This window comes from Adiantum capillus-veneris, chromosome 23 (assembly GCF_014529385.1).
Source record: "Adiantum capillus-veneris isolate H3 chromosome 23, ASM1452938v2, whole genome shotgun sequence".
Taxonomy (NCBI): domain Eukaryota; kingdom Viridiplantae; phylum Streptophyta; class Polypodiopsida; order Polypodiales; family Pteridaceae; genus Adiantum; species Adiantum capillus-veneris.
Genome location: NC_140953.1, coordinates 114,083,455 through 114,155,543, shown reverse-complemented (window position 1 = coordinate 114,155,543; position 72,089 = coordinate 114,083,455). Strand labels below are relative to the sequence as shown.

The 72,089-nt window shown below is 42.5% G+C and overlaps 1 protein-coding gene across 1 annotated transcript; it reads left to right on the top strand.

The window, feature by feature from the left end:
* The first annotated feature begins 28,979 nt into the window (after positions 1–28,979).
* Positions 28,980–62,516, top strand: LOC147428393 (aldo-keto reductase family 4 member C10-like). Its single transcript, XM_086497774.1, has 3 exons — positions 28,980–29,948; positions 30,263–30,526; positions 62,090–62,516. The coding sequence occupies exons 1-3, from the start codon at positions 29,394–29,396 to the stop codon at positions 62,327–62,329; spliced, it is 1,059 nt and encodes a 352-aa protein (XP_086353900.1). The 5' UTR covers positions 28,980–29,393; the 3' UTR covers positions 62,330–62,516.
* The last annotated feature ends 9,573 nt before the right edge of the window (positions 62,517–72,089 follow it).

The following is a 72,089-nucleotide window of genomic DNA, read 5'->3' as shown; positions in this document are numbered from 1 at the left end:
GAACCTTGGCTCTTGGTTGGATTTGCATCACAAAGCCAAGAGTTGTTGGTGTAGGCCTCCCTTCTCACAAGCTTGGAGTAGGTGATAAGCTTTCCATTAAAGCTTGAGAAGGAGAGAGAGTCTTCTTTACTTCACACATGAGATTTTGTGAGTGTGTGTGTTATAATGCCTTGCAAAAATCAGCCCCCTCTCTCCTTTGGGCTATCCTCTTGCTATTTGCTCTTGCTATCCTCCCATTGGACCTCCCTAGGACTAGCCAATGACAATTAAGCAGCATAAGTGATAGCCTTCTTACATGTGTCCCCCTTTCCCCTTTTGTGAGAGCCTTAGGTAATTTAATAATTCAACTAAACTCTCATTGGACCCCTTTGCCTCTTGGCCAATAGGAATCAGGCAAGCCTTTGGGCTGTTGAATGCTCATCGGACCCCTTGGGAGATTGTCCAATAGTCTTCTAGAGGACTTAATTCTCATTGGTTCTTTTATTAAGTGTTTTTAAATTAATTAAACTAGATTTACTCTAGCCTAATTCTCATTGGTCCACCTCCAAGGCCATCCAATAGGAATTGGGTACACCTTGTGGGCATCTAGGCTAGGGAGCTGACATGTGTCCCTCATCCCCTTTGTGTAAAGGGAGCTTGTGTGTGTGTGTGTGTGGCTTTCTCTCTCATCCCCTACATGCAAGGCTCGCCCCCTCCTAAGTAGGGATTGCAAAGACTTTTTTGTACACACACAAAGCATCCAATTCCCCTATGGTTGACCTTTGGACACAACCTTTGAATTTTGGAACCTTAGCATTTTGGAAGTCTTAATGGGCTGAACCTTAGGGTCTTTTTAGTCCATTGTTGCACATGGCTCTTTTGCAGATGGCCCCCCCTTTGGATCCCTATTTTCCCTCCTTTGGATCCTTACTATGGCCGGTCTGCTAGCTTAACCAATATTCTAGCTTTTTCTCCCCTGGCACTTCCCCATATTAAATGATCAGTTTAACATGAGAAAATCATTTAGGAGAATTAGATATTGATTATTATGACATAACATGATCCTAAGTATGCATACTTCTTAAATTTTGTGCACAATAAAAGAAAGAGAATGAGTCTTATAAGACAATAACTTTGTTCATTTAAAATGTATTTTCATTTCCTTACTTTAGTGTAGCATTGTAAGCATTGACAAGGTTCATATTATCCTTGATCTAGGTTCCTTGCATCCATCTAGTATCTTTAAAAGGATAATTCTTAAACTTAACAAGATATCATTGGATAACATTACTGTTTCTTAGTACCTTGTCTTTGTGTCAAAGAATTGATTTGGGTTACAACACCTTTTCTTGATCAGCTTCGATCTCTGGCGGGTTCTTCGTTATTGATTCTTTTTGTGGTTCTCCTTTGTAAGGCTTGAGTAGGCTCACATGGTTAGCATTGTGAATGAGCCAATGGTTAGGCAACTTCAACTAATAAGCCATCTCATTGATTGGCTTAAAATTTTAAAAGAAAGGACCATAGTATCTTTTTGCTAGTTTGGCATAATACTCTTGGTGGCGCGTAGTAGGATTCTTGCCCATAGTATGCCTTAGATGAGCCTTGAGAAACTTTAGCGAGACCCAATCATTTTCCTTAAAGGCTAAGGCTCTTCTGTGCTTATTAGCATCAACCCTTTTTGCCTTTTCTATGAGATGGAGATAACCTTTTTAATCTTTGGAAAAGATTCTTGTAAGTCTCAGCTATATTCATCAGCAGCAAAGATCTTTCCATATACTTTAAGTAGTAAAGGACTATTGTATCTTCCCTTTTTAATCTCAAAAGGTGCTTTCCTCATAGAAGTATGTACAATGTCATTGTACGCATACTCTATAAGAGGTAGGTACTTCTCTCATTGAGAATGTTGATCTAATTCCATGACATAGGCTTTTAGTAGATTCAAGAATCATTAGATTAGTTATTTCACTTCGGTCATCCGTTTGTGGATGATAGGCCGAAAGAGAAATTTAATCTACTTCCTAGATTCTCAAAGAGACCCTTTTAGAAATTATTGGTCATTCTAGGATCTTTGTCCAACACTATGGATGTTGGCAAGCCATGATACTTGAAAATTTGAGATCTAAAGATGTTTGTCGTTTGATGTGCCTTAATAGTCTTTTTGACAGGCATAGAGTGTGTTTTCTTGTTAAGCCTATCGACTGAAACAATCCAAGTTGCTTTCCTCCATCAAATTTCAAATTTTTGGATACCACGCATTTTGAAACATACTCTTGTATGTTTACTTTTCATGGTAGACCAACAGAAATACATTTCTACTCCTCGAAGAGTAGATTATGGAATCCCTCTTTGCCCCGCATAATGAGAAGCATGGGATTCATACATGACTTTCTTATTGTATGGGTGAGTAACACATAGCCTATTGCCGTTTGGAAGATAACCATCCTCCAAGGTGAATGGTTATTTTTTTTCTTCCCTAATGCAAAGGCTGTAATTACCTACTTAAAGTCTTGGTCAGTAGCATACTCATCTATCATAAAAGATAGATCATTGTGAGTTGCTATAAGCACCACATTTACCTTTGGCTGTTGTGAAAGTGCATCGACCACTTGATTGTGCTTGCCAGCAACGTGACCAATATGAAATTTAAATTACGAAAAAAAAATTGCCCACCTCATTTGTTAGTCGGAGAGCTTGGTTCACGTCATGAATTTCTTGGCTTTGTGATCCATTTGTAGGATGAATGGAGCCCCCAATAGATAGTGCTTCCATGTGTCTAGGGCATGTAGAACAACTAAAAGTTATTTTTCATATATGCCCAAGACCCGTTCGTCGGCATTGAGCCTTTGGCTCTCATATGCTATGGCATGCCCTTCTTGAAGGAAAACTGCACCAAGACAATCACCACAAGCATCACATTGGACCTCAAATGGCTTTGAGAGATCCAAACGCATAAGGACTGGTTAGGAGGTATCTTTGAGCTTGTCAAAAGCATTTTGTTCTTTAGCAGTCTATGAGTACTTAACGTTCTTCCTTGTTAAGTCATGCAATGGTCCTGCTATTTGAGAGAATTTTGCTATGAAGCATCTATAGTATGCACACATACCAATAAACCTTCTCAGCTCATGTAGATTCATTGGATTAGGTCATGCTTTTATTACCTCCAACTTTGATGGATTCATACATATACCATCTTGAGAGATAATGTGACCTAAATATTGAATCTCTTGTAGGAAAAATTCATTTTTTTAATTAATGAAAATCTTATTCTCTCTCACAACTTAAAAGATTACCTGGAGATGTCACTTGTACTCCTCAGAGAATTTGAGTGGCCTGAAGATTATTTTTCATCATGAGTTTGAATGCGACTGGAGCATATGCCAGGCCAAAACTTGTAACCTATCAAATAGATCTTCTACCCGCGGCACGAGAAATATTTTTTTTTTATAGTGATCCTATTTAGTGCTCCATAGTCGACACACATGTGATATGTGCCATCTTTCTTTTGCACTAAAAGGTGAACAGAATGGAGAAGAGCTAGGCCTTACCATCCCTTTTTCCACCAATTTGTGCACTTGCCTCATGATCTCCTCCTGTTGAGCTTGTGAAACTCAATTAGTAGGGTTATTAGGCAGTGAGATTCCTAGTAGAAGCTCTATTGCATGGTCATCATCCCTTTGTTTTGAGGTAGCTCACTAGGGATGCCATCAATGAAAACATTTTGGAATCCATTTAGGAAATTAGACAACAATAATTCCTCTTGATTCCCTTTTGTTACCATATACATGTGGTAGTGATGTGTGTGAATACATTAAGACCGTGGGGGCATTTTTTCCCTCTTTAGGAGGTTTTTTCCCCCGAGCATTGTATATACGCCCATCACTCTAGGGCTATCTATCTTTCCATTGCACACTAAGTAACACACTCTCTATTGTGTGCCTTGAGCTTCCTTTGTCTTCTCCAAGCTGTGTGCGTTTCTTTGCAACCCTAATTCCAACAATTGGTATCAAAGTAGGTTACGTCCTCCCGGGCTTAGTCGCCAGCTGCTCCAGCACACACCTGTTCAATTTATTCTATTACAATGAGGTTTGGCAAGCGTTCGTCGACAAAAATTTTGGGGGATCTCGTAGAGCTCAGTCTGCTCAGATTTTTGATTCGGGCTCATTTCGGCCTCCGTTTCCACTATAGGAAGGTCTGCACATGCAATTTCGTCATTTTGTGCAGAATTTTTGTCAGTGCCAATTTCTGCATAACAGGTGCCTTACATTCTTCTACGGTTTGTGCTATATAGCACGGGTTGTTCCCGCTCTATTTCTCCTATTTTTGGGCAATTTTCACATCAAGTGCAGCGTTTACCATGGCTGACAACAACACAAATGTCTTCAAGATATTTTCTGCTAAAGACAGGTTTGATGGGGACAATTACCCTATGTGGGCTTATATGATGCAACACATTCTTGTGTCAAAGGGCGTCCGGAATATTGTGCAGGGCATTGATGTACATCCTGGTTCTGAGGATGTAGGCGATATTGAGGATGTTGCAGGTCTTGCTGCAAGGATTGCTCCTATTAGAGTTGTTTTGCCTATGACAGAACAAGCTCCTCGGGATGTAAAGGATGCGTAGGTTCGTGCATTGATTGCGTTGTCTGTGAAGTGCACCATTGTTTCTCACATCCGTTCAACAAAAGCTACAAAACAAGCTTTGGGATATTTTGGCTAGTCTTTATGCAAGCCGCAATGAGGCTAAAATTGCTTTGCTGCATAAAGATCTAGAGTCGAAGTTTATGCATGAGATACCTTACCATATTCTTACCAAACTTTTGCTAGTACTTGGAGACTTAAGACCCAAGGAACGAGCAGTTGTCAAGTTTGATGCATTATGCACATTGCTGTTGCAAGAGTCACTTTCCAGAAAAACAGGACTAGATAGCGTACAGTTGAACAGGTTTATTGCTTCTCAAAGAAAGGGTGGTAACAGCAATGCAGCCACTTCTTATGGTTCTACTGTGAGTGGCAAAACTTCTGTTCCTAATGCTTCTACTGGCAGGACTTCGTCTGGAAATTCTTGTGATAAGGGCGAAAAGAAGATGCGTTGCCATTATTGTAAAGTTAGCGATCACTTGATCAAGCAGTGTCCTAAGTTGAAGACCAAAGAGGCTAAGAAGAAAGAGGGTGGTTCCACTGCAAATGCTGGTTCCACTACAAATGCAGCCATTGTTGAGTCTTCTGTGAAAGGAGACTGTGATGCTGATGTCGATGCAGAATGGGCTTTTAGCGCAGAGTGCACTTACAGTCCTGTTGTCCATGATGCATGCTTGTCAGCTGTTGTGCTGGCAGATTCACATGTGTGGTATTTTGACAGTGGTGCTACAAAGCACATTACCGCACATCGTGCATTGTTCACCTCTCTCGAGTCTGTCCCTCATGGGAATTCTGTCACTTGTGCCAACAATGCCTCTTATCCAATTCAGGGAGTTGGAAAGATTGTGCTTACTACTGCTAATAGTAGTTCTTTTACACTTGTTGATGCACTTTATGTACCTGGGATCAAGAAGAATCTTTTGTTTTTATCTGCACTTGCTAGACTTGGACTTGTAGTCAAGTTTGTGGATGACAAATGTACAGTTCATGATCTCAGTTTTGGTGATGAAATCGTTGCATCTGGGCTTTTGTGCCGTGGGTTGTATAACCTCACTTTGTATAACAAGTGTGGACAAAATTTTGCAAATGCAGTTGCAGATTCAATGGCTATTTCAGATGCAAAACTTTGGCATGCACTTTTTGGTCATCTGAATTTTGCCAGTTTGCTTCGTTTGCAAAAATCTGATATGGTTGCTTCTTTGCCACCTCTTAAAGCACCTGTCAAACATGTTTGTGAAGGCTGTATTTTGGGTAATATGTAGCGTTCTAAGTTTCCAACGGATGATTCAGTTCGGGACACATGCAGGTTGCAACTTGTGCATAGTGATGTTTGTGGGCCCATGCAAACTCCGCCCTTGGGCAATTACCTGTACTTCATGACTTTCATTGAGGATTACTCTAGGCATGCATGGGTATTGCCGCTTAAAGCGAAGTCCGAAGTTTTTATGTGCTTCAAACAATTTCTGGCTATGGCTGAAAATGTCTCAAAATATACTACGGGCACCCTCTGTTCCTATCGAGGGGGGAGTATATGTCTCATGAATTCAATGCATTTCTGGCTAGTCGTGGGATAAAACACCAATGTACAGTGCCTTATACACCTCAGCAAAATGGTGTTGCTGAGAGGAAAAATAGGTCACTTATGAAAATGGCATGATGTATGGTCAAAAGTCAAGCATTGCCGGATTCTTTTTGGCTTGAGGCCATCATGTGTGCCACATATGTACTAAACAGGTGTCCTATGAAAGCTTTGTAGTCTATTACTCCATATGAAGCATGGCATGATAGAAAGCCTTCTATTGAGCACATGCGTGTTTTTGGTTGTTTGGCATATGCTTTGGTGCCACAAACACAACGTAGAAAATTGGAGGATAAGGCTGTCAAATGTATTTTTGTTGGTTATAGTGTTGAAAGCAAAGGTTACAGGTTGTATCATCCACAAACAAAACGTATTTTGGTTTCACGGGATGTAGTGTTTGTGGAAGATTCTGTTCAGCCCTTGTTGTCATGTACTACAGACAGTAATGTAAGCTCACAGGACATTTATGACACTTTGTTGCCTCTTTTTACGGGTGGAAATACGAATGTAAGTTCTAATGAGGCAAATGTACAACCTATGGGGGTTTCTAAAAATGTTACAGATCAGCCTATTTACTGATGCAGATGTACATGATGTACTTGATAAGGAAAGGGTTGAAAATGAGCAACCTAGAGGTATGCCAAAATGGTTGGTGCACACTTTGAGTGACAGTAAATTGGATGCACCTTTGTCTGGTCATACTCGTTCAGGCTCTCGCCATGCATCTTATGCATCACATTGTTATGCTTTGGCTGTGTCTAGCATACATGATGTTGAGGAGCCTTCGTCTTTTGATGAAGCACAGAATTCATAAAATTGGATGGTTGCCATGCAATCAGAATATGATGCACTTATAGAAAATCACACATGGACTTTATGTGATTTGCCTCCTAGCAAAAAGGCGATTGGTACGAAGTGGGTTTACAAGTTGAAACGCAAGCCGGATGGTGAGATCAATCGCCATAAGGCTGGACTTGTTGCAAAGGGTTATGCACAGCAAAAAGGCATAGATTATGAAGAGACTTTTGCTCCCACTTGTCATATGACTACTGTGCATTTTCTATGTGCATTGGCAGCTCATTTTGGTTAGAATGTACATCAATCAGACATTGTTACTGCTTTCTTGAATGGTGACATATTTGAGGAAGTTTATGTAACGCATCCTCGCGGTTTTGTCATAAAAGGACAAGAGGAAAAAGTGTGCAGATGTAAGAAGGTTTTGTATGGGCTGAAGCAATCTCCTCGTGCTTGGTATGAGAAAGCTGACACTCATTTGGTCAAACGAGGCTCTCCTAACAGTCCAACAGAAAGCACATTGTATGTAAAGCGTGAGGGTGATGTACTTCTCATTGTGGTTCTTTATGTCGATGATTTGCTGATCACTGGACCAAATGAGAGACATATTGTTGAATTCAAGGCTGATTTGAATGCTACTTTCAAGATGAAAGATTTGGGGCTGTTGCATCATTACTTGGGTATACAATTTAAGCAGTGTGATGGTGGTATTGCCTCTTGTCAAAAAAGTTACATAGAGACATTGCTATGTAAGTTTGGACTTGAGGATTGCAAACTTACATGCTTTTTCGGACTCAGATTGGGCTAGTTGTTTTGACACGCAAGTGTCGACAAGTGGTTTTTGTTTCATGCTTGGCAGTTCATGTATATCATGGTTGAGCAAGAAGCAACCTACTGTGGCCACTTCGAGTTGTGAGGCTGAGTACAGGGCAGTCTTCATAGCTACGTTTGAGTGTGTATCGCTCAGACGCCTTATGGGTTGATTTGGGTGTTGGACAGGACACTGCCAACACTATCTACACTGACAGTCAAAGCGCATTGGTAGTTGTGAGGAACCCAGTTTTTCATGCTCGCACAAAGCACATTGAGGTGCATTACCACAATGTCAGGGAGAGGCTCTCAGCAGGAGAGATCAACTTGGCTTATGTGCCAACACAGGACAACCTTGCAGATCTTTTCACAAAGGCATTGTCTCGTGAGAAGCTTGAAGCTTTCCGCAAAGCTTTGGGCTTATTCCCCTTTGTAAACTGATCATGTCCTCAGGGCATGGCACTTCCCTTTACTCATGTGCTAGCTCTCATTCACAGTATCACTCCATGGGGGGATTTGTTACCATATACATGTGGTAGTGATGTGCGTGAACACACTAGGACCGCCGGGGCATTTTTTCCCTCTTTAGGAGGTTTTTCCCCCCGAGCATTGTATATATGCCCATCACTCTAGGGCTATCTATCTTTCCATTGCACACTAAGTAACACACTCTCTATTGTGTGCCTTGAGCTTCCTTCGTCTTCTCCAAGCTGTGTGCGTTTCTCTGCAACCCTAATTCCAACACCTTATTGCTACTTGTGAAAACATTAGAATCATTTACAGATTCTCTAACAAAAATCATATATGCAAAAATAGAGCTTTTCATTGACTTATCAAAAGCAAGCGTATTTACCAGGGATATGGTGTTCCCCGAATCATTAGCATCTATGTACATGCTCTTTTCCCTATAGGTGAAATAGATTCTCCTTTGAGGGAACTTCATGGTGGCAGGCATGCAGTTGATCCATGGTGCCCCTAGGATAACATCCTCATGTTGGAGAGGAGAGATTAAAAAAATCTTCTTTGTCGACGTAGCTTTGGACATGAAGCCTCAACTTCTCAATCAAGGGAGTAATGGAGGTTTTTTATCCCTTGAAAGCTCCAGCGGCAAGTACAGTATCTTTCATCTCAAAAGCTTGAATGCCCAACTAGTGGCCAACTCCGTTGATATGAAGCTGTGAGTAGAGCCAAGGTCAAAGAGAATAAGGGCATCATGCTCCCTTACTTTTCCCCAAGCATAGGAGAGGTATGAACCTTTGCAATGAGTATCCTCTTTTGGAGTTCCAACCATGGAAGTTGTAGGAGTGTCATTGCGTACATTTCTTTTGGGACAAGAACGTTAACCATGTCCTTGCTCCCCACACATAAAGCATTTATGGTCTTTATGAAAGGCCTCTAATTCTTCAAGAGAGAGCTTATTTTTACCTTTGTAAGATCCTTTCTCCTTGGCCTTGTTGTTGTTGGTGTTGGTGTTGCCTTGAGAAGTGTTTTGAGCATTGCTTTTCCCTTTAGCTTCATTTCGATCCTTGTTTTCCATGGGCTTGAAATTTCTTCTCGCCCCTTGTTGGAAATTGCTCCATGAAGCAACCATAGTGTGGTGGATGACTTTGGTGATAGTGCTAGGCCGTTGTGACTTGAAATACTCAGCCATTTCTTCAAGTAATTCAGCACAAAATTGTTGCTTTTGTTCGACGAAGTCTATTCTTTGAAAGACTATAGATTTGAGATGCATATCCCAAAACTTGTCTACATATTTGTGGCTAGACTTGTTGAAGAGTAGCTTCAAACTTCGCCATTCGATGAGCACTTTGTCCTTGGCATCGCTTGCAAGGAATTGCTTCATTATTGAAACTCGTAGATTTTTCCATGTCTTTGGGGCCTTGCCATTGCCACAAAGGCTAGGCCACCATTGACGAGAAGATTTTTGGAAGTGCATAGCTACATAGTGTAGCTTGGAGGACTCTTGAAGCCCTCGTCTCCAAAGGCCGCATCAAATTGTTGGATGAAGGCCAATACTTTGTCTGTGGCACCAAAGGTGCCATCATAGGTGAGAAAAGAGATACTTTTTCCTCCCTCTTTGAATTTCTTGATCTTTGTGATCTTCGCCATGCATGGTATGATTTGCGATGTCCTCCCCTCTTGTATTCTCTAGGAGAATAGCCATAGCTTTCATTGGAAGAGGAGGAAGGTGAAGAAGAAGGAGAAGAGGGTGACCTCTTTCTTGCCTTTTTCTTCCTTTGTTTCCTCTCTTCCCTTTCGGAGTGACGAGGAGAAGCACTATGGGTTGACCGTTTCCTCTTGGGAGGAGTTGGCAATAGTCTAAACCGCCGTCTTCATGGAGCCACATTTTAGAGGAACTTAGGGATTCACTTCATTCTCGCTCTTTGGATTCCTCCTCTTTTATGGGAGAGAGTCTTCTTTGGGAAGTCTCATTAAGAGGCCTCTTAAACTCTCTCTCCTTTAGGAGAGGAAGGGAAATCCCATAAGCACGAAGTTGTTGGGTAACTTTGTCTTGCAAAGTAGGGTTGCCCATAGCTTGATGCAACCTAGTAACAAGATAATTGATAAACATGGGGGCATCATCATTGGCACCTTCATGTGCAAAATCAAAGTTATCAATGATCATTCTACTCTCTTGGTTATTGTCAACCATGCTAATTATACTTATGCGCTTACTTAGTGTATCGTTTGGCAATTCAAAACCTTAGTTGCTACTCCTCTTAGCCTTTGAAAATCAGCACTTAAGTATCTGCACGACAGGTTTGAATTGGTTAATTATAGAGAGTAGTGGAGTGGGTCTAACATAGCAAAATTTCCAAGGGATAGCTCCTTTCGGACTTCTCATGGATCAATAATGGTAAAACCATAGGCAAATCTAAAAAGACCTTATTATTAAGACCAAATCTCGAGGTGTCCACCATATCCTACATAGTGGGTTCAAAAGAACTGATAATAGATCCCAGTCCCACTTACCCTAATATAATTAAGAAAATCAACCATTAATAGGCTACTTAAGTTCCTCTCTTCTTAAGCAAGAAAAGAGAAACCAATAGCTCTGATACCAATGTAATGGAAATGGCCTATGAACTTTGAGAATAGCGGAATTGAAAGAATTAGAGTGAGCATTTTTGTGAAATTACTTTGAGAACATAGAGGGTGAACTTAATTGATGGTAGCAACATGAACATAGTACTTAATTAACTTGGCATGAACAATACTTTTTCAAGAGAGAGAGTATTAGACAACATAACAATAATTGAGGACCAGATTTACTTGGAGCCGGTCTCCCCTCCAAAAGGCGTTTGTATTATAGATTCTCCCGTCAAGAGAGACTTGGTAATATCTTTGTGTTCCTTGTGACTTTAGTGATGCTATAAAGATGGAAAGCTTCATACATCATGAGCATAGCATAAATTTTACAAAAAGCATTAGCTATCCCAAGCCTCAGTCCCAAGGCCTCAAACACCTTCGAAGGTGGAGAGAGCTAGCGGGGAATGAGGGTAGGGAAGAGGAAGAAGAATCATTCATAGGAGAAAGAAATAGTTCCTCACTTATCATCATTCTTTTGCTTAGCATAGCATAATAGCATAGTAATGAAGATGAAGAATATGGCAAGCTTAAGCATTGAAGCATGGCTCTTGGTTAGATTTGCATTCCATAGCCAAGATTGTTGGTGTAGGCTCTCAACTTCTCAACAAGCTTGGAGAAGGAGATGGAGCTCTTGCACTTTTGCACTCCACACAATGAGAGAATGTGTGTGTGTGTGTGTGTGTGTGGGAGAGTATACCCCCTCTCAAGCTTGGTTCACCCCCTCCTCTCTCTCTCTCTCTCTCTCTCTCTCTCTCTCTCTCTCTCTCTTATTATTTAATTATATCATTTGGACATGTGTCCTCTTTTTCCTCTTTGAGAGAAAGAACTTGATTATTATTTTTATGCGTCTAAATTCTCATTGGACCTCTTTAAAGCCTATCCAATAGGATTCAAGCACATCATGAGGGTCACATGTGGAGGATTTTGACATGTGTCTTTTATGCTTCTTAAGTCATTTTGTTTGAATTAAAAACTTCAAGCACTTAGGCTAGGTTCAGACTAAAGCGACAGAAGAAACAAGACTTTGCAAATCTGTGACCGCCTAGTGTGATCAGTATGGAGAAAGAAAAGTGAAAAAGTGAAGTGGATCGAGAGAAGCCATCAACGCTTCCGGGGGAGGGAGGTCGGAAGAAAAATGGAGGGCCCGACGGAAGAGTGCCTCACCTCCAACCAATCAAATTTCACCATGGAGCATCGACGCCCCTTTGCATTTCTCTTTCGTCGCCTAGTCTGAACCCACTCTTAGTCAATTAAGCATGGAAACCCTTTATGTCTCTTTAGAGTTTATCTTTGAATTGAACACTTCAAAACCTTAGTCATTTAAGCATAAAAATCACCTCAAACTTTAGGCAAGGTTCCCACAATTACTCTAAGCACTTTAGTTAACAAGCCAACAAACATGTCATGCTTGGGTAGGATCCCCACCTCAAAGTCAACCCTAGCTTTCCTAAGGTCAAAGGACTTTTTAACACTAACTTTTGGAGGTCTTTAATGAAGCTAACCCTAAGGTCTTTTAAGCTCCATTATATGCACGTACTCTTTGATAGACTACCTCCTTTTGGACCCTATTGAGATGTAACCATCTCTCCTCTTGGTCCCTTGTTGAGATAAATCTAGAAGCACTTATTGCACATTGCTCTTTGGTAGACTGTCTCCTTTTGGACCCCTATTGAGATGCAACCATTTCTCCTTTTGGTCCCTTGTTGAGATAGGTTTGGAAGCATATATCTATATCCTAATTCTTGTTCCCCTTTTATCAGTTTAATATGAGAAAATCATTTGGTAAAGTTAGATATTATATTTTATGACTCTCTCTCTCTCTCTCTCTCTCACACACACACACACACACACACACACACAAAATTGCTCCTCAAACGTTAGCTACTTGCAGGCGCCACAAAGCCTCTCTCTCTCTCTCTCTCTCTCTCTCTCTCTCTCTCTCTCTCTCACACACACACACACACACATTCACACCTTCAATAATTGTCAGTTGCAACTCTTGTGAAAGCAACCAGATACAACTCTTCTAAATCTATGAAATTCTTGTTGAATCTATGATATGCCAACTGCACTGTGATGTGTTATCTCTCTCTCTCTCTCTCTCTCTCTCTCTCTCTCTCTCTCTCTCTCTCACACACACACACACACACACACACACACATAATCGCTCCTCACTGAATCGGAGTCCTCAGAAGCACGCACCAAAAAGTGGTGCTTTCTCACTCACTAATTCAAAAAGTCGTTGATGTTGTAGTGGGACCCAAGTCTGAAGTTGATTAATTCGTCTCTCTCTCTCTCTCTCTCTCTCTCTCTCTCTCTCTCTCTCTCTCTCTCTCACACACACACACACACACACACATAATCGATCCTCACTGAATCGGAGTCCTCAGAAGCACGCACCAAAAAGCGGTGCTTTCTCACTCACTAATTCAAAAAGTCGTTGATGTTGTAGTGGGACCCAAGTCTGAAGTTGATTAATTCGTCTCTCTCTCTCTCTCTCTCTCTCTCTCTCTCTCTCTCTCACACACACACACACACACACACACACACACACACACACATACACACATGCACTCGCCTAGCCCCACTAACTCCACGCCAACGCACCTGTACGATGGCATTTAAATTTTTTTCCCCTTTCTAGGCACTGCAAGCCAGCAGGATTGAGGCCCTTTTTTTGTTATTTTGTTATCCAAGTCAGCAGGATTGACGCACTTTTTTTGTTATTTTGTTATCAAAGGTTGTAGATGGAATTGGAAAGAAGGATGCTCAATGTGGTAGTGTGCATTCAGGTGGTTTTTCTTTCCAAGGTGAAGTGAAGTGAAAGCAAGCTTTAGTGATTTAGGGCATAAGGTGCAAAAATTAGCCTTTTTTTCCAACTCCAAAAAGGTAAAAACTTAAAAGATGCAGAGCTCCCAATATAGGACACGTGGATGCCTTCTCCTTGCTCAAAAATTTTAAGCTCCATTATCTATAGCATAGATTGTATTATCTATTATACATATATAATCACAAATGGTTTGTATATTACAAAAGGCCTATAGTTTGCAACCTTAGCTAGGTGCATTTGTGTGGGGGGGCTACAAAGGCCAATAGTCCCGTGTCTCAAATGTCACACCTAGCTAGTTGAGAAAAGACAATACAATAGAAGCACATGATGTTGCCATACTTCACAATGGTTTGATAATAGTGGAAGGAATGATGGATTCTTGTGGAAATTACTCGCCCTATTAGTAGAGACAGCAATCTTGCACTTTTTTATACTAAAATCTATCAAAATCGTTTTGTTTTTGTTAGTGTGGATCTACCCTTGCGTTCTAATACTAAAAATCTTCTCCATAGCTATTTTCCATGGGCCCTACATTTGTAACTATTCCTAAAATATGGTAGCGTTCCAACACTCGTCTGAGAAAGTGGTTTCTAGCTTAACACAATTCAAAATGGTCTAAAATTGAGAATAAAATGGACACAAATAAAAGTGTTTGTAAAACTTATGCTTGTGCAAAATTGCTAATTTTTCTTTATAATTGTTTATTTTAGTCCTTAAGCTATTATAGTCCATAGCAAAGATATCTATTTTACAGCTATCACTAGCTCATTAGATTTGCATATTAGAGGACTTACAACTCATAGACACTTGTCTTAAAGCTGCATACATCATAATAGCACTATATATCTTTTTATTGACATGTCACAAATTTTTCAATTTTGGGCATTGCTAGCTTAGTGTCCACTAATTAGTGATTGCATATATATATTGACTACAACAAAATATTGAAAATCAGTTAAAAAATACACCTCTATCAGCTTTTTTGGTTTGTGTACTGAAAATTAAGAGAGCTCTTTGCTTTTTTGTTATTGTAGCTTGCTCTTCTGCTCGGGTTAAAGATTGCTCGAAATTAGGAATCCTTCAAATAATGTGAAAGGTGCACGATGTACATCAGCATTTTGAAGCAAAACAAAATGAGGAGGAAGTAAAATAGAATAATAAAATTGAAAATTAAAACAAAAATATTTATTTTTTTCATAAAAATAAATAAAGTTAATAAACATAAAAATCAAATAAAATAAATCTTTATAAAATCCTTAAATCAAAGAACCCTTTAACAAGATGTGAAATGAAAGGTAAGTTTCCATCATGCATTGAAAACAATGAAAGTCTTCCTAACCCAACCCAACGCAACACTAAGGCCAATAATGTAAATGTAGCATTGGGAAAGATAATGTGAAAGGCTTTCTCTTCAATACCCTTCTTCAAAGCTTTCAAGATTTTTAAGGCTTCTTTGAGGGACACTTGTCAAACACCAAAAATTGGACTACCTTCATCCATATGGATACTAAGGCCTTTAGAGGTCAAAAAAGTGAATGAAACTTTATAAAATAACATTTGAAAGATTATGAATTTTTTTCATTCACAAAACTTTTAAGTCTATAGACCTTTCTCCTTGTTCTCCAAGGAATGTTTTAACATACCAAGACGTTTGTGTGCCTTTCTTCTTGTTGGCCTGCTAAAGAAAGGCCCTAGTATTGGGTCAGCTTAAGCGTCCTCCAAGCGATGTCATCCATGTGGACGCGTATTTTTTGTTTAAGTCTTTCGTTGCAGGTGAACTCGCGAGCTCAATTTTGTTCGTGCAGTACTGCGTTCAGCAGACAGGACTGGTGCAAAGCTTCACCCACCATTCCACCTTACCTACAGCAGAGCACCCAACCATGCGTTGTTTCTCTCGCCTCCCAGGTCGTACATGACGTTGTCTAGCAAGGTGATCCAGTTGGCCAAGTCTAGTAATTCTGCCACCGATGCAATTCGAACCCATGGATAGCTGAAACAGACTGGACGTAGCTTAAACACTCGAAAGGCGATTTTCATCCAGGTTTAGTATCTGTAGGTTCTTTAAGTTCATGATCTTAGTTGGAAGAGAACCGCTCAACTGATTGTAGGCGAGGCCAAGTGTGACAAGCTCTGTGCAATTGCCAAAGGATTCGGGAATGATTCCATGAAGGTGGTTTTGCCAAAGTCTCAAACACTGAAGATGAGCCAATTGGCCTAGCTTTCTAGGGATGGAACCTGAGAGCTCATTTGATTCAAGTTCAATTTCTGCAATGCTTTTGCAATTGCCCACACTAGCTGGAATAGCTCCCACTAGCCTGTTTTCTCCAAGGAATAACTTTGAAGCTTTCTCAAGAACCTGACCTTATCTAGGATGTGGCCTGCGAGCTGGAAAGCTGGTGTTGATGCAGCAATAGAGTTGTAAGGCTGGTTAAATTTCCCAGCTCTTTCGGGATTGCACCTGTTAGCTGGTCTACATACAAGCCTAGCTATATGAGGTTCTTGCACATGCCCAAAATAGCTAGAATAGCTCCTACAAGCATGTTTTCGTCTAGCAATAGGTTGTGAAGCTTTCTCAAAAAGCCGATCACAATGGGGACGTGGCCTGAGAGCTGGTTTGTGCCGAGGTCCAGATCAACAAGGCTCGTGCAGTTACCCAAGTTGTGAGAGATGATGCATGTGACGTTGTTCTCCCACAAAAGAAGTTTTTGTAGTCTAGAGGCCCAGCTTGAGATGAGTTGAGAAGAGAGGGACATGAGCCAGCTAAGTGCATCACTTTTAGTAAGGTGAGTGTGCTGGCTGTGAGAGTAGCGGAAAACAAATGTTGTGAGGAAAGAGGGAAATCTTTGGACGCTCTCAAAGCAATTGACGTCCTTGACAGATCTCTGTATCAATTACAGAAGCATTTGATAAATTGATCGTCAAGGGGATTTCTAGAAATGTATCTTCTTTTCATTACTGGGTGTCTGAGTGGAGTGTGGGAAAAGTGTTGCTCACAAGCTGTTTAGGCTAATTGAGATGGTCAGCATTAGCTGGGTGTGACAATTGCATGTGCCAGATTGACAACAGTTGGTGCATAGGTATCTTGTGAGCAGGCGGATCAACATCAAAAGCTGCATGGCACGTCTACATCTTGTGGAAGTAGAGAAGATTTGCAGCAACGTAATGGACCCCTCGGTGCCCCATCGGGTGTTGTGCATTGACGCATTGTTATGGTCAGTCAACTCTGCTCGAAAACAGACACAACTTCTATTATTTAATCTAGCTTTCAATCACATAATGTAGATGTAGCTCCCTTTCTGCTCTGCAGGTGGATTAGTGCCTTCCAGATTGCTGTCTTTTGGCAGTTTGTCCTGCTTAATGTACTTGATATATGTGCTCCACAACATGCGCTAGCCATTTTCCCCTTCATCTTACCCATCGTCTATGCTCCAACAAGCAAACTTCAACTTGCGTGCAAGTATGTTGTGCTGAGAACATCATCCCCTTGATTATTGAATTGAGGTTGTATCTCATTGTCACTTGTTTTTTCACGTGGGTTACTGGTGTGTATACTTTTCCTAAAATTGAATCTAAACAGAGTAAGTGTCCCATTGTTATCGAGTGATGTGATAGGTACCTCATGTGTTGGAGTCATTGTGATTCCCTTGCAGGAAATTATGTTGTTGCAAGGACATCTATCGATTTAATGCGAGACAACTTGAGTACCGAAGGTTATGCTCCCATTGTTTCTATGTGGTTAAAGGAGCTATAGGACATTTTTTTACTCATTTCTCACATGCATAGAATATCATTGGTTTTTATTTCTTTACGTTGTATGCATGTGAACTTGAATATGCAGAGGTGGCTTCGATGCGATCTGATGTTGCGTATTGGCATTGTGTTTATGCAGGTTGTTACATCAATTTCATTGTCAACTTATGGTTTTTTAGCTTTGTTTGCAGGCCAAATTATGAGATTATACAAGTGTTCGGCTAAAGTTGTGTGATCGGCAAGCGACATTCAGAGCTTGTGAAATTGTGGACTTGCATGCATTTCTCTTCGTTTATCATTATAATTTTGAGTTTGTGTTTATCTTCATTGATATTCTTTTGGTGTTTGGAAAATAGAAATGAATTTCTTTTATTGACAATTGACATAAATGAATTTCTCTTATTGACAATCAATATGACATCTTGTAAACAAGATATATGGCTATTGTCAAGCTCTAAGCGATTTGCTGTTTGCATTTGTCATGTAAGTATAATACATTCTTATGGTGATTTCAAAGATTGTATCCAATAGAACTAAGTTTTATAATTTTGTTTCAAGACTAGATGACGTCTAGTTTTTGTAGTCATGTGCGAGTTTCTTTGAGGCTCAACCATTTCCTTTTTTGCCCAAACATGTGACTTCTACATAGACAAACATTAACTAAATGGTTTTGTCTTCACATCTTAATTTGGATACACATGTTGCTATGTGTGGCCATGTTTCTATGGACTAATGAACGTCTTCTAAAGCATCAAATTGCTTTTTTAAGAACGAATATCTTGGATGGAGTAGACTATATGTATGTGGGGATTGTTGTCTTCTCCAATAATTGTATAGAACATCTACCTCAGCTTACATTGGGTGTTTTTCTTTAGTGTAGTGTTTGTTGGTCATTGTGCAATCGATATTAGCACGTAAGATTTGAAGCTTGTTGGGACGTACGGTTTTGTTGGTATGTAGCTTAGGAATGAGGTGAGAAGCACTATCTGCACTCGTTCTTTTCCATGAGGGGTATAAGTCAGTATATAGGGACATACATAATTGTGTAGTGATTGAATTGAAGTTGAGTTTGCTGCGCGACAATGTACTCACTCTTTTTTTAGTTTGATTGTGTTAGGTGGAGTGTGAAAGTGACTCATGTGCATTAGTTTTCCTTTCAGCTATTTGCAGTAATATGAATATTTCTGAGGCCTATTCTGTTATAGGCTTCCCTTGCATCCACATAAGCACAAGAAGTTTACATGAAAAACCTAATAGATCTCACTGGTTCAATTGCAATCTACCAAAAGCTTTTACATAGCATTGTTCCCTTTATTGGATGATTCTCTTTGTGAAGATAAGTGTAGGGTGGAGTCTAATTAACTTCCTAGTTATTGAAGGCTTCAATACTCAATTTTAGGGTTGCAATTATGCATGTATTGCAATAACAGTGAAGTGCTTTACACCTTGCAATGATATTCATTGCTTATAATGAATACACTATGCCTTGATGTCAATGCAAGGACTCTTAAGATAGACATGAAGTTACTCTCTCCTTTTTAGGAGAAAGGCTATTGTCCTTGTCATAATTTCAATGAGTTTTGCATTTTTTTGCTAGGATTGCACCGAAAACTGAGTCTTTGCCATCTTCACCAAGAGCATGAATGGGGAATGTGTGATTTTTATACCCTTTGAATTTGCAAGCCTTATAATTAAAGTGGTGTGGATTTGGACAGTATATCCCATTTCATTTTATCTAGCAAAATGCCTAAAATTTGTAGCAACATGTTGCATATTTATATGAGGTAATATTCTATATATTTAGGCTCGTGGCGCACATGGTTGTTGGCCATGGGTGAATTGGGATGACCTAGGTAGGTGGCCTTGTGGAAAAATTGTTGCACATTCGCAAGTGCGAAGGTTACGTCACACGCAAGCGGTGCCTAAGCTAGTATTTGCAAAGCAAAAAGCCGATAGCATCTCGCAAGATGGGTAATTAGTGAGCGGTGGTTACCTATGGACGAGGAGTGGGCAACATGGGAGGGTTGTCTATTTGCAAGGCAAGCTCATGACATGGCTTCCACATTATATTTTGCTTGTAATGTCCTCCACTCATGTGACAGTTTGAGAAGAAAAGTGTTGTTTTCTAATGGTTCTGTCATTCGAAAGTACTTTCGATTGCTTCTGTGTGACATGGCCATAATGTCTTGGAATGTAAAATATGATCTTGTATGCTATAATTGTTTGCAACGTTGATCAAAAGACCCACTAGCTCATTTTCCAACTCTTGAGCTTTCTTTATTTTGGCCTTGATCTCCATAGACTCTTGGTATTTGGATCATCGTGTTTTGATGGTTCAAGTGCTTGCACCTTGGCAACAACTCCCTGCACATGGCATTTTCTCTTAATGTGTTCTATAACCATCTTGTTTATGTAGACGCATGCCCTTGCTATAGTATCTACGAAGTCACTTGCAGTTATCTACTACAGGCTTGTGGCATATGCGTGCTCAATATCTCTGTTGATTGAGGGGTAGGACATCTGGGCTTTTGATTTTGTACTAGCCTAGATCCTTGATTATCTCTTGATTGGCGTGTAGCACTTCTAGGCTTTTGACTTGGTACTAGTCTAGCTCCTTGATTATCTCTTAACAAGGCCGTCAAGTGAAGACGGAGGCACTGCCTGTAATTTTGTTTTGAGAGAAAGCTCAAGTGTAAAATTGATTGTCAGTATTAATTGTCAAAGTCCATTCTTGGTAGCACCTGTTCCTTTTGTAGAATATTGTGACAACTTGATTGTTACGAGCATCCATGGCTGTGCTGCCTTCATGACTGTTAGTTGTAGTTGAGCCCTGATAATATGAACTATTAGTTTTTGAATGAAACTATTAATTTTTATTGATATTTCTAACATATGTGAACATTGTACATGTCAACACACACACAAACACACAAAATGTCTTATATAGATCATTTTTTATGTGTAAATGTGTGTGTATGAATTATACTAATATGTGTGTTGAGAGTTAGAGAGAGAGAGGAGGGAGAGGGGAAGCGTATCACATAACAAAGCTTGAAATTGTATGTGTGTGCGTTGGGAGAAAGAGGGGGGGGGTATCACACAACAAACAGGGAGGGACAAAGGGAGGGGTATCAAATACATGATTTTCATGTATATGTATCTGCATGTATTTACAAATCATGTGCATGCATGTGTTTCCATGTGTGGTGACATATTTTTCAAGTATATATGTATGTGTATGTGTTTATGAATCGTATGCATGCATGTCTTTCCATGTGTGTATATGCATATTTCTCAACTGTACATGTACTCATGTACATTGAATGAATTCGACTACCACTGCTTTCTCCTACACACCCATCTGGCATAACTTTAAAGAAAACCCAATATTTTTCAAGATTCCCTCTTGAGATTCTCTCTTCCTCACCCCCCTTGCTTCGACTATGCCTTTGCCACCTTTGCCCTCAACCGTCTGCGGCTCATTAGAATAGCAACCTTGCCTAGCAACCTCATTTTACAGCATCGTCCTCATAGCAGGCACCCGCTAACTCGTAGCCTTCACGCCCTTTAAACTCCATCAGGCCTTGCCACACACGACTGAGCTCCCTGAGGTGAGACTTATTGGGGGGGGGGGGGGAGAGGGAAGAGGGAGAGAGAGAGACCCATAGCCTGCACCCTTGCCTCCCTACTCCCTTCGTGTCCCCCTCCATCGTTGCCTGCATCCTTCTCTCGGTGTGTGTCCCTACAGGAGCTTGAGCAAGATAACAGATGAGCACAAGTATATAGAAAGGGAGAGGTCGGCAAGCGGCCGCCCACTGCCTTCACACAACTTGAGAGAGAGAGAGAGACGGAGAGCAAGCCAAATGCCCAAAACCACTACCTCTTCGCTTCGCCGCCACCTACCACCCCCTATGACCTCCTGAGTATGACCACCCTCAATCACCTTTGGATTTTTCCGAAGCATCACCTACTCATTCTGTCTTTTCATCAAGATTCATTTTATTAATATATTAAATTGTTTTATTATTCTCTATACTCATTAAATCTATTTTTTCAAATGATGATATTTTTAATTATATATATATAATAAATAATATACTTTTATATTAACACAATAAAAATTTCATGTGATTGTAAACACTCGTTTAAATTTACTTTTCATAAATCTCATTCCTCCCTTAAGATAACATGCCTTCTTGCATCTTCCTCTTGTTCTTTAAAGCATGTTTTAACATGCTTTAAAATACAAAAGTGAAAGGTACTGGTGTATGGAATGAACGAAAGGCCTCACGTAAATGGAAAGTCAAAAGACTTTGTTCTCTCTCGATGAATTAATTGGCCAAAGTGCTTGAAATGTGTTCACCTTTCTTTTGATGTTTCTTCTCCTTATAGCTTCTTTCTTTTCACGTTTCTTCTCCTTTTACTTTCTTTGAAATGTGTTACAGGAGGAGGTAGGTATAGCTTAGGTGCCATTGTATGTCATTTTCACCCTTGGAGTTATTGCAATATTTGTTGTGTAAAGGTGGAGGTGAAGGTTGGCATTTTAAAACAATAAAAATGAAAGAAAAGTTAAGTCATGTGAGTCTTTGAAATAAAAGGATCCATTGAACGGGGAATCTTGGTCATCGGTAAATAAAAGATTTCACAAGGACAAGTTTTTGGACTTTGTGTATTGAGGAGGAGGCGTCGGGGTGGTGGGGGTGGCTGCTTTGATAGCCAATGTAATTATAATCCCTGGATGATGTCATGGCTCAACAAGAGCATGACAAAACCTTGTAATTTTTTGGGCAGTTCAATATAATTCACTCACAATTGTGAGTTTTGGTTTTGTGTTTTTTTAAGGATCCATTGACAAGCTAAAACAAAAGAAGATTTCACATGAAAAGGTCGGTTATCTAGTTATTCTTACAAAAAACAAGAAAATAGTAAATGAATGTCTCTCTTCTTCTATGAGTATTGTTCTAGATAGCCAAAAATCTTATTTATAATCTATGTCGGTTTTTTAAATTTTATTTTTTTTGCAATCTGATGGTTCACATCAATTGGTTCTATAAAGTAACAAGGTGAAGGTGAAGGCTGATATTTTAAAACAATAAAAATGAAAGAAAAGTCTACTCATGTGACTCTCTGAAATCAAAGGATCCATTGACAAGCTAAAACAAAAGAAGATTTTACATTTTCACATGAAAAGTTCTGTTATCTAGTCATCCTTATAGAAAAGAAGAGAATAGTAAATGAATGTCTCTCTTCTTCTAAGAGTATTGTTCTAGATAGCCAAAAAGCTTATTTATAATCTATGTCGGTTTTTTTAATTTTATTTTTTGGCTTTCTAAAAGAAGCGTTAGAGAGGAGTTGAGTTAGACATACTTTCAATGTTTTCAATGATGATTGAAACTTATCTTAAATGTTATTTTCATTTTAAAATATCAAATGAATCTTTCTATTTCACCTTTCATTTCACATCCTTACCTTACGTGGCTTGACTTCACTTGCATTCTTTTCTTTTGAAATGCTAAAGTGAAGCTTCACCTTGCATAATTCTAGTAAATTCTATACATAGACATACATACACACATATATTTATTTATTTTACACACACACACACACATGCATATATATATATATATATATATAAAATAAGCAAACAATGGTAAAAAAAAGAAAAACTAGTGAAATATGTGAGAACATAGTTTAAAAATCTTGCAAATTCAAAAATTCGACTATTATTTTCGATTTGCTTTTTTGCAAGAAGGAAACTCGGTCCCTTAATAAAGAGATATTCTCGAACAATGCTTCACCTTATATAATTCTAGTTAAACTCAACCTAATGATTTTATCACTTTCTTATTGTTTTAGAAAGCCACTCTGACCCTTTCACTTATTTTGTGATCTGATGGTTCACATCAATTGGTTGTAAGGGATTACATCCCACACACCCACACCAACATGTTGCAAGAGTTGAACCATAGCGGGTGTCTAAAGCCCCCAGTTCATGTGGCTTTTCTCTCCTTTATCTTTTTATCCACGCTTCCCCCCACCCCAGAAAAAAAAGAAAAAGAAAAAACTAAGTAGCATGGGGTGTTTATTGAGACCCCATCATGGGATCAAATGTGCCAGAGCCTCCATTTTCAATCTCCAAGTGGATAGATATCTTCAATGTTTCCCTTTGTATTTGAACTTTATTGGCCCCCATCTAAGGCTTGGGACATGACCACCATGCTTACATGTGCTTCTTGATCTTTGTTGGAGTTGTAACATTATATATGAACATAGATGCCACCCTCACATTCAAAGTCTACTTCAAATGTGTCCTTATTTACTTCCCATCATTGGATCTTCAATTAAGAAGGCGTTCTTCGAGGAGGAATGCTCTCTCGTGATGCAAACTTTGGGCGAAGAGAAGGCTCCTCGGATGGGATGGCATGACTACAGATTTCTTCAAAGAATTATGGGAGGAGATTAAGTCTCCGATCATGTGAAATGGCTAACCAAGCCCTAGTCAATGGAGCTCTCCACTTGAGCATCAAAAGAGGCCTCATTAAAATCGATCCCCAAACAAGTTTGCTGCTCCCACTTTAAGCATTGGGTGCACTATAACTATGATGTCAGTGGCATACAAAATAATTACCAAAATTGTTGCCATGAGGCTCTCTCCCCTACTTAACAAGGTCATCACCCTCCACCAACATAGATTTATAAAAGGAAGGTTGATCTACAACAACATTCTGGCAGCAATGGTCGACATAGTGTTTGCATCATTTACTAAGTAAAAATGTGTATTACGAAAATTGGATTTATATAAAGCATATTATAGGATCACATGGTCTTTTATCAAAGAGGTCATGGAATCACTAGGCTTTAGGCCGCGGATGTGTCGGTTGGTCAGCACATTGGGTGTTGATAGTCAATCCGAGCTTCTGTTTAATGAGCAGATTGTTGGGGCTTTCAAGGTAAAAAGATCGATCAAGCAAGGCTGCCCACTAGCTCCTCTTTTGTTTTTCATTGGATCCTCATCCCCTAGTGACAATGCTCGAAGGCAATGCTTCAAGTGGGGAGATTCAAGGGCTATTCTTCCTAATAACGATTGCTTGCTGGCAAAGTTGTTTGTGGATGATTCACTGCTCTTCCTTGAAGCTTGTCCTTGGGTGATCAGGAAGGCTCTAGGATTTGTGCAAACGTATGCCATTGCATCAGCGTCGAAGTGAAATAAAAAGAAATATACATTAATCTCCCTCTTAGAAGATGACTCAATCGATTCGGCAATGTGGATCGGGGAGATTATGTCCAAAGAGATAGTATTGAGGCACCTGGGAGCCCTTCTGCGGGTGGATATAACCCACAACCAAATATTATCATGGGTGTTGGATAAGATAAGGAGCAAGTTACATAGGTGGAGTATGTGCTTCTTCCCTTTTGAGCAGATTGGAAGTGATCAATTCGTTCATGCTCCCATATATAGCATTTAATGGTCTGTTGGTTAAGATAGCCAGGAAGTAGTTCTTAAAACCGATGAAAAGATTCCCTGGAAAAACAACAATAAAGACTCGCTGCCATGGCAATGAGCAAGTTGGGAGGCCATAGTGAGTACGGTAGAGCAAGGCAGTATTGGAATACTCAATCCTACTAATCACGCGGAGGCCTGATGTGCCAAGTTTGTGGTTGCAATTACGAAGCAAGACCAAGCTTGGGCTGTTATGACAAAGGCCATGATGGACAATGCCAAACTGTGCTCGCAAGGTGGCCAATGGAAAGGGCTTGAGCTGCACGACAAGCTGCTTGCCCTCGATGGTCTAACCTAAAACTTGGGGGCTTAACATGAGAGTTTACAAAGTGCAACAGAGCATCGGAGGCCTGGGAATGGGGAGAGATAGCTATGTACTTTCACAACTCGATGTCTCACTGGTCCCCTTGGCTATCTAAGGCAGGAAGTGTCTTATTGAACGCTGCTTGGAGGGAGGTGGCCAGAAAGATGAAGAACAAAGGATTCCAATGCCTGGGCCAATTTTGAGACTACAGTAGCATTGACAGAAAAGGGTCGAACCAACTCGCCTCCCATTTCTATCTCAATGGGACTAAAAGATTGCTGGCAAATAGAGTCTTAGAATGGCTAGACAGTTGTTGCCTACCGATCTGTGAGTTTGGATGATTGGTAATCATTGCGATTGTTAGGAAATGAGATGTAGCTAAATAGATAATTGAGTAGATTACTTAATGGAGAGAGACAAATTTACATACACGAGATTATAGAGTAGAGAGAGAGAGAGAGAGAGAGAGAGAGAGAGTACACACGATATACGTGGTTCACCCAATGTGGGCTACGTCCACGGGAAAGCAGCCACTCAATGGCTTTAGTACTTCAAAACAAGAAGTAGTTTACAAAGGGATTATACCCTTAATGGAGCTCCTGCCTTGCTTCACTCTCACCACCTCACACTCACCTTGTTGCATCAACTTTACACTATAAAATGTGTGTAGAAATGGCCTCCTTTTTTATAGGCCAAAAGGGCTGCCCTCTCTTATGAGAGGCAGCCATGTGTAGCCGCCCTTGTGTGAATAAGTCCAAATCAGACCCTCCAATCCGCCCATGTGTGGCCGCCCTTGTGTAGACAAATCCGCTTTTGAATTCGGCCACCGGCCATTGAATTCGACCACCGGCCATTGACTTCCGACCACTGGCCATTGACTACCGGCCCACCGACCAACTGACTGGTCGTTTTCCGACCACTTTCCGGCCGCCGTCCGGCCATAATATTCCGGCGAGGGGAAAAAAAGGTATCAGGGGCAGTTGCCCCTGATTTTTGGCCATGAAATTTTTGGTTTTCGGCGAGTGATTTTCCTTCACGCATGATGGCTTCTCCTCATAATGGGAGCCTTACAAATATGTGCTTTTACCACAGAAAATTACAAGGGTAAATTAGGCTCCATACTTAACAGCGATCGCCCCACAGACAGACACTTCTGATAACCACACACCAAAGGTGTGTACAACATCCTCATGGTCTTGCTGGATTGATTCTCCCCCTTGAACAAGCAGTGGGGCAAGCAATGGCTGGAGGCAAGATGGATGACAATTGTAAAGAATATCTGGTGCCCACAATGGCAGCTTGGGATGAAGGTCTTTGCATGGAAGGTACTCTGGGCGACTCGTGTGAAGGTCCTAGCTAAAGGTATTGGTCTTGATAGATGCCCACAATGGAGATCAACAAGTGAGAACCTCCCCCACCTTTTTAAGGAATGCCCCGTGATCTGTGGCCTGGTGATCTGTGGCCTGGCATGAAAAATATGCAAGTGGGCTCAAAAGGTATGGAAGATTGGGTTCTTAAAGAACGATCTCTTCATGGGTGGGAAGGTGTTGGAGAGCCAACCACTGCTAATCAGTACACAAATTGTCAAGTTTTGTTACTTTAAACACGTCTGGAAGGCCAGGAACTATCAACTATTCAAGAACGTCCTTGAAACAGCTAGGTTCAAGGAGATCATTCAATAAAGCAAGGAAGTGATTATAGCCATTGGGAAATGGAGGAACTTTGAAGAGTGGAATAAGGTTGTGATTGTAGCAATATTGGAACCACATGGGTAAGTGTCTACTCCTTGTTCAACGAAGTGTTCTACCTTTGCCGTGGGGTGGCCCCCCTATTAGCCGATGTAATTATGGTTGTTGGAATATGTCGTGGCTCCCCATGAGCATGACTAGTAATTGTAATTCTTTTGGGTTGTTAGTATAATCCACTCACAATTGTGAAATCTGCCAAAAAAAAGACCTTGTGCCTTTTAGTCTTGGTCCCCTCCCCTCTCCACCGCGCCCCCACGATCAAAATAGGAAGGATTTTCTGAATGTGAACAAAAGTTACAGTATCCATGAGTGGCTATGATTTTATTGAAATGATTACAATTCACAATTATCTCACTCAAACAAATTTTCTCTCTCCTAATAATAGAAATGGAATGCTGCATCTCTTTGATTGAAGGGCCTTTATTATCCATACAATGTGCTCCATGTTTGAGGGCTATGCTAAATATGACCTCATGAATTAGATGTGGCATAGTGGGTCCAACAAGTCCTCAAGGTTTAAGTAAGGAGGCCCTATTGTTTGCCATTCTAGTAGTAGGAGTGTACATGCTTAATAGCAATCATTACCTTTTGTCAGCGAAGAGATATAGGTTGGTTGGTCTAAAGCAAGCAGTGGGAGGGCTTAATCCCTTTTGATATATAAGGAAAGATTTGGATGTGAGGTGGAATGATGCATCTGCACTCTTGGTGATGGTCACCAAATGTATGTGACAACAAGAAGGCAAGTGTCAAGTGTGATCCACCCGAGTAAGTAACGGTGTTGTTGTCCCTCTTGAGTTAGTAGGTACTGAGTTCAACACCTCCTTGATGGATCTTTAAGGCCTCCTATGATTGCTCGTATGATAGAAAAGATTCTCTTCTTTGGGGGTGCATGTGTGTATAAGTGTGTGAATAAGAACGAAATCAAAATAAACTTTTAATCAGACAAATGTCAAAGACGAGTTATCCCAATTTCCCTCATTAACATGCCTTGAGTTCAAGAGTTACTAGATAGACCTTTGTGGTCCATTGGATTGTTAATATGAGGTTAAAAAATTATCTTCTCATGGGGGTACATGTGTGTGAATGAGAACAAGAAACTAGTGTTACCATGTATGTGGTAGTGATGTGTGTGAACACACTTAGGATTGTGTGGGCACTTTTTCCCTCTAATTTCAACGATTGGCATCAAAGCAGGTCACATCCTTGGTACTATTGCTAGCACCCCTTCACTCAAGCTCTGAGCTTTGGTGAGCATCGGCAAATCAACTAATACTTCATGAGTGCTTGTAGATCTTGGTGAGCTCAGATTTGCCATTTGGGCTTAGCCTCCATTTCCACCACTAGCAGTACTCTGCATGCAATTTCGTTCTTTTGTGCAAATTTTTTGTCAATGTACTTTTATGCAAAATAGGTCCCTTAAAGTCGGTCCCCTTTGGGTTGTGCTATGTAGCATGTGTTAGTCGTACTTTGTTTTTTAATTTTCAAGACAATTTTCACATAAGGTGTATTCACTCACCACCATGACTAACAACAACACAGATATTTTCAAGATATTTAATAAACAATCGTGTGGTGCGAGCATATGTCCACAACATACTTGGGCAAACCATGCTTAGTTTTTGTAGATAGATACATGTCCGATCTACACTGCGGTTATCCCATTGATTGAAAATTCCAAGAGACTAGATTTTGAGAAGGGTCCTACAAAGGAATGTTCATTTCGTCCATCTCTCTCTCTCTCTCTCTCTCTCTCTCTCTCTCAAACATACCAAGACTATGAAGGCATGCTAGGTCTAATATTCACTCATCTTTTCAAAACTTAAAAATAAAAATAAATAAAGTTCTCCTTTCTCTCTCCTCAATCACACGCGCACGGACTCACTGCGAGGAATTTTGGAAACAGGTTAAGCCTAGGCCTACATACATTATTGGGCAGGCAAGTCTTTTGCTGAAAGCGAGTGAGCTTGCGACTTGTCGCCTCGCCCATGCACTTCAGAAGTGAATAGACGACCTGCAGAGACAAGGCGGTGTTGATTATTTGCTTCCGTTTTGCGAGGCGACGGGGTCTCTATCTTCTCGTACATCGCAGGGCAGTGCTAGTACAAACGGATCAGCATCCTCACCTCCTAACAGCTCCCTTTTTACGCTGTACCATCACCAAAGATAGGGTTTTCTTGCGAGCGTATAAGCAGGGGCGTCCACACACACACACACACACACACACACACACACCCACACACGCACACAAACACACACACCTCTTTCCATTGCTGGGCTTCAGATCATTATCGTTCGGTCTTTCTTGCCAGAGTACAAGCAGATTAGTGTGCGCGTGCTCTACTTGATTCGAGCGATGCTCTGAGTTGACAATGCAAGACACCACAGCCCACCATTTTACGTTGAATACTGGGGCGCAAATACCTGCTGTAGGACTGGGCACATGGCAAACAGGAGGAGATGTATGCCGTGCTGCTGTGAAAACTGCTCTAGAGGTTGGATATCGGCACATTGATTGTGCACATTTGTATGGAAATGAGGTGGAAGTAGGGCAGGCTCTCTCAGAAGCCCTTTCAGGTGGGTTGCCAGGCTTGAAGCGGGAGGATCTCTTTATCACTTCTAAGCTCCTGTTTGCAACCACTGCTCCCAAGCGAATGGATGCTATCCTTGAGGTTTCTTTGAAGAATCTTAAGCTTTCGTATTTGGACCTCTATCTTGTCCACTGGCCAGTTAGTGCGCAAGTTGGAGATGCCACTGACCCTCCTTATCAACAAGGGAAGCCAACATTGCGTATCAAGGAGGCATGGCAAGCAATGGAGAGCTTGCTTGAGAAGGGCCTTGTGCGTGCCATTGGTGTAAGCAATTTCAACATCTTACAACTGGAAGAACTGCTTAGTTTTGCCAAGATAACTCCTGCTGTCAATCAAGTAAGGTGTAAGTTTCCATTCTGTAATGGTTTGTCTAGTTTTGGACTCAATCCAATGCATCACATCTTTGTACATGTATTTATCCTTTTACATTGTACTCTTATGTAAATGCTGTATGCATTTATATGGACGTACAATGTAAATGGAAACTTTTACCTCCTTAAGTTTTGTTTGGTTGTGTTTCCATTCCTAATAATTTGTTGTTCTCATTTTCCCTTTCTCATTGTTTGAGAGAGAGAGAGAGAGAGAGAGAGAGAGAGAGGTTCCCCTAGTCAAATTTTTTGTTTTTAAATTTGATCCGGAAATCATGGCAGGTAGAGCTGCATCCGTTCTGGAGGCAGGATGAGTTGGTGAAGTTCTGCCAGTCTAGAAATATTCATGTTTCTGCTCATACACCTTTGGGAGTGCCAGGCAGCAACCTTAGAAGCATGCAGGATGATGCGTCTAATGGAGAGCACGAGCTATTATCCCCAAGTCTTCCAATTGTCTTTACAAGGTCACCTTCAGGACATGCGCCCCTGCTGAGGATGTCCTCTGTTGAAGTCATCAGCGAACGTCTTAATAAGACATCAGCTCAGGTATACTTTGATTTTGAGTTTTTGAAGGTTCTTGGATCGTATCCTTGGGGATGCTTTTTGTTAAGATTGGTTGGGCTTCATGCCTTGTTTTTACCTAATAAATTTATTACTGCAGAGCTTACATCTCCACCTCTATGGTACAATTGGGTACCTACCAGTGAGTATTTATTAAAAGGGCTCACTTACTCGTAGAGAAGTGTCTTGAACCCCTTTTTGTCTAGGCTTTTGGGCATGCTTGGGTCCCTGAAAAGAAATGTGCTAAGATGTACAAATTTTTCTAGGTTCAAAGTTGTAAAGTTGTTAACCAATTTTATCAATTTGTTTCTACCTTTAGATATGGATAAAAGGAATCAAGATTTTGTCATTATAGGGAATTGAATGCATACAAGGTAAAAAAAAAGATGGTTTCCTTGATTGTTGGAGCTTTTTTTTTGGGCAATTGGTTAGCTAAATATGTCAATGTTACATATGGATATCAAGGCCAACTTTGTAACTGATGTGAGCAATAGCGCTCATCATCCGATGTGCATAATTGGGTGTCGAGCTGCAGAACATGGTTAGAAAAAGACGTAAATTATTTTTCTTGAGATTGCGCCAATCGTCCTTCAATCGTGCGAATCTCGGCTTGCACCACTTGATGAACCACCAACATCTTTGGCCGGCTCGGGTTTCGAGGTCTGAAAAACCTCCTGGTGGGGAAAATTCTTCTTTGCCACCTCCATGCTCATCACCTCCATGCGAAGTTCCGCTTTGGGTGATGACCATACATTGAAGTCTTGGGTTCTTAAGTTCACGAGGAACTTGGGTTCTTGTGGTTCTTGGGTTCTTGAGGGTCTTGAGTTCTTGAGGTTCTTGAGGGTCTTGAGTTCTTGAGGTTCTTCTTTAGCTTGCAATTCGTGTTAGAGAAGGATCTTCTCTTACCCAAGCTCTACTCTTCCCTGCGGACGCACCTCTTGGCGGCCTTGCGCTCACACCAAGGTTGTTTTTTCCCACCTCACGTCGATTGGCCGGCCGCTAAGTGCACGGTCCGCTCTCAATGAGTGAAAAGAGGAACAAGGGAAGGCTGGACAAGCCCATCTTTCTTGGATTTCTATCACTATTCAAAAACACGGTTAGGAATTGATACGTCCAAGTGGACTTGGGTTATGTGCGACCGCAACAAGCAAAAAAAATATTTTGTGGTTCTTTCCTTGAGTAATATAGAAACATTGCGATAGCTCTAATACCAATGTAAGGTGCAGCGGAAGTGAGTGTTGAACTCTGCTCAAGATGAGTGCTCCGAATTGTGCTCAAGGGTTCCTTTTACTTACGGAAAGGGAGAGCCTTTCGTTCCTTTAGTGAGAGAGTGCAATGATCACAAACAAAGTGGATAAACACTGTGAATGAAGGTGTTGAGACTGAGAGATTGTCACAAACCGGTGACGTGGCATGACCCCTAGAATGGGTAGCAGAGAACATGCAGTCCCGAAAAATGCAGTGGAAGGCGACGTGGCAGTAGCGTATGGACCCCCGGAATTTGCTGTGAAATTCATGGCACTTTTTACGGGTTGTACGGATTGCTTTTTGGCTACGCAAATTAGGGCTGAAAACTTACGCAAGCTGCTTTAATTTACTAAGCAAGCTTGTGAGAGGATATGCTTTATTTTTGTATGCTTTTAAATTGGCTGCTTTTGGGGCTCTGCTTTTAGCATCCCTTCTAAACCTTTATAAGTGTGGTTTGGGCTCTCACTTCTCAGAGCATTTGGACGCAGTCTTAAGAGTGAGACCCTCCCACTCCCTTGTACTTTGAGTTGCAGATTAATAAAAAAAGAAATACCGAAAGGGACGCTAGTAATGGGGCCAATATTTCTAGGCACGGAACTCTGCCGGGCCGTGCCGAATCAATTGTGAACTGTGAATTGTTTTGAAGTGAATCTCTGTTGTGTCGTGGTAGAATCTTTACTTGGAATGTCCAAGTTTGTTATAGTGGTATCAGAGCGCGACCGATTTCTCTTCTACCGACAAATCCGATCCTTTTTCTAGCGACACTTATGGATTCAAACAGAGATCAATCGACTTCCTCTGCATATGGAGATGCGGAAAGAGATCACGAAGAAGATTCTCTCGAGGAGTATGGCCCACCTCGGCCTACTCCGGCGGAGATTGAAGGGATGAAGCGTCGACAATTGGTTGACGATGCGACAAAGATGATGGTCAACATTGCGAAGGACCCCAAATTTGCAAAATGTTTGACTCAGATATCCTTTGACGAAGTGCACTCTTAGTGGCAGAAGGCCACAGAACCACCCCTCAAACCGGCACTCAAGAAACCTCCTCCTCCAAGGATGTTTACAGAGCAAGAATTAGAAGAGATGGTTGATACACGGATTTCTCAGCTTTTTGACGCATCCAACAAAGCCAAAAAGCACGACAAAAATCAGAAAAAAGAAACTAACTTCCCAGGTTATTTGGGTCATCAATCTGCTTTTGCCTCGGCAAGAAAGTAGAAAAAGCATGTCAGTCTTGAAGGAGTATCCAGTTCTTTTTCTTTTTCTTTTGACAGTTCTTCTAGCTCTTTTGACTCGAGCGAAGAAGATAGAAAAGGGAAAAAGCGAAGCAAAAAGCAAAGCTTTGGCAAGAGCAGTGAAAAGGCAAAGAAGCCTAGATTTCGCCCAGTTTCTGACAGTTCTACAGAGGACTCGTCTTCAGACAGTCCGGACTCCGATGATCACAGATTCTATGCAAAGAAGAAGAATTTCTATAAAGTCAATGAGTATGACTTTCTGGAGGATAAAAGCAAGAAAGTTCGAGAATTTAAAGAAGGTGGACAGTCAATTAAATTTGACACGTTTTGTGGATTTCGAGATGCTTCAAGGGCTTTGGCCTTCATCTAGCAATTTGATATAGCTTTCTCTGGAGGGCATTACTCAGAGCACTCCAAGATTCAGAGGGCTACCTCTTACTTCAAGGGAAATGCTTGAACTTGGTGGTCCACTCTTCTATTGAACAAGAAAGCGCCAGTTAAATGGCTGAAATTTAAGAGGCTTTTTATTTCTTGTTGGTTGACTCGGGAGTATCAATGCGACATACGAACTGCTTGGAACCATCTTCGGATGACCAAGAAAGATACCTTGGACGTATATTGCGAGAGATGTTGGAGCTCTTTGTTGCTTCATTTAAGAAGATCTCGTTTAAAGAACAGATTGAGCGGTTTACATTGGGACTTCCTACGGAGATCCGAGATCACTGCTTAGAGTAAAAGTCAAGATTCTATCGAAGAACTAATGAGTAAGGCGAAACGGGGCTTTGCCATTCACTCAGGCAGTTTGACCTACCCCACAGATGAGATCATGACGTAGAAAACAGAACAGACTTCTAAAAATGAAAGTAGAAAGAGGAAGAACCCCCAAGATCAGAAAGATAAGGATGCACGACCCCGGCTCACTGCGGGAGAGAGCAGACTACATCAAAGAGGGGAAGTGTTTTGGATGCAGGGAACAAGGACATATCTCCGCGAAGTGCCCTAAAAAGGCACAGAAAGATGAAGATGAAGAAAGGCCAGAGAGTTCAAAAGTAGCTGAGGATTGTGGATGGAAAGGCAAGATGAAAGGAGGACTGGTTCGAGATTGCATGGGTACTTACCCAAGCACGGTTGATGAGAGTACAGAATTTGCCAAGCTTGGGGCAAAGTGAAAGATCAAGAGGCCCTGATTTTCTTTGATGGAGGAGCCAAGGCCAACTTTGTCACAAATTGATGATGTGGCTGCCCAATGCAACACACATCCACCCTTTTTGGCATGGACAATCGCGCAGAATACTGGCTGGAACTGCTGAATACCAGCTGGAACTGCTGACGTGGCTGCTGCCTGAAATTGCTGACGTGACACTGCCGTACGGATAGGCCCGTAAAATTCGGCACGAAATGTGGAAGCTGACGTGGAAGCAGCGATGTGGCCTGTCCGTCAAATCCGGCGCGATTTGCGGAGATGCTTACGTGGCAGCAACAATGGCAACTTGCTTTTGCTGGTTGATTTTGGCTACGCAATCTGCAAGAGCTTTTGGGACATTGCTTTTGGCTACGCAATGGGTGAGAGAGAGAGAGAGAGAGAGAGAGAGAGAGAGAGAGAGAGAGAGAGAGAGAGAGAGAGAGAGAGAGAGAGAGAGAGAGAGAGAGCTTTTATTTGCTTTGCTTTATTCTCTACGCAAGAAAGGGTTAAAGAGAGGGAGAAAGGGTCAAAAGCTTTTATTTGCTTTGCTTTATTCTCTACGCAAGACAGGGTCAAAAGCCTTGCTTTTGTGCCAAGTATGGCTTGAGAGAGAAAAAAAGGAAAGCGCTTGCTTTATTTTTAAAGGGCTTTTGATTTTCAGCTTTTGGGGCTTTGCTTTTGGCATCCCTTGTAATCTTTAAATATGCGAGCAGGCCTCTCACAACTCAGAGCATCTGGACGCAGAGTCTGAGTGTGAGCGTTTGCCCGCACTCTTGTACTTTGAACACAGATTAATACAAAAAGAAATACTGAAAGGGGCGCGAGTCTTTGGGGCCTATATCTCTAGGCATGGAACTCCGTCGGGCCAGTGTCGAATCAATTGTGCAAGTCACACTAAACCTCATTCTCCCTCCCCTTCTTTGCTAAGCAAACCCTATCTCCCTCCCAAAAAACCCTTCGTATTCTCACAAAGATCCTTCTATCCCCCTTCCAAAAAACCCTTCCAATCCCCTAGACCTTCTACCTACCCCCACCCCTCGTCATCAAAACACCCATCCATAGCTTCTAAACCACCTCATTTCTCAACCATTAAACGACCTTTAGAATCTCCCCACAAAGATTCTCCTCCTTACAAGAAAAAACCTAACTCTACCCACCAGCTCAACACACCTATCAATCCCTCCTACCCTCTTAAACCTCTTAGCCCTCCACACCCTACCATTTCTCACCCCATTTCATCACCTTTGCCCTCCTCCTCCCACAAGAAAGCCTTAGTTCTAAATCACACCTCCCACTACAATCCAAAGCGCTCGGGAAAAGAGAGAGGGAGGAGGGACTAGGGCTACAACACCCCACGACATGGGTGCATCTTTCCTTCTCAAAGCCCCCCCTCCTCCCTTATCTTTGGATCTCCAACATCGCCCCTTCAAGACCCTTTGGCAAAGATTACCTTGAACTTCCAACCTACAAAGGGCGGGTGAGAAGAAAGTATTGGCTACCCCTTACAAACCCTCAAGGCTACAAACTTCTCCTCTTTGGTAGGCTTAAAGCCTTCTCTTTAGATGATGGGGTTTCCAATTTTAAAGTGCACAACCTTACGCCTAAGATACTCTCTCCCCCGGAAAAGCGGTGCCTAGCTTTAGGTTTAAAATACATCCCCCCTCCTCCTAACCCTTCACCTTCTTCACTTCTTATTGCACATAACACGATGGCAAGAATTCTCAACCTAAAACTTTTTTTCAAGAATCATCCAACCCCACCACCTTCTCCTTTCAAAGTACCAAATCCCCTTTGGAAGCCGCCCTTGGAAAACCCCGCTCTCAATCTAATCCTACGCAATAACCTTCATAACCTTAACCACCTTGTCTACTCCAATTTCTTCCCTCCTTCAAAGCGTCCCCGCTTTGTCTCACAAGCCTTATGTAGTCTCAAAGTGGACCCTTCAATTGCCATAAAACCCGCGGACAAGCACTTAGGCTTGGCCATCCTACCTTTGGATTGGTATGAAAATAATGCACTCACCCACCTCAATGATACCTCCACTTATGAGCCTTGCTCTACCATCCCCTTTTCCTTTATTGCCTCCCTCCTCTCCTCCCTTACCATCCAATTTTCGGTGCTACCAGCTTTAGATCGTAACTTCATCCTCTCGCCCCTTGACAAACAGCTTAAACCTTGCCCCATATACTTCATTCCAAAAATCCACAAACCCTTCCTTGTCACTCGGCCTATTTGCTCATACAAAGGCTATATCTTTTGAAAAAGCCTCCCTATGGTTGCACTCGGAGCTTTTCCCTATCCTCCTCACCTATAAGCAAAATCTTAAAAACTCTCTCACCCTCGTCCAAGAACTTAACAAACTCCCCCTCCCACCCAATACCCTCCTCTTTACCTTCGATGTTGAGGCCCTTTATCCCAGTATTCCGATCAACCAAGGTCTTTTAGCCCTCGAAGCCTCCATAGCTACCCATTTTGACCCTCCTAAAACTCACTTTATCCTCTCTCTTGCGGCCCTCATCTTATCGCAGCATTACATCACCTTCAAAGGAAATTTTTGGAAACAAGTCAAGGGCACAGCTATGGGTTCCAATTTTGCCGTAGTGTATGCATGTCTATTTTTATGCCACTTAGAGAACACTTCCAAAGCTCTGATACCAATGTAAGGTGCAGCGGAAGTGAATGTTGAACTTTGCTCAAGATGAGTGCTCTGAATTGTGCTCAGGTTCCTTTTACTTCCGGAAGGAGAGCCTTTCGTTCCTTCAGCGAGAGAGTGCAAGTGATCACAAACAAAGTGGATAAACACTGTGAATGAAGGTACTGAGAATGAAAGATAGAGAGAGAAGAATACGACACCAGAATGTTGTCAAACCCTCCTCTGAAGGCCCCACTCTCTATGGGGAGAGTGGTCTACTATTGATTGCACATATCACTACAATGCTTTGGACTTGCCGACGATGAGACGAGTTGGAATCTGAGAACGCCAATGGCTGAAATCTGCAAATCTTCTATTTGCTGAATTTTGACTCTATGTCGATGACGACGATGCAACGACGACGCATTGAAAACGGAGATGCTGAAATTTGCGTTTTCCGGGCCGAAACTGCAAACTTCGATGGATCTGACCGTGTGGCGAGGATATGCTGTGGGAAGGTGAGATCTGCGAGGATCGGCGATTGTTCTGCAAAGTGTCTATGCTGAAAACTGAAAACGCTGGTCTTCTTGTTGACTTGTCGCGACGGAACTGCAAAAATGCTGGCTTTTATGCTGCTCCAAAAACGCTAGGCTGATATGATGTCATGCGGAGAGAATCTGCTAACGCTAGGGTTGATCTGCTGTATCTTGCTGTCGCCATGTTGCTGCAATTGCAAAACGCTGGGTTGATGTGCAAATTGAAGGAAACGCTGGTTGTTCTTGGTGCAAAACACTAGGTCTTGCTGCTGATGCAAAAACGCTAGGCCTGTTGGGGGTCCTGCTGAGAAGGTGCCTATTGAACTGAGTTCCTGCTCCTCTTTTGCCAGAAAGTGCTAGCGCTAGGTTTCTATATATACAAACTTAGCAAAATTGCCCTACCTAGTTTCCAACAAAAGTCACTTAAACATAATAAGTGAAAAATGTCAAAAATAGGGAAAATAGGTCTATGCATTGTAAAAATGCTCCTGATGGGTTTTGATGGAAATTTGATGATCATGCTGTGTGCAACCGGAGGATATGCATCTAATCTAAGTGTCTGGACATGCATGGTCTGCGAACAGACTCACAAAAGTGCCACATCACTTTCTATTCTAGATTGATTGACTTGATTGAATTGAACCCCGGTCATGCTGTAGCTTGTCCACGTACACATAGGGTTAGATGTATCACGTGACATCATGGCATGCCTGAGACGATTGTCTCCGACAAAGACCCCAGATTTACGAGTTTGTTTTGGAAGGCTATTTGGGAGAACATTGGCACGCGGTTGCAGTTCTTGTCATCGTTCCACCCGCAGACTGACGGGCAATTAGAGATTGCTAATTCAGTGGTACTAGATTTATTGAAGTCTTACATCTCGGATTGGAAGACTCAATGGGAAAAGTATTTACCTTTGGTGGAATTTGCCTACAATAACACGATACACTCTTCGAGGGGGAAGGTGCCATTTGAGATTATTGAAGGTGCTACGAAGGTTTCACCCTTCCCAAGCACGAAAGATAAGATTTTTGAAGCCGATGAGTACACGCGGGATTTGGACACGACTTTTGCCAAGGTCCAGAGGCTTTGCAGAAATCTCAAGAAAGACACAGAAAGGCAGCAGATCGATATCGTCGCGACTTGAAATTAAAGGAGAATGATTGGGTGCTCTTACGTTTTGAGAAGGCACGCCTGAGAAAGAAAAAGGGGAAGGAGCGGCTTTTTCCAAAGCTTAGCATGAGATACTATGGACCTTTCCAAATTTTTGAAAAGATAAATGATGTCTCCTTTCGATTGAAGCTGCCCGATACTTGGAGGATTCACAATGCTTTTCATGTGAGTCTCTTTAAGCCTTTTAAAGGCGATGTGCTCGATGATGGGGAGCCTGATGAGCAAACCGAAGTGGAGGAAAACGAGGAGATACTCGTTATAAAACAGATTTTGGCACATAAAGAAAGAAAGGTAAAAGGTAAAATGATAAGGTGGTTCTTGGTTAAATTCAAGAACTATCCTGCATTGGATGCGAAGTGGATGGAGCAAGAGGTGAAACCGGCCTGTTCAATCCAAAAAGGGCGGTAGACTTTACTTTAAACCTTGATTTAGCTTTCACCCATTATTAGTCGTCTATTTTACCTGTACTTTCTACTTTCAAGACACAACAAAGGGGAGAGGGATACAGGCTGCTAGATTGCACCTGTATGAGTAGACGGACACCAGATTGGCCCCTAACTTAGGCGCCCCTTTCGGTATTTCTTTATTGTTCAAAAGAGGGAATAAACGCTGTGGTTCCCTACAAGCTGCCCCGCACAAACTCGGCTGAATTTCCACTGTTCCAGCCCGATTTCGGCAGCATAACTGTACTAGAACCCTTCACAGTCAGTATTCCCACGCATTGACTGACTTTCCCGATGCATACGGGCACTTTGCAAAACCTGGCGAGAATCTGCAGCACGCTGAATTCTCTGTTTTCAGCCCTGAAAATGCGCCAGATCGCCTGTACAGCGGTCCCCTTGCGTCCCCGAACCTCCTGGGGGTATTAGGGTCCGTTTAGAGCCAAAACCCTAAACCTGCAAAAATACACAGCAGGCTGTAATTCACTGTTTCGGGCTCCGTTTCGCGTGCCGGTCGCATCCGTAGCAAGTCCTCGAGCTCCCGCACCTGTAGGGCTACTTGCCCTTTGAATCGGACGAGATTTCTGGCATGAAACCTCTCCGAATTCACCTGTACCTGCGGGGGGATTAGCCGCTAGCTAATCCAGTACCTGTGCAAGAGGCTCTTGCCTCTGCAATCGCGCATGAACCCACACAACTGTACATTGGTCAAATGAAGAGCCCACTAGAGGGGCATAACATACTGTCAAAGGGGGGAGAGAGGGCAGTGCGTAGCGTGCAGGGCATCACTCATGGCACCGCACTGTACATAGGAGGGAAAGCAAGCACTCCATAGCTCTTAACCTGTGACAAATTCTGCAAAACAGCCCCTCCTCTCTTCAAATTCAGCGCCAACTCTCTCTTGCATTAGAAACTGCACCAGATGGTGCCACTTGGCACATTTACAAGCATTTTCCTGTTTCGGGGTTGCCGCCTAAAAATCTCCCAACCGGTTGCCCAATTGACTTCACGGCAGAGTAAGAAAATGTTCCCCTTGTCATTCCGGAGGTAATGACGCCAACACATTTTCAGGTCCCAAAATAGCAGTTCCCTAAATTTTAGGTGATGTTGCCTTTGTATTTTTCTAGGTCATCCGACCCTCTTTGTACACTACGGCCACATCCAGAACTGAAATGTAGCCTCTGTAGCAAAGGATTCCACTTTGGCTAGTCAATGACCCCACTTGGCTAACCATAGTCCTTGTCCAACCTTAGTGCTCTCTTGCCCTCAGGCCTGGACTCCCTCTGAACAGTTCCACACTAGCTATGCAATGTAGGGCAGTTAGATTTCCCGAGGGGTGTTTCCAAAAAGAGAAAGTAAATAGATAATAAGAAAGAAATCAACAAAAAGGATAGATAGTAGTCACACGCTGGTGACAAGAGGACCTGGAAGATACTCCTCAGATTGTGAACCTTTTGGTTTAGCATAGTCTATTCCAAAATTGAACCCCAAACTCAGCCGGGCAGAATTTGGTGCAGTGGGTATATGCACAAGAGGGGAGTCGCTCCACACCTTTGTCAACAAATTGCCCCGATTTTGATACTAAAGTTATTGATGTCTCTTTTGATGTTCAGGGATACTGTGAGCTGACAGTATTCTATTGTATGACTTTATGAACTGGAATTTCCGATAGCCGGGCAGAATTTGGTGTATTGGGTATATGCACAAGAGGGGAGTCGCTCCACTCCTTTGTCAACAAATTGCCCTGATTTTGATACTAAAGTCACTGATGTCTCTTTTGATGTTCAGGGATACTGTGAGCTGACAATATTCTACTGTATGACTTTATGAACTGGAATTTCCGATAATATGATACTGATATGTTCTTGACTTGTTTAAGTGCAGGAACTGATAGACGAAATGACTGCAGCATTTCGGTCTGAAAGATCTCGATAGACATGATTGCAATATGGATTAGTTAATCGGGCCATAGTTACCCGGAACGGGAAATCGGAACGAGGAACGGGGAACGGCAACATGCATGAAATGCCATTCCCTGTTTCGGATACTCACGTTTGAAACACGGAACGGGGATTCGGAACGGGAAATTAGGATGGGAACGGGGACCCGAAAATGGCCATTCCCTGTTACTATGAATCGGGCATCGATGAGGTCCCGAGTGGATCTAGATGCGATTGCTAAATACATTGCCGATTAATCATGGTCTGAGATCCGAATGAATGTTGAATGTGATTTGTCATGTGATGTCGTGTGATGTGACTGTCGATTGGTACATGTGCTAGATGTGTGTTCCTAGTGCGTGGGTACTAACAGTCAGTGTCTGCTAAGACATATTATGGCTTCTGTCTGTTTTGTAGGCGTAATCGAGGGCAATTACAATGCTTTCAAGAGGGGGGTATGTCACAAACCGATGACGTGGCATGACCCCTAGAATGGGCAGCAGAGAACGGGCAGTCCCAAAAAATGCGGAGGAAGGCTGACGTGGCAGCAGCGTACGGACGCCCGCAATTTGCGTGGACGTGGCAGCAGCGTACGGACCCCCGCAATTTGCGACGAAATTCATGGCGCTTTTTACGGCTGTACGAACTGCTTTTTGGCTATGCAAATCAGGACTGAAAACTTACGCCAGCTGCTTTAATTTACTAAGCAAGCTTGTGAGAGGATATGCTTTATTTTTGTATGCTTTTAAATTGGCAGCTTTTGGGGCTCTGCTTTTAGCATCCCTTGTAAACCTTTATAAGTGTGGTTTGGGCTCTCACTTCTCACTGCTTAGAGCATCTGGACGCAGAGTCTGAGAGTGAGACCCTTCCACTCCCTTGTACTTTGAGTCGCAGATTAATACAAAAAGAAATACCCAAAGGGGTCCAATCTTTGGGGCCAATATCTCTAGGCACGGAACTCCGCCGGGCCGTGTCGAATCAATTGTGAACTGTGAACTTTTTTGAAGTGAATCTCTGTTGTGTTGCGGTAGAATCTTTACTTGGAGTGTCCAAGTTTGTTACAAAGATAGAGAGAGAATAATACGACACCAGAATGTTGTCAAACCCTCCTCCAAGGGCCCCACTCTCTATGGCGAGAGAGGTCTATGCTATTGATTGCACAAATCTTGTACAATGGTTTAAATGCAATGGACTTGCCGACGATGAGGACGGTGACGAGACGGGCTAAAATCTGAAAACGCTAAGGGCTGAAATTTGCAAATCTTGTATCTGTTGAATTTCGACTCTGTCGATGACGACAACGATGACGACGACGCGACGATGATGCACTGAAAACGCAGATGCTGAAATCTGTGAATAGCGGGCTCAATTTGCAAACTCTGGCTGATCTGACCGTGCGAGGATCTGCTGCGGGAAGGTGAGATCTGCGAGGTTTGGGACTTGTTCTGCGGTGTCTATATGCTGAAAACTGAAAACGCTACTGCAAATGAGGGTTTTGTCCCCGGGAATCTGCAAAACGCTGAGGTTGGTCTATAATTGCAAAAACGCCAGGCTGTCTTGTGCTCTGGTGCAAAACTCTAGGCTTGCTGCAGTGAATCTGCTAACGCCAGGTTGTTTTGCAGTCTGCAAAACACTGGGGCTGATCTGCAGTTGCTGAAAACGCTAGGAGCTATCGGGTCTTGCTGAGAAGGTGCACTGTCAGACACTGGATCTCTGCTGCCTCTTTTGCCAGAAAGTGCTAGCGCTAGCTTTCTTATATATTAACTTGCCAAAGTTGCCCTACCCAGTTTCTCAACAAAGTCACTTAATAATAATAAGTGAAAAATGGCTAAAATAGGGAAAATATGTGCATTGTAAAATGCTCACGATGTATTTTGATGGTAATGTTGATGATCATGCTGTGTGCAACTAGAGGCTATGCAACTACTTTAAGTGCCTGGACATGCACGGCCTGCGAACAGACTCATAAAGTTGCCAGAACACTTCCTAAGCTAACTGAACCCTTGTCATGAAGTAGCTTGTCCACACGCACATAGGGTTAGATGTGCACGTGATATCATCATAGACCGCACTTTGTATTGCAAAGTGCTGTGTTCGATCCATATGGGAGTACCAATGGAATGTAGATCTTCGGCAATGATTGTCGACTCCATCATTCCGCTGAAGGGTATCATGGGGATACACCGTCATGCTCTTTTGAAGCGGTGATTGAAAGCCTGCTTCGAATTTCCACATCTTTTCCTCGTCGGAAATCTTCATGAAAGGTGTAACTTTTAGAAGAACCGACCAATACTTGTCATGTTCCTTCTGGGCGAGCTAGTCTCATCCCTTCCGATATCCTTCTCAAAGTTGGGTGGAAGGAATTGTTGATAAAAGTCAAATTTGAACCGAGTCCACTTTCTAGCTTGTGTACCTTCAAAATCTTGGCTAACCACCGGTTGGTTGCTGTCTCCTTGAGATACATCCCAGCATGACGCAACTTGGATTTTTTGGTAAAGTTTCTATTGGCAAAAGCAACTTGAAACTGTCTAATAAAAGACAGTGCCTTGGAGATGTCTCTCCGTCTTGTGTAACTGTCAAACTTGACATCCTTGTCACTAGATTTGAAAACCCGCATCTTGTGGCGACACTTGCGGTCATGCTTCTTGAATTTGGGCTTTTCCTTAGTATTACGTAGGGAAGTATTAGGCGTTCTCTTCTTGGAAGAAGGCTTAGATACTGTATGAGAATGGAAGTAGTAGTATAATCAGGAGAGTATGATGGAGAAGAGATAGAGACATCCTTGCTTTCATTTAGTAGAGAGAGTTCTTTTTCCTGGGCCTTGCTCTTGGAAGGCCGTTTGTTTCGAGATCACTTGTGCGCTTCGTCACCTCTTTCCCCGTTTTCCTCTTGCGGGTTACCACTAGCAGAATTTTTCTGACGCCCTTCGGCATTTGTTCCTTGCGGCTTCTTGATTTCATCCAAAACCTTCCAGACAGTCGGTATTGTGAGAAGTTGCTGCCATTCCGTGATTTGAACTCGTACTTGCTGAAGTTCATCTTCAACGGCTCTCCCTTGGCTCGCCATGGATCTTCCCGTTCCTTCTTGGAATCATCCTCCTTTGCAGAAAAAGAGAGGTGATCGAGGTCTAATACCATGTGTAATCCTTTATCTAGATTTCCTCCCAGACTAATGTAATAGTTCCTATCCGATACTCCTGTCACTCATCATGTGATGCATCTTGAATACCCATTCCTTTGTCTCTCCCACCGAACTTATGGAACAACTTCTTCACGATGCTTAATGTCACCTATCATATGACACATCAAAGATGTTGATTCCTGATGGCTTTTATCAATTCCAGTAGATTTACAGTTTCTAACTTTTACAATTCAAGTGTACACAATTAAATATCCTACTTTCATTAAATAAAAATTAATCCAAAAATAACAAAATAGTCTATTTAGCAATGGTGGTCTACTCTGTTTTTCCGCAGAGAAGGACCTAAGAAGTGGGTAAAATTCAAGAGATTTCTCATTGTTGCTTGGATAACAGAGAAGATGTCATCACGGCTTGGCATCACTTGAGAATAACGAAGAAAGTCACTTTGGATGACTACTGCCAGAGGTTTTAAGATACAATGTCCTCGTCTTGGAGGATCACTTTGAAGGACTAGATTAAGCAGTTTTGCTGTGGTTCGCCAAAAGAGATTCGACGATATTGTCTGCAAAAGAAGTCTAACTCCATACAGAGACTTATGGGACATGCCAAGCAAGGTTTTGGTATGCACTCCGGCTCATTGTCCTATCCTACAGACAAGCTAGTGTTGAGCTCAACGGGGCAAGAGTCTTACAGGGAACCAAGGGAAGTGGATTACATTTATTAGAGAATTCCGTAGAAGGAAATTGGTGGATTGTGCATCCCGAGGCTTCTGAAGAAGCAAGAGAATTTGTTGATGGTTCATCAGAGAATTCCAACGATTCAGATTGAGGTGCTAGTGGACAGGGGAGGTTAGTGGGGCTATCAACAGGTTACAGGGCACACGAAAAGAACAGAAAGGTAAGCTAGGTCCACCGGATAATTTGATCAAGGGCACCTTGTCTCTTGTGGCTCTCGATGCAAAGTGGATGGGGGAGGAGAACATTGCAAATTCTCTTCAGTTTTGAGCTGTACCTTGAAGATTTTGGATTATTAGTAGTATCTATGCCAAAAGTTACCGATGAATTAGTAGGTTGAATTTGGTGCGGTGCGGACTGCACAAGAGGGGAGCCACTCCACTCCTTTGTCATAGATTGCCTAGATTGAATAAAATCACTATTTTGTCTTTGAGATTTTAGGAATCCTAACAGGCTGACAATATTTTGTGGGATGACTTTATGAAATTATGTACATGAATTGAAAATTTCCTTGATTGAATTGATGACATGTGCTCTTTCATGTGTGTATTGTTAGAGACATGTAGAGAAAGATGAAATTTTTGCAACTTTTTGTCTGATGAATGATTTGAACATAGTGCATCTAGACATTTGTTAGAGATTAGCGAGATTTGGATGTGATGGCCAAGTGAATAAGAACTAAATGTGACTCTAGTGCATCAAGATTTCTATCCAGATGAGATGACTGGATACTGTTGTGAGTGCATCAAGTGATTTGGAAGGATGAGATGGCTACACAGGGATCTAGGTGCATTAAGAGTTCTGGACGGGATGAGATGGCTAGATTGAAAGATTGAAACATAGTGAATTTAGTATAAACTAAGTGTGTGATTTTGCATGCTATGTGAATGTACTGTCTTGTGGGGATGGTCATGGGCATGGTTTGCTTGAAATGGGAAAAGAAAGGGCCTAAATATGATATTAATAAGATTTAGTAGATCAAGACATTCATGAAAAGTTGAGCGTGATTAGGATGTGATTGCTAAATAAATTGCAATGATCATGGGATTGACCTAAGAAAGAACCCTTTTACAGGCTTGACACTCCAAGCGAGAAATCAATAGCAACACATCAGCTGAAACTGCAAACAACTGATTTGAACTTGGAAAAAAACATAAATACCATTTCCCAAGGGTCTAGCTGTCTCCGAAACTCTACGCCTAGATGCTCTCTAAAAAGTGGTCCCGAGGATTCTTTTAGACTATACAAGAGATGCCCAAAAGGAGACACCTTATCTCAAAAGCACGGATCTCCAAAAGCATCAACACTAAGAGATGCTGGGTCCCATTAGACGAGACCCCATAAGTTGGGAACAACTTATAAATTAGTCATTTATTCATTTGGACATGTTTTGTTATCCGTCTTGAAACAAGTGTGATCGTCCTCGATTACGCCTGCAAAATCAGACATAAGCCATAAACTAGTTCAATAGAGACTGACTCTAAGTACCGATACACTAGACGGCACAAATCCAGCGCTTGCACAAAGACGACAATCATTGAACATCCACATCACATTCAAATCAAATCACATAAAATCAAATCACATAAAATCCATCCAAATCTAGGACCATGATTCTTGGCAACGTGTTTAGCAATCGTATCTAGATCCACACCGGACCTCACTGACGTGGGATTAACTAATTGGTATTGCGATCATGTCCATAGAATCTCAAGACCGAAATTATGTAGTCATTTCGCTTCCAAACCTTCACTCAAACACAGTCACATGAGAGAGCAGAGAAAAATTAGATTCATTTTGTGAATTCCTAGTTTGAAGTACTTATTTTATAAAGTCATCCAGCAGAATACTGTCAGCTCATCAGTATCCCTGAAATCCAAAGGAAAATCAGTGACTTTATTACATCTGGGTAACCTTTGACAAAGGAGCGGAGTGTGTAACAGACTTGGACACTCCAAGTCAAGAATCAACTGCGACAACACCAAATTACCACTTCAAAACAATTCACAGATCACAATAGATTTGCACTGGCCCGACGGAGTTCCGTGCCTAGAGATATTGGCCCCAAAGACTGGCGCCCCTTTCGGTATTTCTTTTTGTATTAATCAATCATCAAAGTACAAGAGAGCGGTTAGGGTTTCACTCTCAGACTCTGCGTCCAGATGCTCTAAGAAGTGAGACCCTCACCACTAATTTAAAGGTTACAAGGGATGTCCAAAAGCAGAGCCCCAAAAGCTTTTAAAATCAAAAGCATCAGTTCTCTCTCTCTCTTAGAGAGTCTTTTCTCTTTTTTTTATAAAAAAAAAGCAAAAGCAAAATTCGCGTCGCTCATCATTTTCCAAAATTTTTTTTAAAAGAAAAATAAATAATCCGCCCCCACGATTTTCGAAATTTAGGGTTTTTGGCAAAAATTAGGGTTTGCAGGAATTTTAGGGTTCCTGGCAGAAATTAGGGTTTCTGCTGTCCGCCACGTCATCACTTTGTGACATACCCCCCTCTTGAAAGCATTGTAATCGACCGCGATTACGCCTGCAAAATCGACAAAAGCCATAAACCGTCTTAGCAGACATTGACTGTTAGTACCTACGTACTAGGAACGCACATCTAGCACATGTACAAAATCGACAGTCACATCACACGACATCACCAGACATCACAGGACATCACATGACATTCAACATTCATTCGGATCTTAGACCATGATTTATCGGCAATGTAGCTAGCAATCACATCTAGGTCCAGTCGGGACCTCATCGATGTCCGATTGACTAACCCCTATTGCAACCATGTCTATTCGAGATCAATCAGACCAAAATGCTGCAGTCATTTCGGCTATCAGTTCCTGCACTCACAAGAAGTCAAGAACAAATCAGTATCATAATCAGGAATTCCATTTCATAAAGTCATCCAACAGAATACTGTCAGCTCTCAGTATCCCTGAAGCTCAAAGAGACATCAGTGACTTTAGTATCAAAATCGAGGCATCTGTTGACAAAGGAGTGGAGTGACTCCCCTCTTGTGCATCCCACTGCACCAGATCTCCGGCCAAGCTGAATTCTGGGTTCCGTTTGGAGTAGACTATGCTAAACCAAAACATCGAGGTAAAGTTTCACAATCCGAGGAGTATCTGCTAGGTCCTCCTCCTCCATCCACTTCGCATCAAATGCAGGAAAGTTCTTGAACTTAACCAAGAACCGCCTTCGGACTTTACCTTTCTTCGTATCATTATGTGCCAAAATCTGTTCAGGAACAAGGATCTCCTCGTTTTCTTCCACTTCGGGTTGCTCATCAGGCTCCCCATCATCAGGCACATCACCTTTAAAAGGTTTCAAGAGATTCACATGAAATGCATTGTGAATCCTCCAAGTATCTGGCAGTTTCAGTCGGAATGAGACTTCATTTATCTTTTCAGTAATCTGGAAAGGGCCGTAGTATCGCATACTAAGCTTTGGAAAAAGCCTCTCCTTTCCCTTGTTCTTTCGTAGGCGTGCCTTCTCAAAACGTAAGAGCACCCAATCATCCTCCTTCAATTTCATGTCGCGACGATGGCGATCCGCTGCCTTTTTCTGTCGTTCTTGAGACTTCTACAAAGTCTCGCGAACCTTGGCAAAAGCCGTATCCAGATCTCGCGTATATTCATCCGCTTCAAAGATCTTATCTTTCGTGCTCAGGAAGGGTGGAACCTTTGCAGCACCTTCAACAATCTCAAATGGCGCCTTCCCTGTCGACGAGTGTATCGTGTTATTGTAGGCAAATTCCACCAAAGGTAAATATCTTTCCCATTGAGTCTTCTGATCTGAGATATAAGACTTCAATAAATCTAGAACCACTGAATTGGCAATCTCGGATTGCCCATCAGTCTGCGGGTGGAACGATGACGAGAACTGCAACCGCGTGCCAATGTTCTCCCAAATTGCCTTCCAAAACAAACTCGTAAATCTGGGGTCTCTGTCGGAGACAATTGTCTCAGGCATGCCATGTAATCTGAAAATCTGGGCCACAAACAGTCTCGCTAAGTGATCCGGCTTGACTGTTTTCTTCACTGGAATGAAATGAGCCTGTTTGCTGAATCTGTCAATAACAGTCCAGATACCATCGTGACCACTCTGTGTTCTCGGGAGATCAAAAATGAAATCCATCTCTATACTTTCCTAGGGGCGGGTGGGTATGGGTAAAGGCTGTAACAATCCCTGTGCTTTATGCCTGTTAAACTTGACCTTCTGGCATACCAAGCAACTGCGCACAAACTCTTCCACATCTTTCTTGAGTCTCGGCCAAAAGAAATATCTCTCTACCCCTTTCATGGTGGTAGCAATGCCGCGGTGACCCGTAAAAGGTGGACAATGGCATTCAGTCATAACCTTTTCCCGCAACGGCTGTGTAACGCACAACATAGTCTTTTTCATCAAGTAGCCTTCCCGAAGGGAGTATCCAGCTACTATCTCCCCATCCCGTATCCGTGTGAAAATATCTGCAAAATCTGTATCTGTGGCATATTGGTCGACCATATCCTCGAAGCTCCCATGATGTATCGCGGAAATAGCCAGAACCAACGGTTTTTGAGACAAAGCATATGCCACCACATTCTTCTGTCCGTGCACATGGACAATCTGGAAGTAGAACTGTGACAAGATGTTCGCCCACCGCATCTGTTTTTCCGAAAGCTGCTTCTGTGACAAGAAGTAGCGCAAACTCTGATGGTCTGTAAAGACAGTAAAATCCGCTCCGAGTAGGTAATGCCGCCACTGAGTAAGAGCATGGATAACCGCCAAAAGCTCTTTCTCATAGATCTATGCTGTCATCTCCGGCCTAGAAAACAAACGGCTCTCGTAAGCTATGACATGGCCTTCTTGCATCAAGACCGCACCCAGACTACGACCACAAGCATGACAAAATACTTCAAATGACTTCTGCAAGTCCGGCAAAGTCAAAATAGGTCCCGTAGTCAATTTCTCTTTCAACGTCTGAAAGGCAGTCACCTCTGGGGGTCCCCACGAAAAAGGTACTCCTTTCTGTGTCAAGATATGCAAAGGGGAAGCAACCTGTGCAAACTTTCGTATGAACCGCCTGTAGTACGAACACAGTCCCAAGAAGCTTTTAACTTCATGGACATTCTTCAAGTCGGGCCAATTACGGATAGTCTCTATCTTGGCCGGATCCATTTGCACTCCTGCGGCTGACACAATGTGTCCCAAAAAGTGTATCTCTGGTAGGAAAAATTCACTTTTCTTTGCATTAATCACTAACTTGTGATCTCGTAATGCCTGAAAGACGTGAAGCAGATGATCTCTGTGTTCTGCCTCATTCTTGGAGAAAACAATGATGTCGTCAAAGAAAGTGCCAACAAATAGCCTGTACTCTCGAAAAATCCTATCCATCATCCGGTTAAATGTTGCAGGAGCATTGGTTAAGCCAAAAGGCATCACCAAAAACTCAAATAACCCAAAAGTCGTCCGAAAAGCTGTCGTGTAGACGTCTCCCAGTGCTATTCTGATCTGATGATATCCACTCTTCAAGTCAATCCTGCTAAAACATGAGGATCCCTGTAACCTGTCGAGTATATCATCGATCCTAGGAATCGAAAATCTGTTCTTGATGGTGATTTTGTTGAGAGCTCTATAATCGATGCACATTCTCCAAGATCCGTCTTTCTTCAAAACCAACAATACTGGAGAGCAATACGGTGAAGTACTAGGCTGGACAAGACCCTTTTCCAAGAGGTCTTTCACTTGGCTCATAATCTCTTCATTCTGTGCTCGGCTCACACGGTAGGGTGGCCGGTTCGGTGGTGTACTACCAGGTATCAGATCAATGGTATGATCTTCAGGACGAGCAGGTGGTAACTCTCCTGGCAGGCCTTCTGAGAAGCAATCGGCGTGAGAGTGTAGAAAATCTTGGCGTTCTTTATCAAGTTTAGACATATTTGTCCTATCATCATCACTCAACTCTTTCATAAAGATCGAGTAAACAAACAGACTGGATTTCATTAATTTTGAAACGGCCGAAGCCGATATAATAGGGACAGACTCTCCCTTCAGTTTAATATCAAGTACAATTGTTCTGCCCTTTTCTGTAGTCAAAGTCGCTTTTCTCGCCCGATAATCGACCACGGCGTTGTTCTTGTGGTACCAGGGAATCCCTAAGAGAACATCACAACCCTCCAAAGGCATTATGAAGAAGTCCTCATGCCCCAAATACCCCTGACAATGCAACCGAAGTTTGCCAATGATAGGTGTAATGGCTACGTCCCTGTCGGGTGCCGCTAGAACTGCCTCTGCAAGTGGTCCCATCCGATCGGGAGTAATCTCGAGCCGCGCCGCCAATTCCGGTGAAATGAAGTTGGCCTTGGCTCCTCCATCAAAGAAAATCAGGGCCTCTTGATCTTTCACTTTGCCCCAAGCTCGGCAAAGTTCTGTACTCTCATCCATGGTGTCCGGATCAGTACCCACACAATCTTGAACCAGTCCTGTTTTCATCTTGCCTTTTCATACACGGTCCTCAGCTGCTGTTGAACTCTCAGGCCTTTCGTCGTCTTTATCATTCTGTTCTTTCTGTGCCTTATCAAGGCACTTCGCGGAGATATGTCCAGTTTCCCCGCATCCAAAGCACTTCCCCTCCCTGATGTAGCGAGTCAGCTCCTGAGGAGTAAGTCTGGGTCGTGCATCCTTTCTCTGGGTTGCTCTTTCTTTTTCTACTTTCATTCCCAGAAGTCTGTCCGGTTCGTTGTGTCATGACCTCATCTGTGGGGTAGGTCAGATTGCCAGAGTGAATTGCAAAGCCCCGCTTCGCATGACTCATCAACTCCTGAATAGAAGCTGACTTCTGTTCCAAGCAGTGGTCTCGGATCTCTGTAGGTAGACCCAATGTAAACCGCTCAATCTGTTCTCTAAACGAGATCTTCTTGAATGAAGAGGCAGGTAGAAAAGAGTTCCAAAATCTTTCACAGTAAGAATTCACCGTATCGCTCTTGGTCATCCGGAGATGGTTCCAAGCAGCTCGTATATCTCGCTCAAACTCTTGAGTCAACCAAGAAGAAATAAAAAGCCTCTTGAATTTCAGCCATGTAATTGGCACAGTCTTGCTTAATAGAAGCGTGGACCACCGAGTGCGAGCGTTCCCCTTAAAATAAGAGGCAGCTCTCCGAATCTTGGAGTGCTTTGAATAGCGTCCTCCCGCGAAAGCGATGTCAAACTGTTGTATAAAAGACAAAGCCTTTGAAGCATCGGAGTATCCCGAAAAGTATCAAACTTAAGTGCTTGGCCACCTTCCTTAAACTCTCGGACTTTCTTGCTTTTATCTTCGAGAAAGTCATACTGGTTGGCTTTGTAAAAATTCCTCTTGTTTGCATAAAAGTTTCCGTTGTCAGAGTCTGAACTGTCCGTAGACGAGTCCTCTGTAGAAGTGTCACTCACTGGGCGAGACCTAGATTTCCTTGCCTTTTTCTTGCCCTTTCCGAAGCGTTGTTTCTTGCTTCGCTTTTTGCTTTTCCCGTCTTCTTTGCTCGAGTCTGAAGAGCTAGAAGAACTGTCAGAAGAAGAAGAAGAAGAACTGGGTAGGCCTTCAAACTTGACGCGCTTCTTCAGTTTCTTTGCTTTGTCGAATGTCGATTGACGACCCAAATATCCCGGGAAGTCAGTACCTTTGTTCTGCTTTTTGCCGTGCTTTTTGCCTTTCTTTTGCACGTCGAAAAGCTGAGCAATCCGTGCATCAACCACGTTCTCCAGTTCCTTCTCCGTATATTTCTTGGAGGCAGAAGGTTTCTTGAGAGCGGGTTTCGGGAGTGGTGTTGTGGTTCTCTGCCACTCCATCTGTACCTCTTCCAAAGAGGTCTGGTTCATATATTTTGCCATCTTCGGGTCCTTGGCAAAATTGAGCATCATCTTTGTTGCATCGCCAATCAATTGACGACGCTCCATCTCTCTTTGCTCCGCCTGAGTAGGCCGAGGCGGGCCATACTCTCTGTCTGAATCTTCGTTGTGATCCCAGCCCGCATCTCCAGATGCAGAGGGAGTCGACTGATCATTGCCTGAAGCCATAGGTGCCGCGGAAAAAATTCGGGGATCGGATTTCCCGTAGAAGAGAAATCGGCCGTGCTCTGATACCACTGTAACAGACTTGGACACTCCAAGTCAAGAATCAACCGCGACAGCACCAAATTACCACTTCAAAACAATTCACAGATCACAATAGATTTGCACTGGCCCGGCGGAGTTCCGTGCCTAGAGATATTGGCCCCAAAGACTGGCGCCCCTTTCGGTATTTCTTTTTGTATTAATCAATCATCAAAGTACAAGAGAGCGGTTAGGGTTTCACTCTCAGACTCTGCGTCCAGATGCTCTAAGAAGTGAGACCCTCACCACTAATTCAAAGGTTACAAGGGATGTCCAAAAGCAGAGCCCCAAAAGCTTTTAAAATCAAAAGCATCAGTTCTCTCTCTCTCTTAGAGAGTCTTTTCTCTTTTTAAAAAAAAAAAAAGCAAAAGCAAAATTCGCGTCGCTCATCATTTTCCAAAATTAAAAAAAAAAAATAAAAAAAAATTCCGCCTCCGCGATTTCCGGAATTTAGGGTTTTTGGCAAAAATTAGGGTTTGCAGGAATTTTAGGGTTTCTGGCAGAAATTAGGGTTTCTGCTGTCCGCCACGTCATCACTTTGTGACAGAGTGACTCCCCTCTTGTGCAGTCCCGTCTGCTCCAGATTCAACCCTGCTGATCTTCGGGATCTCTCGGAATAGTCAAAGCTAGATCGAAAGCCTCAAGGCAAAGTTCCAAATCTAAGGAGTATCTGCTAGGTCGTCCTCCTCCATCCACTTCGCATCCAATGCTGGATAGGTCTTGGCTAAGAACCGCTATTCACTTTACCTTTCTCTTTCCTTTCCTTGTGAGCCAGTATTTGTTCGGGAACGAGTATCTTCTTGCTCTCTTCTACTTCAGGTTGCTCCTCAGGCTCCCTGTCGACTGTCACCTCTCCCTTGAAAGGTTTTAAGAGACTCACATGAAAAGCAATGTGAAGCTTCCAAGCATCTGACAACTTCAATCTGAAGGATACTTCATTTAACTTCTCTTGAATTTGAAAAGGGCCATAGTATCGCATTCTTAGCTTTGGAAAAAGCCAATCCCTCCTTGCCATAGTTTTCTTAGGTGTGCCTTCTCAAGCCGTAAGAGCACCCAATCTCTTCCTTCAATTGCAAGTCGCGTCGATGTCTATCAACTGCCTTCTTATGCCGTGCTTGAGACTTCTTAAGAGCCTCGCGAACCTTGGGAAAAGCAATGTTCAAATCTCTCATATATTGATCTGCTTTAAAATCTTATCCTGGGCCTGGAAAATTCTCTGATCTACCAGTTGATTCCCTTTTCCTTTCTGAACTTGTGCCCTGGGACCTGTGGGTAGCTTCGCTGGCTTCCCCTGTCCATTGGCATGTCAGTTTCCATCATCGGAACCATGAGACGCACTATCATCTAATCCCCTTTCTCCGGAATCCTCTTATGAACTTGCATTTGGTTCCCTTAGTTCGTTAGAACCCTACCATCTGATTTTTTTCGAGAATCTTGTGATGAGCTGTCATCCGGTTCTCCTGATTCATTCTCTTCAATCTAGTGAACTCTTGCCTTGTTGAGGTAGATACTATCTTGTCCGTAAGATAAGTAAATGAGCCGGCATGTATTCTGTTGCTTAGCATGTCCCATAAGTCTCTGAATGGAGTCAGACTTCTGGTTCAAACAATAGTCTCGAATCTCTTTTGGCAAATCACAGCATTGCAAAGCTTCTGGCAATAGTCGTCCAATGTATCTTTCTTAGTCATTCTCAATTACTTCAAATGGTGCCTTTCCCGTCAAAGAATCAACTGTGTTGTTGTAGGCAAACTCCACCAAGGGCAAATACTTTTCCCATTGAGTCTTCGGATCTGAAATATAAGACTTCAACTGTAAGGTGCAGCGGAAGTGAATATTGAACTTTGCTCAAGATGAGTGCTCCGAACTATGCTCAAGGGTTCCTTTTACTTACGGAAGGGAGAGCCTTCGGTTCCTTTAGTGAGAGAGTGCAATCGACACAAACAAAGTGGTGAACACTGTGAATGAAGGTGCTGAGACTAAGAGATAGAGAGAGAAGAGAATACGACTAGGATGTTGTCAAACCCTCCTCCGAAGGCCCCACTCTCTATGGCAAGAGCGGTCTACTTATGATTGCACAAATCTCTACAATGCTTGGACTTGCCGATGATGTCGACGACGACGAGACGGGCTGAAATCTGAAGATGCTAAGGGCTGAAATCTGCAAATCTTTATCTGCTGAATTCTGACTCTATGTCGGTGACGATGTCGATGACGACGATGCGACGACGACGCGCTGAAAACGCAGATGCTGAAATCTGTGTTTTCCGGGCTGAATCTGCAAAGTTCGCGGGATCTGACCGTGCGGCGAGGATCTGCTGCGGGAAGGTGAGATCTGCGAGGTTCGGGACTCCTTCTGCGATGTCTAAGTGCTGAAAACTGAAAACTCTGGTGCTTGTGTTGGTTCCGTCGCGGCAGATCTGCAAAACGCTGAAATGCCTGGCAGATGCAAAAACGCTAGGGCTGAACATTTGACTTGCGATGGAAATCTGCTAACACTAGGGCTGATCTGTTGTTGTCAAGTGGATCTGCCGTGTTTGCTAATGCTGAAGCTCCTCTGCAATGCAAAATTGCCAAGGCTGATCTGTCCTTGCAAAAACGCTAGCTTGATGCTGAGTTGCAAAAACGCTAGGCCATGCTGTTGGGGGTCCTGCTGAGAAGGTGCCTGTTGAGCGATGCTCATGCTACCTCTTCTGCCAGAAAGTGCTAGCGCTAGGTTTCTATTTATACAAACTTAGTAAATTTGCCCTACCTACTTTCCAACAAGAGTCACTTAATAATAATAATTGAAAAATGTCAAAAATAGGGAAAATAGGTCTATGCACTGTAAAAATGCTCTTGATGGGTTGTGATGGAAATCTGATGATCATGCTGTGTGCAACCAGAGGATATGCATCTAATCTAAGTGTCTGGACATGCACGGTCTGCGAACAGACTCACAAAAGTGCTAGATCACTATCTATTCTAAACTGACTTGACTAAACTGAACCATGGTCATGCTGTAGCTTGTCCACGGACACATAGGGTTGGATGTGTCACGTGACATCCCCTCCTTTTCAAAGTGAGGTACTGGTACAGAACTATATGGCGTCGAGGGAGATTGCCAATAACATCCGGAATCCTGGAAAGCACTCTTCGCTAGCCCACTTTGATGTGTGGGTTGTGCGATACTTGAACTTTATAAAGGTCTGGAATGCCTTCTTTGGGCCGCACCGAAAGCGGCACAAAGTCATCTGAGTCTCCTTCAATGCTTCAACTTCGTCCATAGTCATGCGTCTACCTTCTTCAAGAATCTCCGAGGCTGAAAGTCCCTGAAACCACTTCCAACACAAAAACATGAACATACCCATTCTATGTAAAGTGACTGGAAAAATTCTTGTCTTCCTAAAAAACTGTGCATGCAATGTAGATGAACAAATAGACGGAGTGCCAAACGGTTCACCACACACACACAAACAATGAGATCCAATCTTGTCTTTCTGATCTAAATCACTCAACTGTGGCAATTCACAACGGAAATGCCCATCCTTGGTGCTCAATCCTTCTTGTGCTCTTTCTACGACTGTGTCATGCCGAGGAAGAGACATGGAATGACGTCCTCGAATGCATACTTTTTAGCTTTTTATCAGAAATCCGCATACATTCGTGCTCATCCATGAGTGAAATGTGCTCAACGTACAATATGTCATGCCTAGGAATAGGGATCACATAAAGACGCTGACTAAAATACAGTAAACGATCATGAATGAAACACTCGAGACTATGCGTGTTGACTAATCATTCAAACACATAATACTTTCTGTAAGGGTTCTTTGGACCTAGGCTCGAGAGCCAAGATCGGTTCTTCGTGTTTGATCAAATCTTCCTGTGGGGGTTCTGTGGACCTCGACTCGAGAGCCAAGATCGGTTCTTCTTGATTGATCGAATCTGCAAAATGAGGTTAAATTCACTAGAGAAAGTACCAACTAACACATCATTCTTGTGAACAATCACATCATCTTTATCCTGCAAATCATCATGCTCGTGAGAAATCGCATATTGATCATCATGCTTATCATTATCATGCAATTCATCATGCTTATCTTGTGTGTCATCCTTTGGAGAAGAAGAGATTGAGAGAGTCTCCTTTTCCCGAATCTCTTCCATATGTGCCTGCTTTGAGAAAAGAGTCGCAACATCTCTTTCATGTGTCGGTCGTTCATTGCCTGTCTTGCTTTGTTCTCGCGATCAAATTCTGCTTCTCTTTCGTCGCGTTCACGTGCTATGGCTGCCATTCTATCTTGGTACTTACAATCAATTTCTGCCATTCTTTCTGCTGTTCTTGCTTCGCGTTCTAACTTCCTGTCCATCATCATCTTGTCAAAAGCTGCCATAGGATCTGGTGTAATCTTTGGCGTAGATGGGGAAGGGTCGAAAAAACCTCTTGGTGAGGAAAACTCTTCTACGCCACTCCCATGCTCACCACCTCCATGCGAAGTACCGATTCTGCTTCGGGTGATGACCATCCATTGAAGTCTTGGGTTCTTAAGTTCACGAGGAACTTGGGTTCTTGCGGGTCTTGGGTTCTTGAGGGTCTTGAGGTCTTGGGGGTCTTGAGGTTCTTCTTTCGCTTGCAATCTGTGTTAGAGAAGGATCTTCTCTTCACCCGAGTTTTGCTCTTTTCTGCGGGCGCACCCCTTGGCGGGCTTGCGCTCACACCAAGGTTTCTTTTTTCCACTCACGTCGATTGGCCGGCTGCTAAGTGCACGGTCCGTTCTCAATGAGTGGAAAGAGGCACAAGGGGAGACTGGACAAGCCCTTCTTTCTTGGGTTTCTTGTCACTCTTCAAAAACATGATTAGGAATCGACACGTCCAAGAGACTTGGGTTATGTGCGACCGCAACAAGCAAAAAAATTTCTGTGGTTCTTGTGGTTCTTTCCTTGAGTGATACAGAACACTACCAAAGCTCTAATACCAATGTAAGGTGCAACGGAAGTGAATATTGAACTTTGCTCAAGATGAGTGCTCCGAACTGTGCATAAGGGTTCCTTTTACTTACGAAAGGGAGAGCCTTCGGTTCCTTTAGTGAGAGAGTACAATGGACACAAACAAAGTGGTGAACACTGTGAATGAAGGTGCTGAGACTGAGAGACCAGAGAGAGAAGAGAATACGACACCAGGATGTTGTCAAACCCTCCTCCGAAGGCCCCACTCTCTATGGCGAGAGCAGTCTACTTATGATTGCACAAATATCTACAATGCTTGGACTTGCCGACGATGTCGACGACGATGAGGACGACAACGAGACGGGCTGAAATTTGAAAATGCTAAGGGCTGAAATCTGCAAATATTTACCTGCTGAATTCTGACTCTATGTCGGTGACGACGATGCGACAACGACGCGCTGAAAACACAGATGCTAAAATCTGCGTTTTTCGGGCTGAATCTGCAAACTTCGCGGGATCTGACCGTGCGGCGAGGATCTGCTGCGGGAAGGTGAGATCTGCGAGGTTCGGGACTTCTTCTGCGATGTCTAAGTGCTGAAAACTGAAAACACTGGTGCTTGTGTTGGTTCCGTCGCGGCAGATATGCAAAACGCTGAAATGCCTGGCAAGTGCAAAAACGCTAGGGCTGAAAATATGACTTGCGATGGAGAAATCTGCTAACTCTAGGGCTGATCTGCTGTCGTCAAGTGGATCTGCCGTGTTTGCTAATGCCGAAGCTCCTCTGCAATGCAAAATCGCCAAGGGTAATCTGTCCTTGCAAAAACGCTAGCTGATGTTGACTTGCAAAAACACTAGGCCATGCTGTTGGGGTCCTGCTGAGAAGGTGCCTGTTGAGCGATGCTCCTGCTACCTCTTCTGCCAGAAAGTGCTAGCGCTAGGTTTCTATTTATACAAACTTAGTAAATTTGCCCTACCTATTTTCCAACGAAAGTCACTTAAACATAATAAGTGAAAAATGTCAAAAATAGGGAAAATAGGTCTACGCACTGTAAAAATGCTCTTGATGGGTTCTGATGGAAATCTGATGATCATGCTGTGTGCAACTAGAGGATATGCATCTAATCTAAGTGTTTGGACATGCACGGTCTGCGAACAGACTCACAAAAGTGCTAGATCACTTTCTATTCTAGACTGACTTGATTGAACTGAACCATGCATGCTGTAGCTTGTCCACGGACACATAGGGTTGGATGTGTCACGTGACATCAATAAATCCAAAACCATTGATTTGGCTATCTCAAAATGCCAATCTGTGTGCGGGTGGAATGATGACGAGAATTGCAACCGTGTGCCAATGTTCTCCCAGATTGCTTTCCAAAACAAACTAGTAAACCGAGGGTCTCTGTTCAAAGTAATGGACTCACGCATGCCATGTAATCGGAAAATCTGTGAGACAAACAGTTTCGCCAAACGATGGAGCTTAACTGTCTTCCTTACCATAATAAAGTGGGCGTGTTTATTGAAGCTGATGACTGTCCAAATGCCATCATGCCCACTTTGAGTCTTGGGAAGGTAAAAAATAAAATCCATGGCAATGCTTTTCTAGGGAGGGGGGGGGGTATGGGTAAAGGCTGTAAAAATCTTTGGTGCCTTATGCCTGTCGAACTTGACCTTTTGGCATACTAAACAAGTGCGAACAAACTCGTCCACATCCTTTTTGAGCCTCGGCCAGCAAAAGTAACGCTCAACACCCTTCAAGGTGGTATCTATGCCATGGTGGCTCGAAAAAGGTGGACAATGGGACTCTGTCAAAACCTTTTCCCTCAAAGGCTTTGTAACACACAACATCGTTTTCCGCATCAAATAGCCGTCTCGTATGGAATAGCCTGCAACTGTCTCTCCACTCTGTATGTGGTGAAAGATGTCTACAAAGTCTGGATGTGTGGCGTAATGATCTACCATATGCTCGAAGCTTCGATGATGTATCCGAAAATAGCGAGGGCCAAGGGCTTTCTAAACAATGCATTTGCCACTAAGTTCATCTGTCCGTGAACATGGACTATCTGGAAACGGAACCGTGACAAGATGTTAGCCCACTGTATCTGCTTTCCCGAAAGTTGCTTTTGCGACAAGAAGTAGCATAAACTCTGATGGTCTGTGAAGATGATAAAGTCAGCTCCGAGTAGATAGTGTCGCCTTTGCTTAAGAGTATGGATAATTGCCAAAATCTCTTTGTCATAAGTTTGTGCGAACCGTTCAGGACGTGAAAACATCCTACTCTCGTAAGCTATGACATGGCCTTCTTGTATCAAGACTGCTCCCAGATTGCGACCACAAGCATCACAATAAACTTCGAATGGCTTTTGCAAGTCTGGCAAGGCCAACACTCGTCCCGTAGTCAACTTTGAGAGTCTGAAAGGTTGCAATCTCTGTCGGGCCCCAAGTAAAAGGAACCTCTTTCTGAGTCAGTACATGCAAAGGAGAAGCTATCTTTGCTAATTCTTGAATGAACCGCCGACAATAAGCACAAGCCCAGAAAGCTTTGAACTTCATGAACATTCTTCAAATCAGGCCTAAACGAATAGTCTCAATTTTGGCCAGGTCCATCTTTACCTCTTCTGCTAAGAAGATTGTCCCAAGAAATTAATATGAGACAAGAAAAACTCGCTCTTTTTCGCATTTGTAACCAATTTATGCTTCTACAGTGCCTGGAAAACCTACAACAGGTGGTGTCTGTGTTCTGCTTCATTCTTGGAGAAGACGATGATGACGTGAAAGAAAGTGCCCACAAACAATCGATACTCTCTAAAAATCATATCCATCATACAGTTGAATGTCGCTGGAGCATTCATAAGGCCAAATGGCATCACCAAGTATTCGTACAAACCAAAAGTCGTCCTGAAAGCTGTCTTGTAGATGTTTCTAGGAGCGACTCGGATCCGATGATAACCACTCTTCATATCAATTCGGCTAAAGCAAGTAGAACCCTGAAGTCTGTCGAATGTATCATCAATCCTAGGAATGGGGAATCTGTTCTGGTTCATTTTTCGGCTAACTCTGTAAGGTGGTTGGTTCGGTGATGTACTACCGGGAATCAAATCAATCGTGTGATCTTCAGGACGTGAAGGAGGCAATGCAAAGACCACCTTCACCGACAATTCAATTGTGTAGCAAGGCTTTGTATTGTTTACCTCTCTGATACTGTGTTTTCACAATGCAGCCAACTTCTGTCTTCTTGTAGACTGCGGCATCAAGATCTTGTCCCTCATGGATATCAGGGTATTTGGGAGCGACTTCTAGGTTGCCTTACTTCTTTTCATGTGCTCCTGCCCTAACTCGATGATCAACGTTGGCAAGATTGGAAACACAATGGAAAAAAGCCCATTACCACCAGTTTAGCAAATTTTGCCTTATCACTCTCTTATTGGACGAAAGCATTGGTTGGCTGACAAAGGCCAATAAGGCTTAGGGGGTCAAGGAATTTGCTCTTTGGTAGAGAGATGTATTGTTTTGAGGATGGCATACTAAACTTCTTTATAAGGGAAAGGCGTTTCTTTGGCAGACTATGGTGTTACAGGGCTTGCATTGGGAGCGAGTTTGCGTCGTCGTCGTATTTCCAATGGCATGTGGTTCTTTTGCACCACTTTTAGAGAAGACAATAAACATCACTTCATTACTTGTCCTCTTGCCAAGAAGATAGGGCCTTTGCTTCATCTGGTGAATCTTTTTCTCCTCATGACTGGGTTTTTGTGAAGTGTCTCATGCATGTCATCCTCACCATTTTCAGTTGCTTTTTGATATGCTTCGTTACTTGGGTTTTTGGCATATAACTGGACCACGCAGAATGCCTTTATTTTTTATGGTGCAAGTGGTGTTCAACAGCATGCATTCAGGTTGAGAGGTATTTTTCTTTGCAATGTTTTTTCGCTCACCACTGCTGGGGTCATTTCTGTGGCAAATACATGGGTCTGGAAGGATGGCATCTTGGTGGCGGCATTCGTTGCTTGATCGTCTAGCCGGACTGCTTAGCCATCTTGGTTATGGGCTTTTTGTGTTCGTGTCCAATAATGGACTTCTAGCCTTTGTACATAGTTGTTTGATGGGTTGTTTGACCATGTACATTTCGTTTAGGTAATCAATGGAGAGAGAGAGAGAGAGAGAGAGAGAGAGAGAGAGAGAGAGAGAGAGAGAGAGAGAGAGAGAGAGAGAGAGAGAGAGAGAGAGAGCGCTTTGGGATCTTTACTCAGGTGATTTTAAGATGGGGAATACAGCGGGGCACTAGTGTCCTTCCTCGCAGCCTCCATCCTGACCGCATCAGATTGAATTTTGATATTTTGAGCTGGAGTCTTTCAGAGGAAGACTGGGAAGAGATCAATTCCATTAGTCCGCAAGCGCGTCTCATTGACAGCAAACATAGTTTCTTATCTGTTAATGGACCATTGCAAGCAGTTGCAGAAATAGAGGACGATGAGCCTATTGGTGGCTGAATGATGTTTTCAGCTCTCACTTTTGAAACCTATGCATGTAAAGTATGAAAATCTGTTGTAAAATTATTACAAAGGTGTCATAAGTCATTACAGACATGCCATAACTCATTACAGAGAATTCATAGATTTGGGTGTTTTATATAACCTTTATTATTTTGATAAAGTTAGCACTGGTTGTAACATCTTCTTCGTCAGACAGGTTAGGTTTAGGAAGGTTCTAGGGCATCCATATGAGCCTTTGCACTTCTCTTTGTATATTTGTAGATTTGGCAGGTTCAAAGAAAAGTGAAGAAGCAGGCTCTTCTTCTATTGTTGGTAGTTTTGTGAGGTATGATGAACTCATTTTTGGCTTAAAATTGTTGCTTTGGACGACAGTTGGGCCCCTTTTTGCTGGCATTCGTAACTTGAAAACTTGTTGTAGATGCAAATAGTTGTGGCTTACAACTCTTTTGCTGTCTATGATGATAATAGGTCGTGGTTTTCATTATTCATCGCTCTCATGCAACAGCATATGATCTTTATGTGCACTTTCCATGTGATTGGTCCTGTGTATGCTAACAAGGCAGGATAGGTTGTACACATCTGTTTTTATTCAATTTTGCACCTTGTGATCTTTATACCTTTGCCACCTGGGTTAAGTTTTCCTTTGCTGCCCCTTGGCCAACTCTCTCTCTCTCTCTCTCTAACAAGTGCGCGTGCACTCGCATACTTTTTTTTTTTGTTTCACACACACACATACACACACACACATGCCCTTGCATGTGATTTGTTATTATTATTCCTGAGAGAACACACACACACACACACACACACAAGCTCACATGCCCTTGCATGTAATTTGTTATTATTATTCTTGAGACTTATCTTCCCTTTGAAAGTTTTGGTGTTGAAGTGCAAGCCAGAGCTCGTTTTTTGAAGTGTTTTTTATGCTTTTAATGAGAAGTACTTAAGGCTTTGTCACCCATGCGTTATGACGTCTTTTTCATGACACACCCTCGAGTCTGTTAGCCAAAATTCATATACCTTGTATGTTGTACACCTTTTCCTTGCAAGGTTCACATCGGTTCGACAACTCGACGCTTGAGTGTCCTCAGACATTGAAGTGTCCTGTATTCTTATGAGAAGTCTTGGTTTTGAAGTTCACAAATATTATATGCTCCTGAAGTTTAGGCTATAGGCTCTTGATATATTGTGCTAGAGTCTTTCAAAGGAAGACTAGAACCAGATCAATTCCGTTAGTCCGCAATTGCATGTCATTGACAAAAACAACAGTTTCTATTTATTAGTGGAATATTGCAAGCCATTGCAGAAATAGATCAAATTGGTGGATCAATGGTGATTGATTGGCTGAATGTTCTCACATCTTTTTCCACTTTTGAATCCTATGCATATAAAAGTATGCAAATTTTTCATAAGTCATTGCACATGTCATAAGTCATTACCGGGATTTCATAGCTTCGGGCTTTTTGTATAACCATTTTTAGTTGATAATCACACATTAATTATTTTTATTTGATTAACATCCACTTAATCAGGCAGATTGGGTTTATGAAAGTTTTAGGGTATCCATGTTGGGATTTGTACTTCTCAATGAATATTTGTAGATTCGGCAGATTAAAACAAAAATAAGTAGCGTGTCTCTTTTATTATCGGTACACGGGCTCCAAATGGAAGATTACACCTAAATTTTATCCTTTCAACTAAAAATCTTGAAATTTGAGCCGGTCTCATCCTTCTTGCAAAAAATTGAGGCGGCCAAATTTTTATTTCAATACGTTTTGGATAAAGCGAACCTACCTTTATTGGCGCTGTCTTTCAATAGCAAGGGAGTGTAAATACGAGAGAATTTCAGCCCCTGTACCGTAATGGTGCACCCTTCCAATTTTTGAAGGTATGTTTTATTTTTCCTCTCTTTAATCTGTAGTCTTTCTTCTTCTTCGTCCCCCCCCCCCCCCCGCCTCTCTCTCTCTCTCGCTCGGAGTGAAAGGTAGTGCCAACGTCTGTCTCTAGATGCCTTGTTTCAATACGTTTTGGATAAAGCGAACCTACCTTTTTTCGACCCCTCTGAGTCCAATTGTTTTTTTTTTTTGTTTTGGGCAATTGGGCCCCTTTTGCACTAGTCTTTGTAACTTAAAGTAATTTGTTGTAGATGCCATTCGCTGTGGGTTAAAACCCTTTTGCTATCTATGGTCCTTATGGCACATGTAGTTTTCATTACTTCATCACTTGTGTATCACATCATGTGATCTTTATGTCTTTCTATGTGACTGGTCCTTTGTATGTAGCTAAGCAGGATATGTCTCTTCTCATCCAGTTTGTACTATGCCTTCTTTTGTTAGCTACGATCTTTATATTGGTGGTCATGTGGGTTAATTAGTTTCATTTTGTGTCCTTAGCCTCCCCTAGGCCAATTCTCTCTCTCTCTCTCTCTCTCTCTCTCTCTCTCTCTCACACACACACACACACACACACACACACACACACACACACACGAACGAATTGCAGTGCTTGAAAAAAAACTTATGTTTAGTGTAATCCCACCTACAACTTTTGAGATTTACCTTTAAATATTAAATTTGAAGGTGAGAAGACCTACCAAATTTAGTGTAAAAACCTTAAAGTTTAGTTGATTTACTTCTACTATTCCTCATATGTAGGCAAATGGATGCAAAGCTTGCTTTTGAGTGATCAGAACATAAATTTTCCTTACAAAAATCATGCTACAAACGGAATTATATATTTAAATATGAACAAAGTAAGGAACCCCAAAACACACACACACACAACATCCCCCCCCCCCCCCCCCCCCGCCTCGCACGCGTGCGGCGTTGTGGGAGAATCCCATATTGGATGTAAAAGAAACATGTTACATGTGAAAACTAAAAAATCTTTCTACAAAACTTTTAGCCGTTCTTTAAAAGCTTTGCATATCTCATTCGCCACCTAGCAAAGTAAAATACTATCGGTTTCCCAGTTTTCAATATGGATAAACTAGGCAAGTATGGTTGATAATACATATGCCAAGTACCATAGGAGTTTAAAACATGGTTTATTTATTATGCAAGAATGATCACATGTGAGGAAGGAACTGCTCACGTTTGTGTGTGTGTGTGTGTGTGTGTGAGAGAGAGAGAGAGAGTGAGAGAGAGAGAGAGGGATATTGGGGCAAGCCTTTAGCTTATACTCATAATGAGAAAAATAGCATGTACCATTATGTGCATAGTCACACTACCCCCCATGGTACCCTATAGCCTCACCCATGCTACTCTTATTATAAACACTTGCTACACGTTTGATAGCCACATGTTCACTTGTGGTAGCTCACATGAACCTTGCCATTACCATATGTGCTTCATGTCCATCCACTCATTGATTCCATTCCTCCACCTTCAGTGTACATTAGGCGACTATCCAAAGCTTGTAATTTCTCTCATATTCTACAATCAATCAAGGAAGTTTTCATTCTACATTGTGTATTGAGCTCCCTAGAATCTACCTATTATCTATTGCTACGCTGTCTACACAACCATGAATGTCATAATGGTTTATCTCCTGTAACCCTTTCAATTGGTACCAGAGCATGGTGTGCGCTTAGCACTCCTTAAATACCTTCACATGATCTTAGTAGGTTAGTATTAGCATTAGATTGCATCTATAGAGCTCAATTGAGTTGGGTATCATTGGATATGTCCAAGGCTCAAGAACTTTGGGCCACTACCAAGACATTTAAGGAGATTGAACATTAAGAGCATCAATTCCCCACTAGACCACTAGGATTTCTCCTTCCCCTTGTGATTGTAATCATACTTTCATTCCACTTTGCATATTGCTTGGTTGTGTGATATTTTTTTCTCTTCATTATGCCTTCTTGGATACATCTTGATGCTTGTATCAATTGGACACATTCTCATTTGAATTACCACAACTCACAACTGACTAATGGTGATTATGTAATTTGATTAGAGATTCGGACACTTTTGCATCTCATTTTCACTCAATTTTAATGTTTTTTTTTTGTATAAGCGCAATTCCTTTCCCTATTACTTTTTTTCCTCCGCAAATGTGTGTGCAAATAATGCTTGGAAAGGCCATTCCTAGAGCCCTCAAGTGCTAAAATCCAACCAACTTTGGGCTTCAATTGAGTGATCAAACCTCTTAGTTTTTTAGCTTTCAATCAAATCCCCCAATCGGTTGATTTGGCTATCATTAAAGGTCTTAGTCCTTTTTAGTTGTAAGTGTAAGTGTGTGTGTGTGTGTGTGTGTGTGTGTGTGTGTGTGTGTGTGTGTGTGTGTGTGTGTGTGTGTGTGTGTGTGTGTGTGTGTGTGTGTGTGTGTGTGTGCGCACGGGCACGCGCGTGTGAGCACATAGATAAAGAAGTAAAAAAAAAAAAAGCAAAAAAAAATAAAAATGGAGCTCGGTGACCTTTGCCTGCTACATGACACACCCCAACAACTGGCGCTAGAGGAAGGGCTCATCTCATTTGGGGAACCTCCATGTGGTGCCTATTAATTGCCCCTTGCATGCTGCAAACTGTTTTTGTAGTCACCTACTGGCGCTGCCAACGCTGACAAGGCTCGCCATCTAGTAGCAAGTGTTACCACTAGAAGATTGAAGAGCCCCTATTTAGTTATAAGTTATTTGAGAAGATAACCGAGCCTCGTTTATGATCACACACTCATAACTGAGTTGCCTCGTTTTGTACTAGGCACACCCATTTGTAACTGAGTTGCCAAAATTGGCATAGTTGCAAAAGGGAGCCCATTTAGGTAATAAATCTTGTTGGTTGCTGCAGCATGGCGATCGCGCTGCAGATCAACCATTTTCATGCGTCCTCATTCGTCTAGCCTGTCAGAGGTCTCCAATGATACTCTCTCAACTCTTTGACTATCACCTAGAGTGCCGCATGATTTCAGAATACCTCCAAGGCTCCAACCGCATAGCAAGGTCGCGTCTGAAGAAGGATGTTCCGAGTTGTATAAATACTCACTTGCAAACAATGCCCGTGAAGTTTTTGATTTTGGGACACATCCCCATAATATAGGTGCGTGAGGGTTTCATGCAGTTGCTTGAGTCCTGTAGCTTTGGCTTTATCTCCGATTGGCATGAATCCAAAGAGAACCTTCCCAAGGATGACTTTTTCTCTTTCTTATTTGGCTTTAGATATGTTTCCAACTACTTGGGACCATTTGTTTGCCACCCACTTGTTGGATCAGATCTTGTTGAGGACATTTAAGATGCATTGAGACTTTGATGAGTCCACCTCGAGGAACAGAGGCGGGATAGTACTAGAACATTGAGTGATGCACGTACAATTTCCTATTCCTATTCCGAGCTCTAGCTGACTATGTCCCATCTCCACCTCACCTATTCTCGTTTGTTGTGCGTCCTTCGTATGGCCCATATCTCTAGAGTCCAATGGTCAAGTCCCTGCCTATTGACCAGACCCTCAAGTGTGAACGTGCTTTGTTACCACCTCATTGCGTGCATAGAGTGTCCCCCAGGACATCACTACCCATTTTTCTGACATTCAATGTCATGATTTCCCTCTTCTACACCTCCTCTACACCTCCTTATGCAACTAGCTACCAAGCTTTGTCCGCATGTATGCCCCTTTATGCCCTACTACCCCTCTGGCTCGTGGAAGCGGTGGGTTCCCTTGATTTATGATTGGTCGAGTATAGATCATGTTAATTTTGTTATTACAATCCTTACTTCTTCTTCAAGCAGCTTTTTGAATTTAGTTGTGCATGCAGCTTGCCCGTCATGCCGTACATTTCTCCAACTTTTCGACCGCCTATGAGAACGTCCACCATGACAAAGCGGGACCGCTTTCTACTTGAACAGTGAACCTTGTTAGCAATGGATATATAGCACAACTTGCATGGTGCATGTGATACCTCAGCCAAAGCCAATGCATTCTACAAGTCTGAACATACATAGGGAGGAGGTGCGCTTAGAATTAGACCTAAACGAAGACTCGCACGTATAAGAGAACGAAATTGGAAAATCACACAAGCGGACCTGAGCTTTTATAGTCTTATGGTCGATTAGGTCCGAGCAACGATTTGGTTGAGCAGTGGAGAAATTCGTAAAAGTTAATTATTATTTTTATAAGGGTGGACTCCTTACACCCACCTACCTCAATTCCCACACTCCTTACACCCACCTACCTTAATTCCCACATGGACTCCTTCCACTTATGTAAGTTTCAACATGTGCCTTCCCACCTACCTAGAATTCCACATGTGATGGATATCCCCAATACCTCAACTTGTATATAAAGCCCATATGCTGCCCTCATTGGTACAAGGTTTTCTTTCTCCACTCATCAAGTGCAATATAGCGTCATTTCTCTATTCCTATCTTGCACTCTCTTATTTCTTGACATTAGCATAATAATTAACATTGGTATTAGTCGCATTAAGTTATCTAAGTTCTCACATGGTATCAGAGAAATAGAACTTAATAATAGTTTTCTAATTAGTGCTAAAAGCCTTCCATCCTCTCTAGCCCACACTCAAAGCCTCACTCTCCATTCTTTTCAAGGAATCTGGAGCTTTGAAAGAGGGCCGAGTTAGCTTCTTCATCTTCCACATCCACCTACAAGCCCCCCTACATTATTGCCAAGCTTAACGACACAAACTACCAAGTGTGGAAGATTCGGATGGAACTCTACCTCACGCAACTGCAAATTTGGGATGTCATGTCAGGAGTCGAAGAGAAAGCTGACCATCCCAACAACACTTGGCGTAGTAGAAACAATAGTGCCAAGATGGAGCTCATTCTCCATTGCCAAGATCGACAAGTCCAAATGGTAAAGAAGCTAACTACTGCCAGCACCGTTTGAAAGTTCTTCAAGAAGAACTATGAGCACACTGACCTCGTCTACCAAGTTTCCCTGATGAAGAAATTGGTAAACACTACCAAAGTTTTTGGAGACATGGCAAATACTTCTGGATGAAGTACTTATCTTAGGGCTTGCCATCCCTGAAGAGCTTCAAAGTATGCTCTTATTGGATTCCCTACATGCATCATGGAGAGCCTTTATCACTACACCAGCCACCACGACTAACTTGCAGCTATACAATCTTGTAGCCAAGATCCATCAGGAGGAAACGCTTTGCGACCACACTAGCAGCTTGCATAAGTCTACAACACTTGTCACTATGACAAGAAACTCATGCCCTTACAACGGCAAGAAGCCTCAACATTCAACAACACAATAATTTTGGTAGAAAGTTGTAGTTTCAAAGCGGGCCACATTCACCAAAATTTAAAGCAATGTGCCAATTGTCATCGCTTTGGACACCTCCAAAGGACTGTCGGCAACTTTGCAATCAAGGTAATTGTCCTATCTCTCACCCTAATTTATATCCTTCTTACCCTCAAGGGGGGACACGCCATGGCCAGCCATCTCCTTCTATTTATGGTCAAGCTCATTATGTTGACATATCTAATTTCTTGTCCTTTGCAACTATATGCCACTATCCGAATATGTGGCTACTTGATACGGGTGCCACCCATCATATGACATATCACCTACACTGGCTATCCAACATCAAATATCTAGAACACCCTCTAGAAGTATGCCTCAATGATAACAACATCCAACTTGCCAAAGCCTATGGAGATGCTGTTATTAACCTACCTAATGGCCTACACACTACTCTTTCTCACATATATTATGTCCTTGACCTCAAGAAAAATCTCATCTCTATCAGCGAGCTAACCGACAACAGTGTCATCATCAAATTCATGTGAGAAGGCTTCCACATTTTGGCACAAGACAAAGATGGTCATTATGTCACACTTTTGGTCCCCAAAACTAGGCATCTTTATCCATTAGGTGACTCATCACTTGCACATGCATCTGCATCATCCATAAAAACACAAGAAAACACACTCAAATGGAATTATAGACTAGGACATATTTCTCAGTACATTTTGCACCAACTCACTCATTGCCAACTTGCACTAGGTCTTCCCAAGCACCGCACTCATTTCACACTTTGTGAGGGTTGCACTCTTGCTAAAGCACATCACGTCCCATTCCCCATATCATCATCACGAGCCACTGCACCTCTCCACCTCATCCACTCTGATGTTTGTGGCCCATTGCCCATCAACTCCCTCACTGGCAATAAGTATATGCCTACTTTTATAGATGTTTTCTCAAAATACACAGCTACTTACTACATGGCTGAGAAATCCTCAACCTTCTCTCATTTTTGCACATTCAAGGCACTAGTTGAGACTCGGCATGGCCGCCACATTAAAACTCTCCGCACAGATCATGGAGGGGAGTACACTTCTTATGTATTCAAAGATCTATGTCTTTCTGCTAGCATTCGGCATGAATTCTCCATCATCGACCACCCACAACCAAACGGTCATGCCGAGTGCAAGAATCACACACTATTCAAAGTTGCTTGTGCCATGCTTCTTCAAGCTAGCCTCCCAAACACCTATTGGGAATAAGCTACCACCACTGCCTGCTATATTCAAAATCGCATCCCATCCACCCGCAATCCTACTACCACCACTACCTGCTATATTCAAAATTGCATCCCATCCACCCGCAATCCTACCAATACTCCCTACACCCTCTGGCATGATCACCCACCTTATCTTGGCCACCTTCGCATCTTTGGCAGCATTGGATACCCACTTGTGACGCAACCTCTATCAAAACTATCACCTCGTGCTCAATGCACCACTTTTGTCAACTATGGTGATCGCTTTGGCATCAAGGCGTACTGCCTCTATATCCCGGACAGTCACAAGTTTATCTTTGCCAGCATTGTTGTCTTCGATGAAGAATTCATCATATCAGGTAAATCTTCTCCATCATTGCACACTCCATTCTCATCACCAATCCACTCTTCTCATCAATCTTTGTTGACGGACTCACCCACACACACACACCCATTGCAAATTACCCACCCTTCTAGGCACAATCTTGAGCCTCCCTTGACCATTCAAAGAACTCTCCTCATTGCCCATCCACCTCCTTGTGCCCCACATTCTCACGCACAACCAATTGGCAACACTACTCCACCACCTCTTGCACCCATCTCCTGGTAGTTGACACCATCACCAACACTATCCACCCCGACTTCTGCTCCTTCTATCACACTGCAGACACTCAATGCTCCACTCTCATCATCGCCTCTTATTCGTTGCCCTTGCTCATCGCACTCACCCACAATTACATCCTCACCTCATCGCACCCTGACTTTTTCACCTTGACAATTCTCATGTTTGCTTTGCGGGGACTCCAACATGAAGCGTGCACTCCAAACAACACGTAAAAGCACCACCCGTTTATCCCTTGTTCCACCTCATGAGCTACTATCACCTTCGCTACTACCAGCCTCACCTTCACGATCACCACTTTTTTGCACTCCCAAACAACGAAGCCTTGCCAGACACTCCCATCCCAGCAGATGTCGACGAAGTCGAGCCCCACAACTCTACTTCTGCCACCTTGCCTTTGCAACACACCTCGGCTATACACTTGGACCAAGCCGCCTCTAGCTTGCATGGCCGCACTTGCTCTCTCCTCAAGATCTATGAAGCCACCAATTTCTTTGTTGTCCTTAATGATCAGATAATTCTTGAGCATCCACAAGAGCCTCTTGAAGATGCCCTTCCCCTCTCCGTTCTCGATGCCCTCGCTTCTAGTGAGAGCAAGGAGTGGCATGCCACCATAATGGGTGAGCTCAAAGCCCTCGAAGAAGCTAACACTTGGGGGCTTGT

Excerpts from the sequence above, each read along its gene's own strand:
- LOC147428393 (XM_086497774.1), top strand. The coding sequence starts at position 29,394 with ATGCAAGACACCACAGCCCACCATTTTACGTTGAATACTGGGGCGCAA. Across the intron at positions 29,949-30,262 it reads TAACTCCTGCTGTCAATCAA|GTAGAGCTGCATCCGTTCTG; the intron begins GTAAGGTGTAAG and ends AAATCATGGCAG. Across the intron at positions 30,527-62,089 it reads TTAATAAGACATCAGCTCAG|GTGATTTTAAGATGGGGAAT; the intron begins GTATACTTTGAT and ends ATCTTTACTCAG.